The 71,683-nt window shown below is 48.1% G+C and overlaps 2 protein-coding genes across 2 annotated transcripts; both read right to left on the bottom strand.

The window, feature by feature from the left end:
- Positions 1-25,701: 25,701 nt before the first annotated feature.
- LOC149334056 (uncharacterized) lies at positions 25,702-28,742 on the bottom strand. The gene is made up of 4 exons (XM_089557850.1): positions 28,503-28,742; positions 27,566-27,640; positions 27,289-27,482; positions 25,702-26,536 (listed from the first exon to the last, which is right to left on the bottom strand). Exons 1-4 carry the CDS (start codon positions 28,740-28,742, stop codon positions 25,702-25,704), a joined length of 1,344 nt encoding a protein of 447 aa, XP_089413976.1.
- A 4,962-nt stretch (positions 28,743-33,704) lies between these two features.
- Positions 33,705-63,597, bottom strand: LOC149334055 (membrane metallo-endopeptidase-like 1). The gene is made up of 6 exons (XM_089557849.1): positions 63,485-63,597; positions 56,949-57,136; positions 52,355-53,408; positions 39,790-40,221; positions 37,922-38,104; positions 33,705-33,893 (listed from the first exon to the last, which is right to left on the bottom strand). Exons 1-6 carry the CDS (start codon positions 63,527-63,529, stop codon positions 33,705-33,707), a joined length of 2,091 nt encoding a protein of 696 aa, XP_089413975.1. The 5' UTR covers positions 63,530-63,597.
- Positions 63,598-71,683: the final 8,086 nt, after the last annotated feature.

Below are 71,683 nucleotides of genomic sequence, written 5' to 3'. Positions count from 1 at the left end.
CTCGAGTGGATGTCAATGAGTAATTACTCCTTATTACAGATCTTTTGTCAACGCCAAACTGATTCAGTAGCAACAAATAGTAGAAGGGTAAAAGCATGCTGCTCCCGAAAATTCGTTAAGCATGTTATAAAATGTATGCTGTATTGTTTTAACTGCTGCAAAGAAATAACGGTGATGTTAGATGCCCAGCCCCTATTAGGTAAACATAGCTCGCAATTAACACAGTGGATGGAAAAGAAATATGGACTTCAACCCTCACGACGACCCTCACCCCAGTGGATGGATGATAATGGCTTTACCCTTTGTACCGGGCGGTAGCTTTCGCCACCTAGCCTATACTTCCCCCATTGTTAATTTAATTTTCTTTTCCCTTTCGCTCTTACAATATCTAATCTGTCTATCCTTTTACCCTCGAAATTCACGCCTTCCTTGATTTCCGCCACCAATCCTCCAACCTCCCTTTCGTCAATGTCACGCTTTTCCCATCCACTCGCCCGTCCTCCCCAGTAAATCCCAGCGCTATCTCTATGGTCGTTGCTGTCCCCTCTGGGAGGGCTGGGCGGAGTTCTGCGCACCTCAGAACCAAGTGTTCTATGGTCTCCGTTTCCGTTTTAAATGCAGAGCACAAAATATCCACTTCTTCAAATTTGGACCTATACGTTTTTGTTCTCAGAGTCCCTGTCCTAGCCTCAAAAAGCAGTGAACTGCCCCGCGAATTATCGAATAATCACTCTTTTTTGATGTCCTGTTTTCGTGTCCTATATATGCCTAGCGCCGATTTTTCCTGCATTCTGTCTTTCCACATCTTTCTTTCCGACTCCTTTACCTCCACTTTCACGTTAGTCTTTTGTTGCGTCCCATCCCTCACCCGTAAATACTTCGTTCTTAGCTTTCAGGTTCTATTAGTCCATTTTGTGTTAATACTTTTCATGTACAGATACTTGTACACCTTTTTTGCCCAACTTGTTTCCTCCATTTGAGTTAGTCTCTGATCATATTTCAGTTTGCTGATGGCCTCCCGAACCTCGAACGACGCCCAACCCATATCTCCCTGGACTCCCTCATTCGGAGTGTTCCCATGGGCTCCCAAGGCTAGCCTTCCTACACTTCTTTGTCTGACCTCTAGCCCTGACTGTACTTCTGATTTCATGCACAGGACTGCATTTCCAAATGTGAGGCCCGGTACCATGATTCCCTTCCATACCCCTCTAACCACCTCATACCTATTATAGTTCCATAGTGCTCTATGCTTCATAATGTCTGAATTCCTTTTTCCTTTATCCTTCAGAATCCTCTCATGCTCTTCCAGATATTTTTTTCCTTCACTTAGCCATACACCTAGATACTTATACGTACTCACATGGTCTATCATAGTGTCTTGTATTTCTAGTGGGTCTCCCTTCTCATCATTATAGACCATTATCCCTGACTTTTCTCTACTGAACTGGAGTCCTAGCTTGTTGCCCTCCTCACCACAGATTTTAACTAGTTCCTGCAGCTTATCTCGCTTGTCTGCTAGTAGAACAATGTCATCCGCATACATTAGTCCAGCCAACACTTGGTTTACCCTCTGACCATCCTGCATATAACTCACGTCAACTCCTACCCTACACTCTTCCAACCTCTTTTCCATTTGGCTCACATATACCATGAAAAGTAGAGGTGACAGTGGGCAGCCCTGCCTTAACCCTCTCTTAATTTTAGCTGGTTTTGTGGTTTCTCCCTCCCAGGTTACCACGACCTCATTGTCTGAATATATACGTTGTAGATATTCAACCAGATTTCTATCAGCGCCATATCCCTTCAATTGGTCCCAAAGTTTTTCCTGATTCACATGGTCATATGCCCCCTTAATGTCTAAAAATGCCATCCATAGAGGCCTCCGACTTGCCTCAGCTATCTCTATACACTGCGTTATGACAAATAGATTGTCCTTCAACCGTCTGTCCCTTCGGAAACCGTTCTGCAACTCTCCCAAGATCTCCTCACGCTCTGCCCATTCTTCCATTCTCATTTTCTCCATCTGCATTGCTAGTCTGTAAATAACTGATGTGACCGTAATTGGTCGGTAGGATTTAATGTTGTCCCTGTTTCCCTTGCCTTTGTATATTAGTCTCATCCTGCTCACTTTCCAGTCTTTTGGAACGTCTCCTCCCTCTACCACTTTTTCAATGATCTGTCGTAATTTCAGTTTGCTTTTTTTGCCTAGTATGGTAATTAATCTCATAGGTATGCCGTCTGGTCCTGTCGCTGTTCCGATGGGAACCTTGCCTTCTATTCTGTCCCAGTCCCCTGCTGTTCTCTCCCTAGGCTCTTCCTCCTCTGCCCCATTGCTGTCCCTGCTCTCCCCTAGCCCATCCGCCACAGGCTCTGCAAATGCTGCTTCAATTGTTTGTCTGATAAATTCCTGTGCTTCCTCTCCCTCTACCCTTTTTCCATCCTGTGTGGTCAGAGTGTGTTGGATGCCCTCTGTTCTCTTCCCTTGTAGCCTTATGTGCTCCCAAAACCTCTTTGCAGCATTCCTATCTTTCTTATTTACCTCCATCATCCACTGGACTCCTGCCTTTCCTATTTTCCTGATTTCCTATTTTCAGTAAAACAAAAAGTGCCAGTGTTGCCATACTTGAGAGCTTTGCTCTTTAAAATTGCAGTAGACTGCTACTCAAAGTTGACAAAAAATGCGTCTCGTTTTCTGCATGTGCATTCCACAGTGCTGGTGCCATTTTCACTGGCCATTGACATTCAGTCGCATGATGTGCACCCCGCTCCTCGAGTTGATTTTGTTTGTCTTGTGAACCTGCCGTCAAAATCAGTGCAGGATAATGCTTCCCCAGTTGATCTGCAGTTAACCTTGTCCTTTGCCAGCTGCTGTCACCCTTTCTCCACAGAGAAGGGCGGTGGGAGTCCAAGCCAGGTGGAGTTGAAATATTTGACTAGTAGTGGACAGGGATCCTGCGGTTTGTTGAGTACACAGGCAAATTGGAGACTTATGGAAGAATTTTTTTACCAGCCAAAAAAGACGCATACACAAGAGAGAACCGCACAGGACAAGGGCTGGTAAAAGCCGTAGTCCTCTGTGGTTCTCTCTTGTGTATGCGTGTTCCTTGGCGGGTAAAAAAATTCCTCCGTAAGTCTCCAATTTGCCGGTGTCCTCCACAGATTGGAGGATCCCTGTCTGTTACTAGTCAAATTTCACTACTCCACCTGGATTGGACTCCCACTGCCCTTCTCAAACTTTTGAAATCCTGTTGCCCTAGCAGATCATCAGCTGTCGGTTGTATTACTTTCGCTTCAGTGAAATTTGACATGTAGCGGACAGGGATCCTAGAATTTGTGGAGTACACAGGCAAACTGGAGACTTATAGAATTTTTTTACCAGCCAAGGAAGACGCATACACAAGATTCGTTGTCTGTGTTTCACAACTGAAAGTTCTAAATGCGTGCAAAAGTGTATCGTGCATTCGCACGTATTTTGAAAACTCAATTTTTGCAGCATTAGGTTTTCGGAATTGGAGCTGTAGCATTGCCGCCACAGAATCCCGCTCGTTAACAAAGCGCACACTTATTTGCTAGGTATATATTCCGTATACCGCAACCAGTACACGTCACTGTTTGGAAGGTTCTGTCGTGAAATTTCTGATTGTGCAAGGTAGCTTTTCTTTTAAATTCAAGCGCTCTCTATTTGCTTTTTCCTGTGCATATTCATCGGTCGTTTCAATTCGGAAGCGTTGGTGCTGCAAGACGTGCATACGGAAGCTACGTTTGTGCACAAAGCTCCTGAATTTTTGAAAGCGCAGCTCTGACAGTTCTCGTTGTCATAAATAAGTACAAAGCAGCCTAATCTTTTTGGACACACCATTTCATGCTCTTAGCTGTTTCTGAGAAACAGGCTGCCTTTTTTTCTGTTTTTGGTGTGAAACATTCCTAACAACTTCTTTCTTTCTCGATGCACAGATAGCCTATGCATACACGGGCAGCTTGATTGCAATATTTAGGGCAATATTTATAACAGGTGTAGTGAGCCTTGGTGCATGTGGACAGAAATTAAGCTAGGGTGGGGTGGGGTATTTTCGCACAGGGTAATGTTATGCGGAGGGTTTGGCGTATTGAAACCGAGTCTTTCTGAGCTCTTATTAGACGTCCCAGCACCAGGACAGTAGTTGAGGCTTTTCTTCTTTGTTGTCTAGTCAATGGTTTCCATCACATAAAATAGCCTTAATTCTAGCTATCCCGTGGCTGTCTAACAGAACGATGCAGATATACTGAAGTGATCAGTGTTGCATAAAAGTAGTGAGAACATTGCAAATGCAAGACAACTTGATTGGTTTGCAGTGCACTAACGTGGCAGGCATAGAGAATTACACATTACATTTGCAAATCTAAATTGTGCATAATAGTATGGACTGGCACGTAATGTGCGAAGTAATCAGTTATCTCGTTCATGCCAAATGCTAGTGTCAAACATTGTCAGTATTGCATATTTATAAAGAGCAGGCATGCTGCGCCTAACTTGTCGTTGGATAGATTTTATTACTATGAAAGCAATAAAGTTTACACATGGCTGTCGTGTTCTTGCGTGGGAAGTAGTATTACCTTAAATGAGTATAAACACCAAATTTTTGGTTAAGTGTGTTCTTTGTAGCGACGTGCTGGGCATTCGTATACATAGAATTGTTGCATAGTATTCGTCTCCAATCGCTAAATAATTACAACCAGATTTCTTTTCTTCCCTGTTTCAATAGCATAGCAATTGCTATGACATCAATGTTCAGTATAGGTTATGGAAGGCACAAAAAAGCTACGATATCGCTACTTCATCGTTTTAATTAGTTACAATGCTAAAGCCAGCCTGCCTTAAGAGTCGGAATCACAATGAATGACGAAGCTGCAATTATATTGCAGTTTTCCTCATGCCTCCCCTGGCTTATATTGACCTTTGATGCCATTGTCATTGCTCAGTTTTTAAAAGTGAAGCAGGAGAGAGAAGATATTTAATTACAAATTATTTAGCAGTCATAGGCGAATACTGTGTGGTTATCCGTGCATAGTAATGCCTTATGCATCATTAAAAACAAAAAAAAAATGTGCAACTGAAATTTGCTCGGCTGCTGACCCAAAAGACGCGGGTTCGATCCCGGCCGCGGCGGCTGGAATTTCTTTGGAGGAGAAATTCTTGAGGCCCGTGTACTGTGCGATGTCAGTGCACGTTAAACAACCCCAGGTGGTCGAAATTTCCGGAGCCCTTCACTACGGCGTCTCTCATAGCCTGGGTCGCTTTGGGACGTTAAACCCCAAAAACCAACCCAAACCAAACTGAAATTTGTTGTCTGCCTCTTTGAGACGAAAAATTTTGAATTTTTCCTTCACTATTTTAGAGCATGAAATTCAGTTAATGGTATCTGAGAAACAGGAATTGCAACAGCCATTTCTCTTCAGCAAGAAAACTGTCATTGGTTTAAGTGTTTTCCCGATTCAAGGTTACCCTATATTTTAAACTGCACAATGTATTATGTGACAAGAAATCGTCAAACACCATAGGTGTGGTTTTAGAAATGACTGCAAGTGATAAGGGAATACATTTACTTAGAGCAGGTAGTGACCGCTGATCCGGATCATGAAGAGTAATAACTAGAGGAATATGAATGGGGTGGAGTGCATATGGCAGGTTCTCTCAGATCATGAATGGCAGTTTTTCAATACCCCTCAAGAGAAAAGTATACAACAGCTGTATCCTACCGGTATTCACCTATGGGGCAGAAACGTGGAGGCTAACGAAGAGGGTTCAGCTTAAGTTAAGGACAACGCAACGAGCTATGGAAATAGAAATGATAGGCGTAACGTTAAGAGATCGGAAGCGGGCGGAGTGGGTGAGGGAACAAACGCGGGTTGAAGACATCCTAGTCGAAATCAGGAGAAAGAAGGGTGCTTGGGCAGGGCATGTAAGACGAAGGCAAGATAATCGCTGGTCCTTAAGGGTAACGGAGTGGATTCCAAGAGAAGGCAGGCGTAGCAGGAAGCAGCAAAATGTTCCATGGGCGAAGGTTTGCAGGAACACGGTGGACATAGCTGGCGAAGGACAGGGTTAATTGGAGAACATGGGAGAGGCCTTTGCCTTGCAGTGGGCGTAGTCAGGCTGATCATGATACTTGCAGAAGAGCTTGCTCATGTTAAAATTTTCATTTGGTAAATATGTGCTTGTTTTACATGCACACAGCTTTTGAAAGGACTAGCATAGTGATAATTGTATTGGGCTTCATAAAATTGTAGCTCTGAATGAAGGTTTGCAATGAAAGGTGTCTGCACTTGGTCACAATATAGGTACACACTAGTGGCGACATGACACACACGATTAGTACATTCTAGTTGTATTCTTTCTTTTTTTTCATGGGGTTAAATGCAGGATAGTATGAAAAGGGCATTGGAATTGACTCTTACTTGCATTATTTTCATTCATGTTTGCAGGCACCCGGAGAAATGCACGCATAGCCAAAGCTCCTTCACTCAGCCGAGCAAGCTACGGCATCATCCAGCATCTTAGTTTCTTTTGAGCGCTTACAGCTCACTGCGGTTGATTTGGTAGATGGGTTTACTTTGCTTTTGGCAGTGTTCTTGGCATTTAATGTCAAGTACACCCCAAAAACAAAGCGGGCTTGTCTGCTGCTTGAGACACTAATGGGGCTTGATCCTAGCGAGCGCCTCCCGAGCGTGTTTTGGGCAGCCACAGCAATCACAGCAATGACTTGAGAAATAAAAGTTATCAGTGTTGTACATTTGTGTCATTATTTCTTGAACCATTGTTATTCCCAACGCAGACAGAGCACCATACTAATGTGCAAACTGTAGTGTAGCCATAAAGTAGTTGTATGAGCAAAAATTATTCTACTCAAAGATTATAATCCCTTTTGCTCATTACTCTTTTGTAGATGTAGCGCAGGTGGATCCTGCAAAACATATGACCAACTTGCTCTGAAGAATATGTGAAATAAGAAAATTAGTACGATACATTGAAAACACGTGAAACTCCTTTTGAAGGAGTAAAATAAGATCTGGGCTGATCCTCCTTGAAGGAGTATAGTCACTCTAACAAACGGAGTCCTGGAACTCTACCTGAAAGAGTAGTAGGATGCTGTTTCAATGTGGTAGCTTTACTCCCTCGGAGGAGTGCCTGTACTCTATTGCAGGAGTAGTACAGTACTCCTTGAGTAGGTGTTGGATCACTCTTTGTCCAGAGGGAGTAATTTTATTCTGGAAAAAGGAGTGGAATATGGGACAAGCGAATACTCCTTCAAAGTGTGTTCTGGGCACTCCTCTGCACTCCTTTAGTTCTAAGAGTGTAGCCTGTGTCGCTTTGGTACATTGAACTCCCATACACCAAATCAACCTTTCAAGACGGCTAGCCAATTCCAACAGCTCATACGCAGTTTTGCAAAGCAATCAGAACAGAGTTCGGGAAACATCTGAATAATACCACTGCAAGGCAAGACAACCGCTGGTCCTTTAGGATAACGGTGTGGATTACGAAAGCAGGTAAGCACAGCAGGAGGCGGCAGAAAGTTAGGTAGGGGTATCAGATTACAAAGTTTCCGGGCATACGGTGGCCGCAGCCGCCAAAACGCTTTGCCCTGCAGGGGGCGTAGTCAGGCTGATTATAATGATGATGATTATATCATGAGCTGCACCATGCCTTGTGAGTTTTAAGCTAGAAACATAGAAAACTCAGGGAAATGGCTCGCACTCCGCCTTCATAAGTTCCGCTAGAGACGGCACCCAGGAAAATTGAAGTGAGCTGACTGCACAGAGTACATTTAGAGGTGCGTACAATAACCTATTTGAAGTGCCCGGTTCTAACATTGGTCTTTGCTGCTTCAGAGGAGATTCACTCTTTTCACAGCCAATGATATAAAAATACCCGCAGAACGTATAAAAATGGCTAAATATAAGTTTTTATTTTTTTGCAAAATCTTTTCAGTGGTATGCTTTCCCGAAGTTTATGCAGAGGTTATTTTCTTGGTAAACTTAGATGGCCGGATGAGATTAAGAAATTTGCGGGCATACGGTGGCCGCAAGAGGCGAAGGACAGGATTAATTGGAGAGACATGGGAGAGTCCGTTGCACTGCAGTGCGCATAGTCTGGCTGATGATGATGACGATGATGATGATGAAATCAGTGAGTTAAATATTGTCACGTTGTAGTGACGGCAGTCCAGGGGTCAGGAAGACACCAGAAATACTTGCAAACGAAGCTCTTTATTTGGGCTGACTTGCGCCCGGAAAAGAACTGACTCACTCGATAGCGGCGTAAGCAACAAGCGTGTTCGTCAATCGTCGATCTACGAATGCCCGCTGCTCGCGGCATCGTTCAATTTAAAGCCGGCAAGGAAACTTCGAGATAACAGGTCGAGATCATCTAGAGTAATCTAGAAACAAGTTGATGCAGCTGTTCATGGCTGTGAACAATCGAGATTAGTCCGGTCGCTTCTCGCGTCAGGAACAAAAGTGATAACAACCCTTTCCCGCAGCCTTGAGCGTGAACGAACAAACACTACAATGATACGTGGCATTACCCCCCTTCCAAAGAAGCGTCGTCTCGACGCTTAAAAAATGAAAAATACGGACAATGTAAACATCGAGTCCATTAGCGTTCATAGTAAGGTTTAAGGCGTACGACATGTAGGACTTCCGGGCGTGTGCGTCGTCGTTGAGATGCTGTAGTGCCGTCGGGGATGACTTCATAGTCGAGGTCACCGATGCGACGGAGAATCCTGTACGGGCCAAAGTAGCGTCGAAGCAACTTTTCACTCAATCCACGGCGGCGAATTGGCGTCCATATCCAAACACGATCACCTGGCTTGTAATTCGTGTCTCGTCGGCGCAGATTGTAGCGTCGGGCGTCGGCGTGCTGCTGGTCTTTAATGCGAAGCCGCGCAAGTCTTCGGGCTTCCTCGGCGCGATCAAGGTAGGCGGCGACGTCGAGGTTGTCTTCGTCGGAAACGTGCGGGAGCATTGCGTCCAGTGTTGTCGTGGGCTTCCTGCCGTATACCAGCTGGAATGGGGTAAACCTGGTTGTCTCCTGGACGGCAGTATTATAAGCGAAGATCACGTAGGGCAGAATGGAGTCCCACGTCTTGTGTTCGGCGTCGATATACATGGAGAGCATGTCTGCGATGGTCTTGTTCAGACGCTCTGTGAGTCCGTTGGTTTGTGGATGATAGGCAGTGGTCCTCCGATGGCTTGTCTGGCTGTAGTTTAAAATGGCTTGCGTCAGCTCCGCTGTAAACGCCGTTCCTCTGTCTGTGATGAGCACTTCCGGGGCGCCGTGTTGCAGGAGAATTTGTTCGACAAAAAATTTTGCGACTTCTGTTGCGGTACCACTAGGCAACGCTTTTGCTTCGACGTAGCGGGTTATGTAGTCGGTGGCCACGATGATCCACTTTTTCCTGATGAAGAGGTCGGAAAGGGGCCGAGGAGGTCCATCCCTATTTGCTGAAAGGGCTTAGTTGGCAGTGGTATGGGGTTCAGGAGTCCGGCTGGTCTAGTCGGAGGCGTTTTGCGTCGCTGACACTCACGGCACGTTTTCACGTAATGGGAAACGTCGGGAGCTAGCCGTGGTCAATAGTACTTCTCCTGGATGCGGTGCAACGTGCGAGCAATCCCGAGATGTCCTGCAGTCGGCTCATCATGACATGCCTGCATAATTTCTTGCCTGAGATTTTTGGGCACGACAAGAAGATGCACTGTCCTGTTCGGTGCGAAGTTCTTCAGGAGGACATTATTGTGAAGGACGAAGGACGACAGTTGCCGCTTGAACCCTCGGGGAGGCGATGCGGTCTTGCCTTTCAGATAATCAACTAGGCTTTTCAAGTCAGGATCCGAGTGCTGCTGCTGCGCGAAACTGCTGGTTGGTTGGTTGGTTGGTTGGCCTCAAGTAGAATGGCACATACCCACTACGGGGGAGTGGCCAAGACACAGGCGGTGAACTGTTGGAATGATTAAGAGCTTTAGAGGTAAAGGAGTATTAATAGGGTATAGGCTGACAGATTGGACAACGCAACGAAAGGGGACCTGTTAGCAGGGAGATCGAAGATGTGAGGACGGCATTATGTGCAAATTTGAATGCAACATCTGGAATGGTTCAATTTTGTATTGACTGAAAGAGAGACAGAAAAAATAAAAATAATAATAATATTAAATTAAAAGTTTGATAATCAGAAAAATGAAAAGAAATAGAAAAAAATAAATAAATAAATAAAAAAGAAAAAAAAAGAAAAGAAAGAAAAAAAAGTAAAAAATATTAGCATGGGAGTCGCTGTGTTTCTAAAAGAAATTTTTGAACTGCACAGCGCGCACTCCTGTTGCTTCGTCCAAGCGAAGTAGCGCCAATGGAAAGAACAACCTCAGTGGACACAGGCAGACCGAGCTGATGAAACGGAATTTCTAATAGGCGCCTCCTCAAAGATGAGAATCGGCGGCAGAACAGCAGGAAGTGATCCACTGTCTCAGGCTCGGCACAAAATGGGCACAGTGGAGAAACCGCCAGACCAGATCTGTGAAGGTAGAAATTTAGCAGAGGAACTCGGCATCGCAAACGCGTGAAAGAGACCTCCAGTCTGCGCGAACTCCAGCCTTTGCTGCTCCAAGGGTGCAGAAGATGCTTGTATTCGGGGGATGAAGTAAGCGCCGAGGCTGAAAATTCCTGAAATATTGTGTAACTGCGAAACCGCACCGCAGCTGTATATGCGCAGGTTGGCAGGACCGCAATTATTGGGCCACAGAGAGAGGCCCTTGCTAATGAATCAGCAACCTCATTTAACTGAATGCCCACGTGACCCGGTACCCAAAGCAACCTCAACGAATTTAGATGAAGCGGGATCAGCTGCTTAAAGAGGCGTAATGCCCGAGACTCAGAGGTTGATGATAATGAAAAGCAAATAGATAGAGAGTCCGTCATAACCATGACTTTGGAAACGGCAGGATCTAATTTACGTAAAGCTAGAATGACAGCTAATAATTCGGCCAGATAAATTGGAGTGAAGTCAGGGAGACGGAGAGAAAAGGACCATCCCATTGCAGGTGAAAAAATGCCCACACTTGCCTTTTCACGATCCTGCGAGGCATCGGTAGCAATGAGAATATGAAAAGGAAAGGATCTTAGGTGGTCCTGTAACAAACCGAGAAGGAAAGGAAAGGGCTGGAGCTTGGCATTCGATGGTAAAATGTTATCAAATGCAATCTCGACTGAAGGTGAGATGTTATGCAGTGGATGGATATCTGTGAGCTTAATGTTTAAGGGATCGAGGAGAGACTGCACGAAACATATCTGCGGAGTATGCAAACGAGACCAGGTGGCATTTAAAAAGACTGCGGGCTGACTAAGAAATATTACATTGGATGTGTGGAGAGGAGAGTCGCACAAATTTAAAGAGGTTTGGACTGTTAAAAGGCGACATCTGGCTAATAAAGATGGAATTCGCGCCTCAAGGTGCAGGACAACATTAGCTACATACTTCGGAAGTCCCAAGCAGAGGCGCAACGCCTCACGCTCGAAGAGCACAAGCGGTCGAAGTTTATAGGCAGGAGCTCCTGAGAATAAAACACATCCGAACTCCAAAATTGGGCGGACATACATTTTATAGATCAGCAGAAGTGTGTGCCTTCTCATCCCTGACCTAGCGCTGCAAAGCCGACGCAGGATGCCAATGGCCCGAACTCCTTTTACAGAAACTTGCTCAATGTGAGGCCGCCAGGAAAGAGTAGAGTCATAGATCACTCCAAGATACTTCACTGTTTGAACCTGAGGAATTATATGATTTCTATAAGAAACGCAGATATGTACAGGATGAGAAACCGGGAAGACCAACAAGGCGCATTTGTTCACATTGAGGAACAGATGAATACTTCCTAACCAGTTGTCAAGAATATTGAGGTAATCCTGCAAGATCTGATACAGAGAGAGAATATATTTTGCAGAAGCAAAAAATGCGATGTCGTCAGCGTACACGTAAGTTGACGCATTATGGATGCATGGAATGGAGCTTAGAAAGATGTTAAAAAGAACAGGGGAAAGAACTGAGCCTTGCGGAACACCTCTTGTCTGTCGAAATTTCTTTGAAGAAACACCATTTCGGCAGCAATAAAATTCTCTGTTTTCCAGGAAAGCAAAGATCCAGGCTACGAAATAGTTTGGGAAATTAAGGACCTGTAATCTGTGTAACAGCATCGAGTACTCGACGCTGTCGTAGGCTTTACTGATATCCAGAGTGACAAGCGCGGCAAACTGTTTAGTGCTGCGAGCTAATTTAATACGGCTCTCAAGGTCAGTATGAGCACACCAAATCGAACAGCCCGGCCTGAAACCAATTTGACAAGGATTCAAGATATCATTTGCAGAAATGAAATACATGATACGACGAAGCAGGACCCGTTCCACCAATTTCACTAAATTCGATGTTAATGAAATCGGGCGTATGTTGTCAAAAGTGAAACCCTCCCCTTGTTTTTTAAGTATTGGAACTATTTCCGCAAGACGCCACTCATGGGGTATCCATGGACCTTTAAGGGAATGGTTAACCAGAGCCAATAGATCTTCAGGAGATTCGGTAAACAAAATTTTAATCATAGATGTAGTGACCTTATCGGGGCCAGGAGCCGCTGGAGATAGGCGCAAAACAATTTGCGAAAGCTCAGGCATAGTGACCTCAATGAAATCACTTGAGATGCATGAGAATGTAGGTGGATAATGAAGTGCAGATGTGAATCGACGTTCTAGACCACCCGCAATTCCCTCTAAGGCCTTAGCAATGTCAGCAGGGGATTGAACGAGGGATTCAATATTGACAGCCGGTGGAATCACTTTCCTTCTCCTCATAAAATTAAACAAGGCCCGTTTATTCCCTGACTGAGAAAGAAAATCATAATGACTTGTAATATACTCCTCCTTCGCACGGGAGATAGTGCGCTTAAATGTTGCTGCGACATACTTATAATCCAACCAATTTTTTGGGCATTGATTTAGGAGGAGTTTCTTCCAGGCTGCTTTCCGCCGTCTATAGGCACGCGTGCACTCTGCATTCCACCAATTATTGGTGATTGCATCCTTGGATCCTGTGACTATGAATTCAGACTTTTGCCTTGCGCGTTCCAACACTGTGCATATATGTGAAGCTTTACATTCGGAACTCGTAGTGGTGTTTCGGTCCGAATCGATTGTGAGAGCTGATTTGAGAGTGTCTTTAAAGCGAACGTAATTTATGAAGGTGCGCTGTTGTCGTTCGGGAAGAGTTAAGTTACACGCAACCCTGAAACTAATCGGTAGATGATCACTGTTTGTCGCGCAGTCAACAGGCGCCCAAGACGAGACAGAGACTCCTGGGGAGGAAAACGTTAAGTCTGAAACAGAGCGGCATAGACCACGTACAAATGTAGGCATTCCTGAATTGTTGCAGACTATGTTGTTGTCGCAAATCCAATCAAATAGTCTAGAGCCGAAACAATCTGTTTTAAACCCCCACGTCACGTGGTGCGAATTAAAATCCCCAACTAATAAAACCTGAGATCTGCTGCTAGACATCAATGAGTCAAGGGGCCGAGTGTCATGCACACCTGAAGGGAAATATGCGTTAACTACAGTAAAGGGCTGTTGACCTGGGATATTGAGATCAACCGCAAGTATTTCGCACTGACTGTCCGCATACTGAAAAGAAATGAAGGCCCTGTGACAAAACTTTAAGGAAATCAGCAGCAACAACCCTCCCCCTCGTGAAGACCTGTCTAGCCGGAACGAACGGTAATGTTTGAGATGATAATTAATATCTGAAGTAAGCCATGTTTCCTGTAACCCAATTACATCCGGTTGAAGTTGATTACATAGGCATATTAAATCTGTTGAAGCTGAGGATATAGATCGGCAATTCCATTGGAGAACACTTAACGACCCTATCTTGGCGGGAGTGCTGCAGCGGCAACTGCCGCTTCGAGAATCCTGGTTTTAGGATTTTGATTTGCATGACTTTTCTTGGACTTGGACTGGTGACAAGATGGATCCGGGATACTCAAAGGAGACCCACTTCGTTTTTGGGCGCGGGTATCGAATTCCATCTCAACACATTCATCAGAGGATGCGTCCTTAACGCTGTTCGGGAGAGATTTTTCAGGAGTCGTTTGTCGCTCATTCTGACTTTGGCCCTGTGGAGCGCTATTGATGTCCACAGATGGCGGAGGAGCAGCCGAAACCATAGAGGACAAGAGCGGAGCGGCGTGCGCTTGCAGCATATTAGTCATCTGGGTAGCTACTACCTGTGAGATGCACGTGGATACCGTTTCCATAATACGGTCCATTGCATTCGCCACTGCTTTTTCAACCGCAGCGGTAATTGCTTGTGTCCAAAAGGCGTCCATTGCAGGTGGACATTTGGCAGCCACACTAGAATAGCATGAGGCTCTTTCTTTGACTGATGCAAAGGCCTCTCGTCGCGTGCATCGACGTTTATCTATTATCTCTAGAACCTGCACTTCTTGAGCTCGTGCAGGACAATCAGGATAGTTGGCAGAGTGGGCACCACCACACAGGCAACATTTTTCTTGCTGTTCAGGGCTTTCTTCTCTAGAATGGCTTTCGCCGCATGCACAGCACCGTGAGCCCGATTTGCACGCTTTGGCGCTGTGGCCAAATCTCCAACAGTTCTGACACTGAATGGGGACGAGAGTTAAATGCGTCAACTCGAAACACTAGTGGCCACACTTTGATCTCTGAAGGGCACACTACTCCTGCGAATGTGGCTATGACGGACCCTGTAGGTATTTTCACCCCCTCTACCATTCTGCTGCAACGATGGACCGCAATGACGCCCGCAGACGAGAGGTTCTCCAGCGTTTCTGAAGGGCTCAATCGAGAGTCAACACCTCGGACTAAGCCCTTGGAACATGCTAGATGAGGCGGAATAAATGCGCTCACCGGGTGGTTGGCGAAGGAGGTACACCTCAAAAGGTCGGCGACACAATCCTTGTCCGGTGACCTGCACAATATCCCACCCTTGCCGAACTGCCGCACATCTGTGATTCGCATGAAATGTGGCGATGTAGTCTGAAGGGCCACCTGCACCGCTTCCGGGTTGTTCAAACGAATGGCGCCTCCATCAGCTGGAACTAAAGCCACAGGAATGCTGGTGATTCCACTGCGAAAAAAGACATCGATTGGGAGCTGGTCCTGTGGAAGAGAGGCCAACCAAGGGGAAAACCATTGGCCGGGAGAAGAGGTAGACATTAAGCCGTCGTCCCGCGCCCTATCACCCTATAACAGGAGCAGGCACAGAAAACAAGAAGGACAAATTGGGCAAGCTAGCACAACACCGCCAGGTACTCAGCCGCTACCCCGCAGCGGGACTGGTGGGATGGGTGCTGTGAAAGCGTCGTCGTCTTCCTCTTCGGGTGCTGCGTCGACAGGAGCTCGTGACAAGCAGTCTGCATCGGAATGCTTGCGACCAGATTTGTAGACTACAGTTATGTCGAATTCTTGAAGACGCAGGCTCCAACGAGCAAGGCGGCCGGAGGGATCTTTCAAATTGGCCAGCCAGCACAGAGCATGGCGATCGCTCACAACCTTGAATGGCCGTCCGTATAGGTAGGGGCGAAATTTGGACGTGGCCCAAATAATGGCGAGACATTCTTTCTCTGTCGTCGAATAGTTGGCTTCGGCTCTCGACAGTGAACGGCTAGCGTACGCGATAACTTTCTCCTGTCTGCCATTTTTCTGAACGAGGACCGCTCCTAAGCCCACCCCGCTTGCATCGGTATGAACTTCGGTTTCGGCGTTTTCATCAAAGTGCCCGAGCACAGCAGGGGACTGTAAGCGGCGCTTCAGCTCGTTGAAAGCTTCCTCTTGTCACCTTTCCCATTTAAAAGGCACGTCAGCCTTGGTAAGTTGGGTCAAAGGTTCAGCGATGCGCGAAAAGTTCTTGACGAATCGCCGGTAATAAGCGCACAATCCAAGGAATCTGCGTATAGCCTTCTTGTCATTAGGCTGTGGAAACTCTGCGATCGCAGCCGTCTTCTGGGGGTCTGGGCGAACTCCATCCTTGCTTACGACGTGACCAAGGAACAGGAGCTCCTCGTAGGCGAAGTGGCACTTCTCTGGTTTCAGGGTAGGCCTGAAGACTTGATCGTTTCCAGCACTATCCGAAGCCTTCTGAGGTGGTCTTCAAAGCTTGAGGACAACAACGTCATCTAAGTAGACTAGGCAAATCTGTCACTTCAAGCCTGCGAGCACCGTATCCATTACTCGCTGGAACGTCGCTGGGGCAGAGCAGAGGCCGAATGGCATCACCTTGAACTCGAAGAGTCCGTCTGGCGTGATGAACGCCGTCTTCTCGCGATCTCTTTCGTCGACTTCAATTTGCCAGTAGCCGCTCTTCAGGTCCATCGATGAGAAGTACTTAGCGTTGCATAGCCGATCCAGTGTGTCGTCGATGCGGGGGAGGGGGTAGACATCCTTCTTCGTAATGCTGTTCAGGCGGCGGTAATCGACGCAGAAGCGAAGGGTGCCGTCTTTCTTTTTCACTAGGACAACTGGTGCTTCCCAGGGGCTCCTTGATGGCTGGATGACGTCGTCACGTAGCATTTCCTCTACTTGCTTGCGGATAGCTTGGCGTTCTATCGGCGATACGCGGTAGGGGCTCTGCCGCAGTGGTCGGGCGTGTTCGTCTGTGACAATGCGGTGCTTGGCAAGCCAGGTTCATCGCACATTCGATGCTGATGAGAAACAATCGCTGTACCTTTGAAGAAGACTGCGTATTTGGTCTTGTCTGCTCCGGGGTAATGCCGGGTTGATGTCGAACGTGGGTTGACGGCCTTGGTCTGATGGTTGTGCGGGTTGGTCGGGTAGGGCAAATACGTCTCTGATGTCTGCCAGCTCGTCGAGGAAAGCGATCGTCGTGCCTTTGTTTAGATGCCGGTATTCTTCGGTGAAGTTGGTTAGCAACACCTGGCCTTGGCCATTTCGGATTTGGGCGACTCCCCTTGCGACGGCCAGTCCTCGATCCAGGAGTAGCTGGGTGTTCCCCTCGATGACGCCTTCGGCAGTTTCGACGTCTCCAGTACCTATGCAGGCGAGGACACTCGATCGGGGCGGCACGCTCAATGCTTCGTCGAGGACGTTTAAGGCAACGTGATGAGTTGCGTTCGTCGCAGCAGGTATGGCATTCTTCGTGGAAAGCTTGATCGACTTAGATCGAAGGTTGATGATCGCCCGATGTTCATTCAGGAAGTCCATTCCCAAAATCACGTCTCGCGAGCATTGCTGTAGGACCAGGAAGGTTGTAGCATAGGTTCTCCCATTTACAGTAACTCTCGCGGTGCAGCGTCCTGACGGAGTAATCAGGTTACCACCTGCGGTGCGGATCAACGGGCCATCCCAAATTGTTGTCACTTTCCTGAGTCGAACAGCGAATGGCCCGCTCATGACTGAGTAGTCAGCTCCCGTGTCGACCAAGGCAGTAACCGCGTGACCGTCGACCGTAACTTCAAGGTCACTTGTTCGCGTTTTCGTGCTACACGTGGTCTTCGGTGTACGATCTCGGCTTCGTCGGGTAGTGAGGCTGCGGTGGGCGTACCCCGACGTTACTTCTATGGGCAGCGGTAAAGGCGTCAAGTCTGGTCGCGTCGTCGTCGTCGTCGGTGTTGTCATCGAAGTTGTCGTCGAAGTTGTCGTCGAAGTTGTCGTCGGAGGTGTCGTCGGAGGTGTCGTCGGAGGTGTCATCGGAGGTGTCGTCGGAGGTGTCGTCGGAGTTATCGTCGGTGGAGGATCTTTGTCCTTGCGCTTAGAAGCAACCTCACCTCCAGAGGCTGCTTTATTCAGTTTAACCTTCGGGGGCTGGGGGAGCGTCCACGCACAGCGTAGCCTCGGCTCGGAGATACGAAGTGCGGAGACGAAGGCGACGGGGAACGTGATAGGTGGCTGGGTGGTGAGCATTCTTCCCGACGCAAAAATTCCTCAATTTCGGCTGGTCGCTGGCCGGGTCGGCGTCGTGGAGCGTCGTAAGAGAACACTTGGATGCCCAGGCTTCTGTATGGGTAGTGCCGGAGGACGTGACCGGCTTCGCCACAGTGGAAGCATAGTGGGCGGCGCTGGTCGGGAGTTCTCCACTCGTCGCATTTCCTCGGCTGCGCGCGTCGCTCGTAGGACTGGCGGGTTGGGGCGAGTGGGCGGCGGTCCAACGCAGCTGGCTGAGGGCGATAGGGGCTTGGGTCCCGTCGTCGAGGGGCAGGACGGCGCACAGCTGCGGCGTAAGTCATGGCTGGGGGCTGCAGAGGCTGCGTGGGTGTCGGCGTCACATCCAAGGCCTGTTGAACCTCGTCCCGGATGACGTCAGTGAGCGATGAAATTTGCGGCTGCGTTCCCGTTGGCAGCAATCGTCGGAGCTCCTCTCGCACAACTTGACGTATAACATCCCGCAGGTCATTGCTGTTAGCGGTGTCCAGGCAGCTTGCTGAGAAAATGCGCTGCTGGCGGTCATACTGGCGGGCTCGGGCATCCAGAGTTTTTTCCATTGTGGATGCCTCTTCTACAAATTCCGCGACAGTTTTCGGTGGGTTGCGGACGAGCCCGGCAAAGAGTTGCGCTTTAACTCCTCTCATGAGCAACCTTACTTTTTCTTCTTCCTTCATGTTTGCGTCGGCACGCCGGAAGAGACGCTTCATTTCCTCAGTGTACACAGCAACGGTCTCGTTTGGGTGTTGTATGCGAGACTGTAGCAGCTGCTGGGCTCTCTCCTTTCGCACAACGTTCGTGAAGGTCTTTAGAAGCTGCTCCTTGAAGGTTTCCCAGTTCGTGAGGTTAGCTTCCTCATTCTCAAACCAGACTTTTGCTCGTCCCTCCAAGGTGAAGAAGACTTACCTAAGTTTCGTGGCATCGTCCCAGTTGTTGAAGATAGCCACACGGTCGAACTGCTCGAGCCATTCTTCGGGGTCGGCGCCAGGCGAAGCGTCGAAGGTTGGTGGCAACCGGGGCTGGTGAAGAATGATTGGAGCCGTCGGCTGGGGCAAGCTCATGGTGGACGTTCCTGCTGGCTTTCGTTTCCGGGTAGGGTCAGGCAGAATCCCGAACTCAGGTGCGTCTCCTAGCAGACGTCGGCTTGCGCGGTGGACTGGACTCAGGTCCTGCGGTGAATGACTCGAAGGGCTGGCGTCGCGACTTGCTGGGGGTGTCCGGTACATGGAAGGCTACCCCGCACCTCCACCAGATGTCACGTTGTAGTGACGGCAGTCCAGGTGTCAGGAAGACACCAGAAATACTTGCAAACGAAGCTCTTTATTTGGGCTGACTTGCGCCCGGAAAAGAACTGAATCACTCGATAGCGGCGTAAGCAACAAGCGTGTTCGTCAATCGTCGATCTACGAATGCCCGCTGCTCGCGGCATCGTTCAATTTAAAGCCGGCAAGGAAACTTCGAGATAACAGGTCGAGATCATCTAGAGTAATCTAGAAACAAGTAGATGCAGCTGTTCATGGCTGTGAACAATCGAGATTAGTCCGGTCGCTTCTCGCGTCAGGAACAAAAGTGATAACAACCCTTTCCTGCAGCCTTGAGCGTGAACGAACAAACACTACAATGATACGTGGCAATGTGGTTCAGCACATAAGGTTGCGTAGTGGACAACACAAAGACGTTATGTTTTGTCTTCTTTGTTGATGACATAACATTAAAAATTAACGAAGAAATTTCGGTTAGCAAAAAAATTACCAGAAAAAAAAATAAATGTTTCAAATCGGCACCAGCAACTTGACACACTCTACGGTAAACGGAAAAGCCAGGTCTCTTGAAGATATTTTTGGCTATCCATAACTGAAGTGTGCAAAACAGAAATGTGCGTAGAAACTGACTGTTTGGAGCTGCTTTAGCAGACACCCTAAATGCTATGCAACGCTTTTTAATGCTCATGAACATTCCTATACTGCACAGTGTCTGAACAAAATATTAAAACTTATATACACAAAAATTAATTTCATCTTCGCGCAATGTCTTTTTGTTAGCGGGCTTTCTTCAAGGTTCCGTATTGTTGTTTTCCCACTGGTGCTACATGCACACTTCAATTTTATGCTTGTTTGTCGAAAACGTTGTGTAGAATACAGCACAGAATTTTTGTGGCTCCATATTCTTTTCACTTTTCGATCAAAAACTTCCAATTTAACCAGAAGTGCTTCCATGCGCAAAATTTGCGTTTTGTCTGAGACATGAAACGAGTGGGAAGGCGCCAATAATAACTGCATGCACATCAGAGCGTTTGCAGATACGCTCTATAAATTTGAGATGACCCATTTTAATATGTATCAAGATATTTGCGACCACAGTTCCCGAAATGAGCACTGCGCGTAAGTTCGGAGACCTTCTTTTTCTTACCAGGAATATTTTGTGGCTGTAAATATTTTTTTTACTAACCATATGTACCTTCTTTCCTGAGATCGAGCAGTGAGGTATGAAAATATTAGCCAATTGCAAGATGTCGAACTGCCATCTACTGCATGATCACCTATCGTACAGAATCAAAACACACTGCACTCCTGACAAGATGATGTTGGGATGAATAAAACTCCATATTAATAAACAGGCATTTCCATGAATCAGATACAGAATTTCGGAAGTCATCCTCCGGCCCCATCAAAACTGATGACCGAACGACGAAGGCAGGTCCACGACGAAGGCAGGTACGCGATCGCTTCGTGGTAGGAAAGCAGAGCGCGGTGCTGATGCAAGACAATCACGGTAGACGTTGGACAGCTGTTTCTCAAGACGACCTGAATTAGAGTGGGGTCCGAGCTCACGCAAACTAGCTCGCACTAGCGCACACTAGCGCGTCTAGAATGTATAGAGGTTTTACAGCGCCGTACCATGGGGGCTGCCATCTTTGATCACGTGATCGCGCCGCCATTACTCGCCTCCTGACTGCTCGGCTATAGCTCGGCGCCTGCCTTGTCGCGATGGCTGCTGCATCTGCTGGAATAGTTCCGCCAGCCAGTGTTTCGATTGAGAAGAATTGGGAAGACGACACTAGGCTTTGGCCAAAGCTTCAGAGGACATGTAAGTACCTAAAATTAATCACTTGAAGCATGAAAGCTTGATCGCGCTTCATGTCAGCGAGAACCGCTCGGCTTTCGCCTCCGTCACTTTGAACCAAGGAATGGATCCGCTTCAGCGCTTGTTTTCGATCTTTTTTTATTGTTCTCTCTTAAGTAGCGAGGTTTAATGCTCGATTGGAAGTGCAGGTCGTTGTCATAGAGGGTAGTAAATGATTCCAGACATCGTCCCAAAGCGTTCACATGCACACCGTGCCCGTTTGTTTACTACCTGTCACGCCCCCGCCGCGGTGGCTCAGTGGCTACGGCGCTGGGCAGCTGACCCAAAAGATGCGGGTTCGATCCCGGCAGCGGCGGCCGAGTTTCGATGGAGGCGAAATTCTAGAGGCCCGTGTGCTGTGCGATGTCAGTGCCCGTTAAAGAACCCCAGGCGGTCGAAATTTCTGGAGCTCTTCACTACGGCGTATCTCATAGCCTGAGTTGCTTTGGGACGTTAAACCCCCATAAACCTGACCGAACAATGTCACGAGCGGGTGCCTGTTATCCAGCGGCGCTTCGCGAATTTAGAATTTTTCTCCTGGTTTGTTAAACATGTAAAGGTGACAAATTAAATACGTAGTTACGTACGGCCGTGCGCGAGTGTCAGCGAGCAGTGGAGTGATTGGACACTTGCATTCTGAGGTTGCATTCGACGTTCACGTTGTATTCTGACGCTGCATGCCCAACGACAGATGAATTACTCTGCTAGCGATAAACCTTCCGACTCTCCTGTGGTGAAAGCTTAATCTTAGTGTTGCGCGCATGCTAGACGTGCGCGCCTGTAGCTGCAACGTGACACTGATGTGCAGAATGATCGACAGTCGACAGTGCAGCACTTCGTGACTAACAGCATCGTGACCGCTAAACCTAAAAATGTGGCTCTCGCGCACTTACTTTGTTAGTTTTTTCTACCCCTACGACGCGTATGACTTCAGATGGTAGTGACGAGGACAGTTTTTGCTTTTCAGGTTTGGGCATACTGAGGCGACTCCAGCCCCTCGATTTGTTTCCTGTCAAAAAATTAAGGCATTAAATGTATCACTAGTTATATTCTTGGTATCTTTTATGTTGTGTCCTGCATTAATTTGGCTTTTTATTTTTCAGTTGTGTACGAGTACATGATCAACGCACTGGACACGGATGGAAACCCAGCGCATAATTATCGAGGGTTTGCCGAAGGCTTGAACCTTCTGGACAGTGGCCACGTTGGCACTGCATTATGCAAACATGACTCCGAGAACTGCACCATTAAGGCTGAAATAAGGTCGACACAGTCAGTCGGAAAGGTGTACACCACTCAGGTCAACTTTGGAACAGCTTTTTCTGCTGCTTGCAGCTGCAAAGCAGGCCTTAGTGAACGCTGCAGCCACGTCTGTGCACTTTTAATGAAAATTGTTGATGCGACGAGCAAGGGGCTGACAGGTACATCATGCACTGATACGGCATGTATGTGGAACGCATCCACTGCCCAAAATGTGACTCCTGGCACGATGGCAGAAGTGTATGACCACCTGGAGAAGCCAAGTCACACGTTAGAGTTTCTGACTCATGACATGATGGAGGCCCACTTCGCCAAAGGCCCCTTAAATGTTGACAAGCTGCAGGGCACACTGCTGCACTCTGTTTTAAAACCAAAAGATGTAGCCCGGAGTAAAACGGCCATTGCACGTAAGGAAGCTGTTGTTCACTTTCACTTCAAATGATAACTCAGCTTAACAGTAAAGCAAGCAATTGTGGAACTGTTCTTTCATGTACGCATGCTACACTTGATTGCTACGTTCAGAGGCATACATGGCACTGTAATTACGATGATGTTTTCTTATATAAATTCTTGGTCTCCAACCTTTCTGGGCCAGCCGAAGTGTTCATTGCTTGCCTTGTTTACACAATGAGTAAACTTATTTTGTTGGCATTACCAACTCACGAAATAAAGGAGTTTGCATCTGTTTATGTATGCAGGCTCATCACAGCCACATGGCATCCATAACAGCCAGCTTACATGCAAGCCATGTAGAGAATTCTACAATAACCACGTACTGGTTACTGCCGACAGTGCAGCTGCACTGTTCAAGCTTCAGCAGGGAAGCAAGGCTTGGTTTCATCAGAGGCATCTGCGCATAACAGCAAGTGAAGCAAGGTCGATCCCAGTCAAGGCAGCCCCAGATAAGTGGGTTAAAACGCACATGAACCCCAGCTTTGCTGGTAATGCAAGCACACGGTAAGAAAACTGCAGATGATAAACTTCTCATATTTTACAACTCTGAATTTTGTAGATTTAAAGTGAGACTTTTTTTATAGAACAAAAAATCATTGCAATGCACAGACGCCAAAATTTCTAATATTGCAGTCATTTAAAGAACTGAACGCCTGTTTGGCCTGTTGTACAATAAAAAGCCTTTTGCGTTCACAGGAGTATGTAACACTTCATTGAATGGATTGTTAAAGCAGTCGCAGCAGATTGAATTAGCTTAACTGCAGAACACTATTGCGGCAGTGCATGCAGGAGCTGACTTCTGTTTGCTAACATCATGCTTGTTGTGCAGGAGACGAGCTACCAGTAAGCTGCAGATGAAACTCTGACAAAAGCTACAGCGCCGTATTTCTCTTTCTTTGTGCCCTTTTATCTACGACTGTATACCAGCCTGCTACACCCAGTGATGTGGCCAAGGCAATTTTATTTTTTCTTGGGCCGCCCACCCAACAATGTAGCTGTTCACCCACGATAGCAATACTGTTACAGGTATCAGTACATTTAGTGGTCATTCTTTAGTTAACTGCTTATTTCCTGAAAAGAGTTTCAAGTAGTTTCCAAGGCCAAGTAGGTAATGCAGAAGTAAGACTTTTTTACGCACTCTGTTGATACATGATGTTTGAAATAAGTGTGCACTTAATTTACGTATTCCCTGTCTTGTCGTCAGTTCTTTCTCTGATGTCAGTAAAGCGTATGCTTATTTCAAAGTAATGCAGACATGACCACAGGATTTTCAAATGAAATGTTGAAAATTGGCCCTGGAAGTGCTCCATATTCAAATATTTGCATGGAGAGTTGAATGAAGACTGGTGATGAGCAGTATTTTGGTGCCGATAATTATTTGTCTACATGCTGTATCTATACAAGGGTCCCACAGTTTCAGCAGTATTATAGTGATAAAATAACTTAAGGTCACATTCCGAGTGATGTGTGATGTTTTTCTCCTCTGAAGGTATGGATCACAGTGTGAGGCCAAAGCACGGGCCTGGTATGAAAAAACAAAGCACACTCGTGTTGAAGAATGTGGACTCGTCGTGCTTCCTGCGACACCATGGCTAGGAGCTAGCCCCGATGGCTTTGCACCAGAACTGGACCTGATGGTTGAGATAAAGTGCCCCACACCACAAACACTGCAGAAACATGGCAGCCTGGAAGAGCTCTTCAGGAGTGGCAAGTATGATGTTCGTTATAAAGATGATGTGCTTCATCTTAATAAGGGTGGAAAAAACAAATATTACACACAGGTACAGTTGCAGATGTTTTGCTGCGAGAAAAAACAGTGTGATTTCATAATTTGGTCACCCAATGAAGTGCACATAGTTCAGGTGTCTCGTGATGAGGAATTTCTCAAAATGCATATCCCAAGTTTAGAGAACTTTTATTTTGCACACTTGCTCCCTGTGCTTGCAGACAGTAAGCAGTAAGTAGCTGTGTACTATGACGTACAAAGATGAAATAAAAGAATGCTCACACAATGTGTAATTCACTGATTTGTTTTTCTGAGCAGCCACATTCCTGTCCCCTTCATGGCTTAATATTTACACACGTAGTAAACATACCATGTTACTTACAGTGGAACTCAATTTCCATCAGTCACAACACAGTGAAGACAATGGCATTCGCAATATGAGCAACCAAAAACAGTCAAGCCCCTAAGCTTTGCAGGAGTGAGGACTACATTCCATTTCATACACCAGGTGCGACCCTGTCATAGCTAGTGCTCTTGTTTACGCTGCCTACATCCACGGTCAAAAAGTACTGCGTTCCTTGTGAGCAAAAAATAAATGCTTTGCCTGCAGGCTTATTAGATACATTTGTCAGGAGCCGCCGCAGTGGCTCAGTGGTTATGGTGCTCGGCTGCTGACCCGAAAGATGTGGGTTCGGTCCCGGCTGCGGAATTCTTTGGAGGAGAAATTCTAGATACCCATGTACTGTGCGATGTCAGTGTATGTTAAAGAACCTCAGGTGGTCGAAATTTCCGGAGCCCTTCACTACGGCGTCTCTCATAGCCTGAGTTGCTTTCGGACGTTAAACCCCATAAACCAACCATTTTTCAGGAGCTTTATTACATGTACTCTTATTGCTGACATCACGCTGTCGCTTTCTTGAGCATTAGACCACTCAGCCACAAAACAAGCGCGAAGTAACCTGCCTCTGTTTATTTTTCATGCTGACTACTCCCTACCTTTCACAGCGTTGCACCTGATGTATGAAACCAAGTATATAGTTTGCTGGTTTGTAGTACAGGTAGTGCAAAACAAACCACATTATAAAGCCCAAAGATAAACCTCATAGTCTGAGAACTTTTAAGGAGAGCACAGTAGCCGTTTGTCCTTCCTGAAAACAGTTCAGCACAATGTCTCTCTGATTAGGCGTGGCTGGAGGTTACACAGACCGGCAACAACTATAAGGATATCATTAACCAGTGGTTTTTTGGCAAAAAAGCTCGATGGGAGCTCTTTCAAGAGTCTGAAGCACTTCATCCGCCTTTTTGAACGCTCAACATGGATCCGCAGCCTGGCCAGGCGACGCGATTCCACAAGCTCGGGCCGGCTTATCTGCGACCGACCTTTACAAAAGCTAGGCAGCATCAGCTTAACCCCTGGAGGAAGGAGGTCACTTATGGTGAAGCCCCGGTCAGCAAGGATTGTGTCACCTGGTGCCAAGAACTTCAAAAATCCACTCTGTTGGGTTATAAAACGGTCACTTGCACGGCCACCGTATGGCTTCGAAACAAACATTACAAAGCCGCATGGTGCAATAACATGCAGGATCTTTGCAGTATTGTGCGACTTGTACCGGCTATATGTCCTGTTTCTACGGCGCAGGTTGCCTGGCCGCTCAATGAATATTTCGAAGCAGTCAATGATGCACGTAGAAAAGTCATAACTGTTAAAGCTGTCTGGCATTGATGCTTTGATCGTGTCCCTGGCAAGCCAGAAAACAAGGTACCGCCGAGCAAATTTGGCAAGCCCTGACAAAACAGAGTAGAAAATGCGACTAACTGCAGCAGTTGATATTGCAAAGCGAAAGCTCAGGTCATGAAGAAGCAGGCCAAGCCGCAGCCTCATCAGGGTCAGTAGCACCTGATCTTCAAAGGGCAATGTGAACGATGTTTTCACTGTGCTCGCGAGAGCTCTCACCAGCTCGTCAAATACATCTTTTGAGAGCCCTGTAAAGAATCTGTACGTGTGAGGATGCAGGGTGGAGCAAACAGTAAATGCTGCGTGGCATGCTGCTTCAGTTGAACACTGAAGTGATGAGGCTGCACAGTATGCGTGGTCCCCATTTCCTTTCAAGTCAACTTGCACTGCCCGTTCCATCTTCTTCACAGCCTTGCACCTACATCCGCAGGTCGGACACCCTGTTGCAGTCCTCTCATCATTACTCCTGCAAAGTAAATGGCACTGAGGATTGAGTAACTATCACTCTGCTGCGCTGTTCACAGGTCACATAAACTCTTGCTGACAATTTTCAGTCACTGAAATTGAAATGTGCAAGGTAACCAGCAAAACTGCATGAGACATGCATGAAATATAGTTTCAAGGGATACTATCCGCAAAAAAGGGGGCACTTGCAAACATGCAAACATCTTAATATGACTCTGGTTGAGAGGACCACTTCATGTAACATGTAGTTAACACCGTTAAACATCCTCCAATTTACAGTCCAACCTTTACAGACCTTTGCTGTATTCTAAGGCGCAGTTTACAGTACCCCCTTGCCTCATACCAAACAGGCTGCTTCAAATCGACTATGTTTAAGAAGGTTACACGTCTGTGTGAAACATATTAAAGCAATGGTGGTCATGCATATAAGATTTCAGGCTGCACACACTTAGTGAACCCACAAAATATCTTTGGCCGACACAAAAGTACAGGCATGGTACAGGCAAGGCCCAATGACAAGCACCAATTATGAGCCCTGCATCATACCTTGCTGGCCTCTGGTAAGTGGCAATAGGATGAGCGTCATCTGCTTCAGACAAGCATTCTTCTTCCTCTTGTGTAGGGGAGTACTGTACGTTGGTATCTTGTGATGTTGATGCCCCAGTTGAACTTGTCTCAAGCAGAGGTGGGATGGCCAAGCGGTGTTGTTTCAACACTCTTCTTCCCTTGTGACGGACAGTCTAGTGTTTGAAAAAAAATATATCAAAATTCAGTGCCTGTGCTGTAGACAGATCTCAACATAACTGGAGTCAATAAAACTTACAGATGTTCCCAGATGCAGAGTTGGGTATGGGTTATCTGGTGTGGGACGGCCATCAATGAAATGAATGGAGCACACCTGCAGGAAAAATGGGTTTGAAAGACTCATTGGTATTTACAATGTGTAAACCAAGTTTCACCCCAAAAAAACGTGTATGATCTAAAGGTGCACCTGGCCTTTTGTCTCACTAGTGCGCATAAATTGTAAAGGGATCAGAAGCACTTCTCCTTAATGTTCCTTAATGTCCCTGCTCATAACATGATAGCAGCATTTCAAGGTGATGCGAATGTTAATTGCCGTGACAGTGATAGGATTCCCCAAGCAGCCTTCACTAGCTAGTGTGCGATCGTTTAAAGGGATTTTCTGATGTAAACGTGATAACGCACGCATGGCAACGCGTTTATGCTATAAGCAGTTCACAATTCTGTCAGCCTCACACATAAAAGTGCGGTTTACGCTCCACGCTTACTATGGGTATATGAAACTGTTCGAGGTCTCAAGTTGTATTCGGTGGTAAGTGATCAGCTTCATTGTGTGTGCTGGATCTGCGACTTCACTTTTAATCACATCTCGCATGGACCGCGATCGAGGATGGGACAACCAGGCAGCACGGCAGCCTTATAGGACGTGCTTTATCCTGAATATTGTCCGCGAAGATCTTGCACCTCGGAGCGAAAATAGAGCACTACACGGCGGCATGCAGTACACGGATCGGCGGTGAGCGTTGCCGATTCTGTGCGGTGCATACTCGGCAGTAACGGTATGTAGGGGTGTAACACGTTCTTTTCCGTTCCCACTGAAGCCTCGGGCGATCTTGTGTTATCAGCGCGCCTGTTAACGTGTGTTATCTGCAACGCGATCTCGATCACTACACACGCAGACGCTACGGCGTCATGGTTTCTTCGGCGGAACAGCTGATAATGCGGTAATGTGCACTTACCCTCGCAGACTTCCCGGGATCAAAATCTTTTCTTTGTAGGTTGGCTATCCAGCGCTGGCGGACGAGTTTGTTGCGTTCACCAGTCGGAAAAATGTGCATGGCGAACGGGCGCAAACAAGGGCAGTCTTTCTGCAGTTCGGGACCGTGAAGCTCGCAGACTGTCTCGTCCCACACCTTCAAGTCTCTTTCGCAATTCTTGCAATCAACAACGCAACAGGTTTTACCTCTGCCTTTCCACATCTTGGCTACAAAGACCACATTCGGCAGTCATCCGCGATACCACCAATGCATCGACAGCTGCGATTTAGGAGGAAAGTAATGGCGCCGAGAGCGTCGGCCGCCTGTGGCGACATCTGTTTTGAAGCGGAACAACTGCGCGCTGTAAACCCAAGCTCAAGTTTGGGAGCGCGACGCCAGCGCCGCAGCGGCGAGCAGCGGAAACTCGGGGCGGCGCCGTAGCAGACGCCCTGCTAGCTTTGTGTGCACGCTCGACGGGAGAGTCGCGCGAGGCGCAATCTTCGCGTTGACAGACGCGGTCTCGGCGAAGCAAAAAGGAGGTAGTACGAAGGCCGTAATGTAAAAACCAAAGCGTATGTACACGGTGATCCACTCTTACCGCGAACACGCGAGTATGCGGCCGCGCTCTTCGGAGAGCCAGTGAGTCTGTCCCTACCATCCACGAAAAAAGTGGCAGACGACGCGCAGGCAAGTCGCTCGCTGCTCGATTTTCCAGCCTTGCGACTGCGAGTCGCAAGCCGCTGAACTAATCGGCGAGACAGTCGAGCTTTTGGCAATGACGCCGTCCGCGGACAGTCGAGCTTTCGGCAACGACGTCGCCCGTGGCCACGCCGGGCGACGAGCTGCGCTGCTCCCTCGCTGCCGTAGTCGTCGCTAAGCCTAATCATTTCGCATCGATGCTGCAGCTGAGGGCACTTCGGAACTGGCCAGCGCTGTAATAAAGATGCTACTCGCGTCACCGTTTTACTATGTTAACCGTCACATAATAAAACAAAGACGTGATCGATTTCCGTGATGCCTTTAACTGCGGAGCCAGGTGACAACAGGCGAGCAGCACTGGGCATCAGCAAAGCGGCTTTGGAAAAGAAATATGCTTGTATCGCAGTTATCACTTCTACCAGCAGCTCGGTATTGGCCAACGATCCTCAAAAATGATTCATTTTTGACGTTGCTCTACTCCAGGTTTGGTATGAACGCGAACAAACAATATTAGCGTATTTTTCTGACGGCGGTGGCAGGCCGGCCCTGAGAAGAGCGCCGCTGTCGCTGTCATCATGACGCTTATACGACTGCGGTGCACATCAATACCGTCACGACATCCTCCTGGTCGCCGTAGTGCATTGCGAATCGCACCGAGCGCGAGTGCAGGAGACGCGGTCAAAGCAGACGAAATTCTCGAAAGCGCGCAAGCAATGTTATTCCGGAGAGTTTTCGTTTCAAACGAGAAGGCGACCCGCAGGTCGCACTTGCAAGTGTGAACAATGGTGGTCAAATGTTTAGGGGGTTCCCCCAAGGTGGATTAGAATGTTGACGAACTGTTGCCTGGTCGCATGTCCTTTCGACTCGCACGTAAGTGGATCGCCCTGCGCATCGCATGAAACAACTGACAACTACAATCAACAAGTGTCTCGCTTTATTTCGCAGAGCTGATAGTACTTCGCATATTTCGAGCACATAATTATACAGGGGACTTACCTCTAGTTACATGTCATACAGTACGACGTTAATACTCACTCGAGAAACGCATTTTACAGTCAAATGGGCCTCCTCATCGTCGGTCGTCTGCTCCACACAGTAGACGTGACTAATCAGTTTCCCTTCTTTAATTAAGTTTGCATTGCAGTACTGCGCGTCAGTCTGAACGATCGTATTGTGGCTCATGCAGGCGACACATCACGACAGCGCTGGCGCGCGCACGTGCAAGAAAGCGCACGTGCAAAGAAGCGTGGTGAAAGCAGCGCGAGCAGCGAGCAGCGCCCCAGTTTTTACTTTTTTCCAATAGATGGCGCTGCACATCAGGCGCAGCAGCGCCACCCGGCGATGCTTTGGAAGCCTAAACCCGATGGCCTCCCTATCATAGCTGCACGCGCTCAGATAAGAGGTATCAGAATATAATAAAATCAGTTGATATGCACGTTACCACGGCATTACTAATGCTAATTCTCTGCTGCATGTGGTTTATAATAAAAAAACATTATTTAAACTGCTGGAACCCATAATGTCAGTACAAACACTTCGGGATCGGCTCCCTACACGACTTCCGCACTAAGCCAAATGCCACCAATCCGATGAACTCCAGACTCTAATGTGCATTACATACCTCCTGATAGTCTTCAGCTCGTGTTGCCGACAGACATCGCGCAGAAATACCCTGTAAAGAGCTGTCACTCTCGGCTGTGAATCGCTATCGCGCACAGATAGTGCATGCTGTGCGAACTCGGAGCAGTCGAATACTTATGAGCGGGCACTTTTCTCCCTGTACAATAAATAACTGGCTTGCACTAGAGCTCTGGGTCCGTTCGAGGCAACACGGCGTGGTACAGCATAAACAGCTCTCAGGTACTTGGTCAGAAACGCTCGTAGACTCAATAGAAAACGGAACCTTCTTCACGAAGCTTCCTCGCTTAATTGCACTTCGGATGGTTTTTTACATTGGTTGTTTATCGACGACGTCAAGCTGCCTTGCCGCTATGGTAATTATCACGCGAGGAGTGTGGTGGTAGGTAGAGCTGTCTGTCGGCTCGGTAAGCATGAACTCAGTGAATGTGTGTCTCGTATTTCTGAAATATGCACGCGCGCAGCCTACCGCAATTCACAGGTTATCGCGTTCTTTTACGATTGAACAGAAAATTAAATTTTTGCGCCCTAGTGGTGGCATTGACCACAATAAAAATGATGGTGAAGGGTATAAGAGCCCTTCGGTTAGCTAAGCTAATGTATTGCTGTCGGGCTTCTTGCCAAATTTAGCTGCGCCAGAGCATCCTGTTCGCAGTAGGTCAAGCCTAAGTGACCGCTTTGAAATCACGCCAGAGTACAGGGTATGTCCTGAAAGTAATGAGACGAGTCGCGGCATGACGCAAGCGTGCACTAGATTGGGAAATAGCTTTCAGAGAAAGGAGGAGGAGCCTTCAGCTTCACAATGCGACGAGCATAGTTGGCTGCAAGCAGACGAAACGAGTGGACGCCTTCGAGCATGTACCATTTCCGGAGCGCTTTACTACGGCGTCCTTCATAGCCTGAGTTGCTTTGGGACGTTAAACCCCAACAAACGAAACCAAGCACATACCCACACCGGGGGATCGGCCAAGAATCGGGAGGGAGAGGTTGCTATTCATCTGTACATAATAAAGGCAAAAGTAAAGCACGCGGGAGAGCAGCACTGGTGAATTCTACCTCAAGTAGAGCATGAACTGAGAAGGGATAAGAGTTTGGATGAAAGGGAGAGAGAGAGAGAAAAAATTTTCTGCCCCATACGTGAGTTCCTGTAAGATAAAAGTGTTGCATAATTTTCGCTTGGCGTACATGAGCGAACCGCCATTCATGATCTGAGAGAACTTGTCTTATATGCTCCACCCTATTCGTCTTCCAGTTATTTCTTCGGTTGTCTTGCGATAATCTTGAATAATACTGTTTTTCTGCATGCTAATACTTAGACCCACCTTTCTGTTCTGCCTGTCTATCTCAGTGAGCATGCTTTGCAGTTAATCTCCTGAGTGAAAATTTTTCATGCACAAGGCGGCGAGCAAGTCACTTCTAGAAACTGTTTCTTCATTTTTGTGCTCCCACTGTGAGAAACTCCGCTAATAAATAGAGCTGTTATGGAACAGCACGCAACTGGGTATATTTTTATATGGTTTGGATTATTGGGGTTTAACGTCCCAAAGCAACTCAGGCTATGAGGGACGCCGTAGTGAAGAGCTTCGGAAATTTCGACCACCTGGGGTTCTTTAACGTGCATTGACATTGCACAGTACAGGGGCCTCTAGAATTTCGCCTTCATCGAAATTCAGACGCCGCGGCCGGGATCGAACCCGCGTCTTTCGGGTCAGCAGCCGAGCGCCGTAGGCACTGGACCACCGCGGCGGGGTATTTTTATATGGCAGCTTCCTTAATGGAGGAGGTGGAAGAGCAATAAATATAATTTTTACATTTGTCCAACAGCATGAAACGCTTTTGGGCTTTATTATCCACTGCGCGTGTGCAATACAAATATAAAATCGCATCAGTATGGCTTAAGAGTGGGTGAACAAACCAATTTTCTTTCTAATGAAGTTCATCTCTTCTGGTCGAAATATGGCGTATATACATCATTTTATCTGACGGCACAGGAGATAAGCGCGTATGCAAGTAGCCTACCTGAGCACAGCAGATCGAAGAAAGTTCAAATTTGACAACTCGCCGCGAGAGTTCAGTTTAGAAAAGCGGGCACACTGTTCAAAAACTTCGTTTTGAATCCTTCAACGTTCCGAAGCACAGGGAACAGTTCAGTTAGTCATGCACTGTGGTAGAAAGGTTTAGGTTTCGAAGTCCTTTAGACGCGATCGCTCCTGTTACGAATGAGGAAACGCAAGCACAAAGTATAATATAACCCGCAAAATTCCTGTATACGTGACGCAGTCCTCGGGATCTCCTTCCGCACAAGTAAGTGAATCTATAAATAAGCTTCAGCAATGAGCATGTCTTTGCCGCTGGTATGTGCAGATTCACAGTTCCGCAGCGATATTCACACTGACTAGGGCAGTCGTTATGCACAGAACGCGGAGTCAATCCCGTAAAAGGAATCAAGAACACAGAAATTCTATTCACACCTAAGCTCCGCTTATATGAGTTAACGTTGTTTCCGAGCTACCGAGAGGTTATGAACAAAACTGCTCAGTATAAGCCCATTTTGCACCGCATAGCGAGCTTTAAACAATGTGACGTTAATTTTTCGTTTTCTTTGGTTAAACAGTTTCATTTTGCTTATAATGGAGGAGCCCTTTTAAAAAAACTATTTATGCTTTCAGGAAGATTAGAATGGATTTGTATGCAGAGCTCTAACACAGGAGAAGTGAAGAATCTTACAAATGACATTGCAAAAAAAAAAAAAACCTCAGCGGCGCAATAACTTGTCAATACTAAAATAGCGCAATCTATGTGCGGTTCAGTAGAACCATCCGTGCACTGATTGGCTGCAAGCAGGGGTCAGTCGAAAAAAGTGCACTGTTTCCCAGGGTTCATCCTGGAGCCCGCGGGGCACTGAAAGGCTTGAGCGAAGGGCGCAAAGTTCATCACCGCCTTATTGCAGTCGCCGCCGTAAAGGTTGTTCTTCTCTTCCGTGGCGCAGCTAGTAAGGCAGGCAGTGATGAAGAACACCTTGGCTTCGCTCAGCTCCTGCGAGCGAGATCGCAGGGCAGTTGCAAGTTGTTACACGTGTGAAACTAAGCTCGGAGGAAACACAAGCAGATTTTGAGGTGAACGACTACCAGCTTAGTTTGCAACAACTTCAGTCGGCTACGAGGCAGATATTACGCAGGTAGATGCTTGAAGCTATCTTAGGAGCCTGCAAACACTGGAGCCGCTGCTGCAAGGAAAAACAACGGCTTTATTGTTTAATCAATTGCATAGAAACGCGTCAGAGGCGGCAATTTCCAAATATCTGACTTGTGGAAGAATTTTGTGCGCATCGGTTTGACTCAGGCGGCTCATAATGCGGTGACAGAGATCGTAGTCACTCGGCAGTTTTAAAAATTCAGGGGGCACTTTGACTGTCTAAAGTTCGTAGAGGCGAAAGCGTTTTACGCACCACTTTCACTGCTTCTGTACACTGTTGGCGTCACATGTAATTGAGTACTAATTACTAAGTGATGACAAATCACTAATTAATGGTTAATTACTGATTAATGCCTGAATAGTAATTAACTGCTAATTAATGACGTTTAAGCTTCGGCTTTAAGAGTGGAACGCGACAGCGTGTTGTAGCGCTGCCAGGGAGCCCACGGAACGCCACCACCCGTTCGGCGCGATGCCTTGTCGTTTGAACGCAACGGTTTTTTGAGGAAAGGAAATGGCGCAGTAATTCTCTGTCATCTCGGTGGACACCTGAACCGCACCGTGAGGAAGGGAGGAAGTGGGAGTGAAAGAAGAAAGACAAAGATGGCCCGTAATGAAGAAAATGAAAATTGTATTTGAGGAAAGAAAATTACGCAGTAACTGTCTCACATATCTCGGTGTACACCCGTCAAAATTCAGGGGGTGGGGGGTGCACTTTTTTGACCTAAAGTCCGGTCACTGATGTGTGGCTAAGATGTTAAGCTTCGCCTCTAAGAGTGGAACGCGAGAGCGTCTTGCAACGCTGCCATGGAGTCCACAGAACACCATCGCCCATTCGGTTCTACGCCTCGCTCGTCGGTAAATTGGTTTTTGAGGAAAGGAAATGTATTTCTCTCTCATATCTCGATGGAGAGCTAAACCTCGCCGGAAGGGAAGGGAGGAGGATGGCAGTGAGCGAAGACACCGTATTCACTAGACGCACCTTTGTTCATTCCAAACCATCGAACGTCAGACCCGTTCTTGCGCACTGCGTGCCAAGTGAAGCTGCGGCGATTGCTGCCGGAATTTGTGGTATCTACAGAAGAGCTCTCTGGTGGAACTTTTGGTTACTACAAAGGGATTGTAGCAAGCGTTCGGTTTCTTTCGGCACGTTTTTCCACCGATTATTTGTGGAAAAGTAAAAGGAAAAAGTTGTACAATGATCTTTGTGATATTGTTTTCCCAGAGCCCATGCACAGGGCCTTGTACAGTGGAGGCCCGGGAGGGGATGTTTTAAAAAGGGTGAAGAAAATTCAGGTGCCACCAGGAGTAAAGACTTTCTTTTTTAAGTTGCACACCGGGACGTTACCGGTTAAAAGTTTCTAGAGGGAAAGGATTTTTTTTCCGCGGGGATCGAACTGCTTAATTTGTAAACAGCCTGAAACAATAGACCATGTTTTTTTGCATTGCTGTGAAGGGGTTTATTTTTGGGACGTGTTACAAAGGACCATAAAGAAAGAGCTACCACTTGATGCGCGCGGAATTCGCTATTTAAGCACTGATAATGAGGATGGGGCAGCTTTTGATCTCATAATGCTCTTGGGCCTCCACTGTATATGGCGCTCCAGAATCGCAGGCTACCATTGTGACAAAGACGCACGACCGGCCCGAATTTATTTTCGAAAAAGCATGGACTGGTTTCTTGCAATCCAAAAAGCAGCTGCGGAGCCTCCCCGAGTGGCTCTCAAGACTAGAGCCGTTGTGTATGTTGCGGGAATTTTAAGCTGACGAAGCCAGTCTCGTGCTGGCTGCCCACGACAGTCTCGTATGTATATAGCGTTATGTGTATTTTTGTTGTGCAATGTCATGCGCCAAACCCAGGCAATAAAGAAAAAAAAAGCTGGCATGGCAGAGTGGATAGCATGCTCGTCTCGCACTCCGAAGACCGGGGTTCGATTCCCGAGCTCGACCAATTTCTTACTCGGTTTTATTTATTTATATGGCCTGACTAGAAAAGTTAATTAGGCTAATTGGGTAATTGAGCAATTAACTAAGCTCAGTCCCACTTACGTGTAGCATCACTATATGATCACTTCAATTGGTTGCATGGTTACTAGCCAAAGTACAATTGGCCCCGTTTAAAATTGGCGCACTGTGACGTCACGACCGTTTCGACCAACTGAAAAGCGTGAAATTTCTGTCGACAACTGCTGCTTACACCGATGAGACATTAAAGGCTTTCGCCTTAAAATCTTCGAGACTTTAATTCACGCTCATGGGACATTGAAACAATTTAAATTGATGTTTGTTGACATGCTGCACAGGTTTTGCATTTTTGCAGTGAACATTCTCGGCCAACTAATTAATAAAAAGTCTGCTCCAATTCACGTTTGTATTTTAACGACTGGCTAGCTCTGTAAAAACCTGCGGAAGTAGTCAAGATGACCTTCCCGCGTTCTACAATTTTACTCCAGCGGAGGAGTCAACCGAAATACGCTTTCCGTTAACATAAGGGATAATCTGGCAATGACCGGCGTCGCCTAAAGGCAATGAACAATTTCAAGATTGTATTAGAAATCTTTTGCGCGGTAAAATATGACAGCCATAGATTGTGCCAACGGCATGCGAAAAGATATGATGCCACTGAAACATCGAGTGCGATTGCTGGTGGCAAAGCTAAGCAGAGAGTCGTGACCAGGAGAATATATTCTGTGGAGACCAGGATACCACTGCCTCAAGAGGGACATGGTGAAGGAGCTCAAGAAAAATGGCGTGCCTGCTGCTTTCCGTGATCATGTATGCGCCTCGTTAGCAGCATGAATACTACCCAGAGGGTAGCCTGCGATATGAGTTTTACGGCATTGTCCACAGGCGCCTCAAGGATGGCATTCGAGTCAAAAAGCCTTACATAGGCGTCATGGCGAGAGCTCTCGTCCCCATGGAGGAGCAAGCTCTGATGTCTTTATCGGCACCAAAACTGCAGTCATGATACAGATCTTGCATTGTGTAACGCAGAGGTAATCTTGTTTAACGTTTATGGGGCTTATTGTCTCAAAGCGACCCAGGCTGTGAGGTACGCCGTAGAGAAAGACTCCAGAAATTTCGTCCACCTCGGTCTCCTTAACATGCACTGACATTGGACAGCGCACGGGACATCGGAATTTCGCCTCCATCGAAATTCGACCGCTGCGGCCGGGATCGAACGCGCGTCTTTCGGGACAGCAGCCGAGCGCAATAACGACTTAGAGGTCTGCCTTATTGATGCTATATGGATTAGCGTAAATCGACAGTGAGTCACAGAGCTTCATACAGTGCTATAAAATGAATTAAAAGAAGAAATCTGAAAGGAAATAAACAGCTAGGACTGGTGTACTGGCGGATTAAAGGATTATTTCGATGCTTATAGTTTCGCAACTTATTGAAAAAAAATTCTTCGAAGAAAGTAAGCCCAAGCACTGGAATGTTCTGAAAGGGTCTTTTAGATGACGGTTGGTGGCCGCGTGATAAATCAAAGGGTTTCTGGAAGGTGCATATATCCAAGGAAGATTTCAAGGTCGTTTTTTTCGGTGGCCTCAAGGTAACCCATTATAAACACTCTACCCCCCCTCCCGTAAGTGCTTTTATCTCGGTTACGCCAGTTTATCGCTACATTATTCTTAAAATATCGAAGAAGAGAGAAATTCACTGCGATTGGCGATGGTTATATTGCGACCTTACGCCACATAGCGAATAATTTCATTATCATTTTCGAAATTAACTATCCAAGGGCGGATGTTTGTCTAGCTCTTTCAAATGAGTCTGCTTCACCTACTTTTCACACTCCTGCTAGCAAGGTAAAAATGAGAGCCAATTTACAGTGAGTGACCAGAAAAGATTTTTCGGCCACTTACGTCAGAGAGCTGGAGTTCATTCTTTTCGGCATGTTGCTGAAAGGCTGCGAACGCAACCTCCATCGCCGGTACTTCAGGGAATACGCTGGCGTTATAGCGTAGACAGCCCCGTTCACGTTGCCGGAATCTAGGTTTGACGGCCTCGCTTAGCCAAGAGGGTACAATGTAGCCCAGTGGGTTCACCTGGAAAATTACATATGAGCTCGACGACTTCACTAATTTGGTGCAACACTATGAAAGACATAATGAACGGGACACTAGAAAATGCCATTTTAGTTGCGAAATGTAGCTCAACTGATGCAGTTGGATATAAAAGAAACTCACGCGCATATAGAAGATAACCATAAACTTACAATGACATTCAGTTCAACGCCACAACGATGCCTAAGAAGCCGATTCAATTACAACACAATATTACAAAGTTGTTCTTCCGATTAGATGCAGATGGGTGACGTGTTTATGCAGGACGAGTGCGGTACCCCACAAGTAAAATTGTCAGTTGCCGTTAGTTTTGTAGCTTACATGCAATGCACATGGACGAAAAGCCATGGCTTCGTCCACTAATTTCCTGGTTATAGAGGCACTCTCCCCGTCAAAAGTACACATTCCAAGGAGTCTGCTTCCAAGCAGTTAAGCGGGGCTCCATAGCATATCTAGAGTGCAAATGCGGCCGGATTGACGACGCGATGCCATTCCTCTTTCGAGAGGTTACGGTCGTTGAGAATGCATAAGGTGGGATGCAGCAGGCCTCAGAAGGAAATGAAGCCACTTGGTGCATATACATTTGACGGGGAGTGCACGTCAAACGTCTACGCGCGTGGCGAAGAAAAATTATTTGGGCTTAACAGAGCACCAACTCCAAATAAGTAAAGCTGAATCACATTTGGTTAGGGCAAACAACAAGCGCTACGAATGACAGCGTGTATGTAGGAGGCACTTTCGTATGAAAAAATCAGGATTTACGTGAGGTGACTACACAAAGCGGTGAAGTACACCATGCGGAGAATCAAAGAAGTGGAGAACAAGGATGTGGCTCGAGGGAACGTTATCAATCATAGTTTGCCTGGGGTGGTCAGCGCAGTCACCGTTTTGTAACATTTTTCACCTAATTACTTGTTTTCTCGCTTCCGTTCGGTAAGCCCCGCCTATGATAATGGAAACAGCGTTCCATGTCACTTGAAATCTATGAACCTTGGCATCACAGTCGAGAGAAACTATTACTATTGTAGCAAAAGCAAAAAATCGAAAAACGAATTGCTAGCCGTTTCTTCTCGTGGCTATGCGCCCAGATTAGGAACATGCATATACGATAGAAGTGCACCAATTTTTAATTTCTCTCACTTCTAACCTCACATTTGAGCCCCAGTTTAGCTTTACCAAAGCTGGACGGAATAAATTCTCTTCGTTGTCTATATCCGACTTTATTAAGGTCTCTCCGCATTGCCATGCCAACAATCTTGCACTGACATCGCACCGGTCCTTGAGCATAGCCAGTTGGACAACAATTCGTTCACACCAGTGTCTTGTCGTCCACGGGAAAAAGCACACGCCTTCTAAGTAGGAACGTTACTTTGAATCAGTGCGCATCGCGCAGTAACGACCAGAGCGAACTGTTAGCCCGTTCCACCACCGAGGTATTTCAACGCTTTTTTTCGTTCTCTGTGGATCACCCGAAACTTTAGTGATCTAATGATAATGCTGAAGTAAAAGGCAGGCTGTCATTTACTTGCTCAGGGCGGGCTGTACTTCCTAGAGCCTACCTAGTTTTTCATTCTCATACCACTGGTTACGCGATAAAAGCTGTTATCTATATTGTCCTCTACTCATAACGCGCTCTTCGTTCGAGCGCCACTTCTTCGCGTTCTTACTTTGACACCCTCGCGGTCCACCGATCCGACCAGTTCCCGGGCATAAAAGTAGCCGAGACCGCCGTGTATCATGGCGTTGGTGCCATCCGGGTAGAAAAGGGGCGGTGCCAGGGCGCCCAGCGACAAAGCAAGCTCATTCAGCACCGGCACGTATTCGATGTACGGCTGAGCGCTGCTCAGACGGAGCCGCTGCTCCTGGACTCCCGCCTCGGAGCCGAAGAGGCTATGGATGTTGCGTCGGGCGTCAATCCAGAGGTGCGCGAATGAGGAGGCATTCTCGCTGAAGTTGGCGTAGGCCTCCTCGATGCCTTCCACTGTGATGTACTTTTCGGTCGGCCACAGCACGGTGCGCACGCTCTTCAGCTTCTCGACAGCGACGCCGATGGTCTGGTTGTCCATCCACAAGGCAGCGGTAATTTTTTGGATGGCCATCTACAATACGAAGGAGACACACCCGCATTTTTCATCAGAAAATGTCGGTAACAAAAACATTTACAGAATGAACTTGAATCGGGACGGCATCGCATTCTATGCCGAGGGTTTACAATGCTTTTCTCGGGCTGGAAAATGCTACACCTCACAAGACCCCTTACAAGGGAGGCCATCTTATAAAAATTCTGCAAGTCATCGGCTTACAAAACAATGGCAAAATTTTCCTCCTTTTCTCGCGCTTTCTTGTCCATGAAGGCTCTCGTCGAAATATTTTGTATGCGTTTGGAAAGAGCGATCTCGCCACCCTCCAGCAGAGTTGCAGCGCACTTATAGCGGGTAATTTCATCTAAATTTTTCGATGTGGCCCTTTGGTGATCCGAAGTGTGATGAGGCAAAAGCCATTACCGCAACGGTCTCCAACGTCGTTACGCTAGACTAGGAGAACTGCATATGTGATGGTTGGAACTCTGCGTAGCATAGTGGTTAGCACGCTCGGCTTTAAAAAGGAAGGATGTTGGGTCGATTCTCTCCGTGCACAAGATTTGTTTTCTGGTTAATGACTAGCTAGTCATGACTTGTGACTATTATAGACTAATTATGACTTTCACTTCAGATGTAACGGACGGACGGACGGCGGACAGAGTCATGGTCGCGAGTATGAGTCACTAAAGGCTTTCGTCGTAATATTTGCTCATTGCATTGCAGTGTCAACTGTCACGTGGTGCTAAGAAAAAAAGAAATTTCGGTTTTCCCCATGGCGCGTACTACCGAATTTCTTTTAATTGGGAAGGACTGACTGCCTCACAATAATATCAGGGATGTGCAAACACTGTGTGTTGTACATCTGGTGATGTTCTACTGGAGGCTATGAGGGTAATAAGTTGAAAGGCATCCCAAGTGAGGGTGGCTGATTGCCATTCAAGCTACAGTTCTGAAATTTTATCATTTCCTTGCAGAGTTCTGTGGTGGATTTGCTATTTACTCTGAACGAATACAATCATTTCTGTCCTCAAAATCACCGTACAAAAATTGCGGACAAATGCTTCATTGTTCATTCTGAGAATTCTGCAGCTGGAATTTTCGTCAATAACAGCCCAGAAAATGCTATTCCGCTATCGGTACACGTACAGTCGTTGATAATCTTACTCCCTTACTCCCTCGTGCTATATTAGGTTTCCCGGAGTTAGAAAAACTAAATAAATTAAGTTATGTGAAAAGTAAACTGGCTGACGCATGTGTTGGTGCGGCATAGAACAGAGCAGAGCACAGCGCTTGCAGGCGGCAGTTCTCCGCCATGTTAACTATTGAATAATGTCAAGGGTGACACAAGAATATAATTGCGTGACATGATCGCTGCTAGAAACATTTGTCCCGACTCTGCGGCTTTGGAAGAAAGAACTCTCAAACCTAGTAAAATTATTTCAGAAAAAAAATAGCCCGAAGCAAGAGAACTTCCTTATATTTCAATATTTAACTAGGCGCAACGCACAGCATAGAGCAAAGACACGCAAGAAGTGTGCACATCGATTAAGCCGGAATAAAGAAATTCAGGAAATCATTTCATATGTTTAACTAGGAGCAGCGCACAGCATAGAGTTAAGCAAGCACAAGTGCGGACATCTTATAAGCAGGGATAAAAAAATACAAGAATTCACCTTATAAACATCAGACCGAGTCAGTTAAGAATTACCTAACGTACATGTGAGAGAAGCCAACAGCCACAGAAACCAAGGAGCACATGGTGATTTACGTACATGGTGATTTACGTATGGAATATTACAGTGATGAGCATAATGAAGGCGAGACAGCTATCCAAGGACTGAGTCAGTTAAGAATTACCTAACGTACTTGATGATTTACATATGGAATATTACAGTGATGAGCATAATGAAGGCAAGACAGCCGTCCAGGGCATATCTTAAGGATAAAAACTGATATCTAATTTCTGAGCGTAGCCCATGAATCAGGACTCATTCTACTGATCAACAAGCAATTTGACAACAGAACAGGAGATGCAGGGTGCACAAACTAAGAAAAGACAATTAGGGTCACTCCCCTGTCTTTCTAAGAAAGCCGTGAGGTGGTGATTACTTTCTGTCCTTAGCTCCTTCCGAACACCTGCATACACGTTTTGGGATCAGTGCACGTTAAATATCCCCAGGTAGTAGAAATTATTCCGCAGACCTCCAGTACGGCACCTCTTTCTCTCTTTCATCTTTCACTCCCACCTTCCTCCCTTCCCTTACGGCGCCTTTCAGGTGTCCGCCGAGATATGTGAGACAGATATACTGCGCCATTTCCTTTCTTCAAAAAACCAATTTACCAATGCATTTTTCACCTTTTCAAGCTTTCACCCATTCCCTTTTTCCTTTCACATCTTTTTGATCCTCCCCCTCCATTGTTTGCATTGGTGCTATACAGTATTGAAGTACCTCACGCATGCTTTAAAAGCTGCGTGTTTAGAATGCCGTAGTGCACTCGAAAAAAGCTGGTTCTCCAGATGAAACGCCGTGAATTATATCCTGCTATGTTTTTCAATTTATTGTGATATTCTCATATATTTCTGATTATAGTTATAGCATAAACCATGGCGCGGCGAAGATTCAGATCGTGGGCTTTCTTAACTTCAGGGGCCACTCAAGCCCCGCCTTAAGCGTCTGGCGGGATTGCGGTAATGGGTTCCTTCTGTGGCCTGGGCTGCACTTTGCATATTACTTCGCAAAGACGCGCATTCTTTATTTTACACTCACAAGTCACGCGAAGTCCTAATAGCACCCCTGAGGCAATGGTGAGCGGCCAAGCGCTGTTTCCCTGGACGGGCAGGTCGGTGTTCCTGGCCTGGTGTGCAGACGCGTGTGCGTATGGGCTCCGGCCATTTCTCCTATCTTGACCGACTTTTGACCTTCCGCCGACGTTTATTGTGTCTCCCGAAGTTCACGAAGGTGCTCGGCACCTGCCCAGCCCAATTTCGGGACCGGCACTCCGTTTTTGTGTCCTGCATGGACACTTGTTTCCACCGAGCCCAGCGCCAGCCTCGCTAAGCCTACCGCCGCTGACGATAGGCTCTGCTTCGCAGCCGGGCCCAGTGCTTCGCCAAGCATGGACGTCGTCACCGTGGAGGGGGAGGATCTAGTCCCTCAAGATTATATAGCCACGGACTGGACCTACGTAGCCCGCTGCTACGAACGCGGCTCCACCGCTTCTTCATCGAAACGCACTCCCAAGCCACTGCTGACGGAGACGCCTTCTGCGTCCACCCAGCATACCGCGTCCCAGCAGCTACCTCCCTCCACGTCACGTAAGCTACCTCGAGGTGCACCGTCACTGCCACGTCTCCCTCTTGAAGACTTTAAAGTCATCATTCGCTCTCGCGGGGGCCTCAATCTGCGTGCCTGGGGCGAGAACGCTCTTCGCAGAGCAATCACCTCAAGCCTTCGTTTGACTTACTCCGATACCGCAGAGGACCGCCTTCGGGTGAATTTCGTTCACAACACCCTCACCTTTAGCACCCCGAACCGGGACCGCGCCATCACTTACACGAAGCTACAGGAAATCATCCTGGGTCCGACAAGCTACCCAGTTGCCACCTATTTGGCCCCACCAGGCACATACGTCCGAGGTATCATTCACCACCAATACGTGGATGAGACCCAGGAGGAAATCATGGAGTACTTGATACCCCAGAATCCAGAACACTGCATTCTCTACGCCCGCCGTTTAGGCAAGACCCAATCTATTGTCATCACTTTCGCAGGGACAAAGGTCCCCCGCCAAGTCTCTTACGCAGGAAGTGCTGTGCGCTGCTACATCTTCAAGAACAAAGTGGAAGCCTGCCTTAAATGTCGCAAAACGGGACACCGAGAGGACGTTTGCCCGTCTCCCAAGCTCTCCAAGTGTCCTCACTGCGGAGTTTGCGACCCTGACGAAACCCATGAATGCACCCCCACTTGTATAGTTTGTTCTGGTCCTCACCAGACCGGTTCCTCCAAATGTAAACGCCGCTACAAAGTGCCTGCTGCCGTACTGAAACGCCAGCTACAAGCTGACTCAGACAGTGCCTCCACCTCCCATCGTTCCCGATCCTGGACCCGTCGCCAAGGGTCTGGAAACACCTCGGCCAAAATGGATTCTAACCGCTCCTCCTCCTCTTACCGGCGCTCCAGCCGGAATCGCTCCCAGTCCTTCCCACCCCTTGACTCCAAGTCGTCTCCTCACCGAGAGCCCTCCACGAAAAACCAGGTGAGCTGGGCAGCTGCGGCTTCTCACTCTCAGCAATCTCAGTCTCGTGATTCAGAGCTGCAAGCCCTGCGCGACGAGATAACAGCCCTTAAAGCTAGCAATCATAGACTCCAACAAGAAAACGCTTCTTTAAAGCGTTCACCCTTTGCACCGGATCCACCACCTCAAACAAATGCCACTCTACCACATCAACCTGTTCCTACCATCTCACCTCAGGCGCCCTCATCTACTCCCCCGCAACCCAAAGATACTACCTCTAGTCCTCCCTCTAAGCGGAAAGCTACCTCCCGCTCAGAACGCTACGTTAATTTTGCCGACCTCGAGGAATTTGAGGCTCGCCTAGAGGAAAAATTAGAGGATAAAATTGATGCTAAGCTCGAAGCGAAATTTGCTGAGTTCTCCCATCAAATCCAACAGCAAATGCTCCAGTTCCAACAACAAATGCAGCAGCAAATCCAACAACAACCTAACATCCTCATGCAACAGATCCAAACACGCGTCACAGCCCTTGAAGCTAGGGGAGACGCAACGGCCGCCCTCCACACGACGCGCGGTAAACCATACGGCCGCTTGCCGCACGCTCCCACCACCCAACCCATCTTAGCTTCACCCACACTTCACCATGGCGCCCCGCCACCTACTTAATGTGTGGCAATGGAACTGCAGGGGGTTTCGCCGCAAGCGAGGCAACCTGCAGCAGTATGTCCAAAATTCCGACATCCCCCCTGATATCATCGCCCTTCAGGAAACTCATGGCCCAGTGAAACTACCTGGCTATAAACCATACTCCCCCCTAGATGTCACCACTCCCGACACAGCTATTTTGGTTCAACGCAACCTGACGGCCGTCCAACACTCCTTAGACGACGTGGGGTAGACTGCGTCTTGCTCGAACTACTCCCTCGTAAAAGGGGCGAACAAGGCCTCTTCATTCTTAACCTTTATAGCCCTCCAAAAGACAGAAGACGCGACTTCACCACCCTTCTTTCCCGGGTCAACAGGCTCGCGCACCATTCCGGTCTCCTAATTGTAGGAGATTTCAATGCCCACCACCCCGCTTGGGGTTACCGCACCGCCAACCGAAAGGGTAACACTCTGTGGTTGCGAGCACAGGAGCCGGGCTTCACCCTTGTTACTGACCCTCACACCCCCACCCGCGTAGGAAACAGCGTGTCTGTTGACACTTCACCTGATCTGACATTCTGCAAAAACGTACGGTTCGATCAGTGGCTCAACACTGGGAATACCCTCGGCAGCGACCACTATCTCCTCGCGACCACCCTCAGCATGACCCCGTTCCGCCGGAGAGGTCGCCCGACCCTAATCACGCATTGGGACAAGTTTCGTTCCCTACGTGCTCAGAACGCCCTTACCCGGATTAATAACCTGGACGAGTGGATCTCCAAACTGCAGGCAGATGTCTCTGCTACTACTCAAGAGTCACCTATCACGGCTGATGAATTCAATACAGACAGCCGTCTCCTCCACCTATGGCAGGCCCGCGAAAGCCCGCAAAACCTTTGGAAAAAACAGCGCCACAATAGAACGCTTCGGCGTAGAGTAGCTCAGATAGACAAACAGATTGAGGCGCACACTATCGCACTGACTACCCAGCAATGGGGTCAAGTTTGTGACAACATGCGTGGACAGCTCGGGCTAAATCGCACCCGGCACCTTCTCCGTTACCTTTTGGACCCAGACGGTTGCAAAACATCCCAACGAGACAGCATTTCCCGCATAGTCCATCAACACCCCGGCTCAGACCAGGATCTTCTCGATGAACTTCGTGTGCGCTATCTCAATACTACTTCCCCGGACCTTCTCTCCCCCCTACATGGGCGGTGCCAACCCTGCCCTCGATCAGGAGATTTCGGAAGCTGAGCTAAGATTCCCTCTCACTCAGCTCCGTCCTAACTCTGCCCCGGGACCGGACGGCATTTCCAACAAAACTCTCCGTAATTTAGATGACCCGTCCATTGAGGCCCTCACTGCCTTTATGAATGATTGCTGGAGAGAGGGTAAAATCCCCGCAGCATGGAAACATGCACGCGTGACTTTCATACCGAAGCCAGGCAAACAACTAGCTCTCGAAAACCTCCGCCCCATCACCCTCACTTCCTGTGCTGGGAAACTGATGGAGCACGTCATTCTCAACCGTCTCAATAATTACGTTGAAGATAACCATCTCCTACCTCGCACCATGATTGGCTTCCGCTCAAATCTCTCTACGCAAGACATGCTCCAGCTCTCACGAGAGTTACTGTGCCCCTCTGCCAGAGCGGGCACAAAGGCTATTGTAGGGCTTGATTTAACTAAAGCATTTGACAGCGTCTCGCACCGAGCTATTCTCACTAACCTCTCCCTATTAAATCCTGGTCACCGTACCTACGAGTATATCCCCCGGCTATCCCATACCTTATACGCAGACGACATTACCCTCTGGGTTTCAACAGGCAACGATGCTGAGGTCGAATCCGCACTTCAACAAGCGGTCGATGTCATTGAGCGCCATGTAGCCGCAGCCGACCTCTCGTGCTCCCCTCAGAAGTCCGAGCTGCTGCTCATCCGAGGTCAACCCGGCCTCCACGGCCATCCTCCCATCTGCATTACTGCTAGTGGTCAGCCCATACGCGAAGTATCCACCATTAGGGTATTGGGGCTCCTCAACCAGAGCAATCGGAAAAACACCGACACTCTAGCTAAACTTACAGTCTCTGTATCGCAGACCATTCGTCTAATTCGTCGCATTGCTAATAAACATAGAGGCATGCGAGAGGCCGACCTCCGATGTCTTGTTCAGGCATTTGTTATCAGTCGCCTCACATATACCCTCCCTTACCTCTACCTTAGCTGCCAGGAACAGGACCGCGTTGACTGCCTTATTCGACAGGCATACAGGGCGGCTCTTCATCTCCCCCACCGGACCCCCACGTATAAACTACTGGCATTAGGGGTCTACAACACTGTGACGGAGCTCTCGGAAGCTCATCTCACTTCTCAGTACGAGCGTCTCACTCACACCTCCACGGGACGTCACATACTCGACAAGCTTCGAATATGCTTCGAAACAACCGCACCCGGCAGGGTCCAGCTTTCACACCATATCCACAGTAACCTTATCGTTACCCCTCTTCCTAAAAATATGCACCCAGAGTATCATGTCGCTCGCCGCAAGCACAGGGCTAAGTCTCTGCACAAAAAGTATTTAACAGATCGGACAGCAGTCTATGTCGACGCCGCCGAATACCCCGACCGCGAAGCTTTTTCGCTTGCGGTTGTAAACTACTGTGGACGGCCGCTAGTTGCGTGCTCCATTCCCGTCAGATCGCCTGAAGAGGCCGAGGAGGCGGCCATAGCCTTGGCGATGGTCTCCACCTCTGCAGAAACCATCCTCAGCGACTCTAAATCTGCGATTCGTAATTTCGCCAAAGGCCGGGTCTCCCCTGTCACCCTCTCTCTCCTCCACTCCACCAAACTTCAACTCCGCCCGATCCAATTGATCTGGGTCCCTGCGCACTCATCGCATCCAGGGAACGAGGCGGCCCACAATTATGCCCGAGGATTCGTCGACCGGGATGTGGTGTCGCCCGTCCTGCGGACGGCGAGAGAACGTGTGGTTACATTTCATGACATAACCATGCACTACCGCTTAGGTAGACTTCTATATCCCCCCGCACATAGTTCTCTCACCAAACCCCAAGAAGTTGCGTGGAGGCAACTCCAAACGAACACTTTCCCCAACCCCGCGATATATGCCCGCATATACCCTGGGGTCTACTCCCCTTCCTGTCAACTGTGTGGCCAACATGCCACTCTATCCCACATACTCTGGGCTTGCCCTCGGGACTCCCCCCCCTCGAGGCTTGCAGCTCTCGAATCCAGACCAGTGGGAGGCCGCATTGCTCAGTTCCGACTCGGACACACAGATCCGGGTTGTGACAAGAGCCCTAGAAGTCGCCGAACGCCACGGGCTCATGGCCACTTGATGGGGCTGTAACCCCACACCGTCAGATACATTTCTCGACGGAAATAAAGTTTATCCACCTCCTCCTCCCTGTACGGGCGGGTGGCTGCTTCAAACAAAGCCACAGGTTGGTCTCGTAACAGCTACGCTGCTCTCCTCGAGCAAGCTCTCGCAACCATTCATTATTATTACCTGCCACGATGGGCAGTTTGCACACAGCGCGATAGGAATGTTGTAACGAGATCACAAGGTCACGTCATCTTTGTCTCTTGACAATTAATTCATTTATTTATGCTCAATTTTATGCAACATCTCCCTTGCGAGCCTTTTACCTCAAGGGCCGCGCAGCTCTAGCGAAGGTACCCTGACACCCATGCAACCCGCGAATACCCAATCTTCAACAAACGCCGACATTCGTCGAAAGAGGGGCGTGCAGAGGAAATGCGTACGCAAAAATGCGCCATCTTCGACACATGCATCAAGGAGGCCTTAGCAGACGCCTGTGGAAAGTGATGGGTTCTACTCGTCGGCGTTTTTTGCACAGGTGCGGAGACAGACGGGAAGTAGAGGTCAATAAAGGAATACCTCGACCGTGGCACTATTGTATCGTGGGTAGCTGAAAACTTGACAAAAATAAAGAACTATGGCGCAGCGTCAACTACGAAAACGATTCAATTTTGGGAAGGAATAAGAAAGGAAAAGGTTATAAGGATCAAGGTAGAAGTAGAGGTAAACAGTCCACCATCTTAGCGCCGCTAAGGAATGGGCGCGGTACTATAGGAATGTGACTAGCTGACGCGCCCTGGCCCCTCACGACGGAGGTTCAGCGAGAGATCGTCGGTATTGCGGGAAAATGCAGCACTATGTGCGGTGCAGCAGCTAGCCGGAGCCGTCATCTGCGAGCAAGTGCGTGACCATCTGCGTGTTTGTACTGACGATACCGTGGCCAGCGCATGCCGCTCGCTCGCCGCGGTGGCCACCATCCCCGCCCTGCAGCTGCATCGCCTCCAAAGAGTGGCTTCCCTGGGCTTTTCGACCACAGCGGAGCTAGTGGGCCTTCGGCTGGGCTTGGAGGTGGTGCTCACCCCTACTCCGCCGCCGCCCAGGTGTGTTCGGCTGTGCGATTCCGATTTACGTGTCACCCTTAGCCGACTGCAGACACGCGCCCGTGCACCTCGTTGCTGTGCGCGTTACGCGAGCACATTGAGCGTGTCGCGGAGCGTAGACTTAGTATTCGTGTGCAGTGCGTCCACGGCACTGCCGCAACGAGTACGCCGACATGAGCGCCACCGCCGCACATCAGCTTCCTCCCAGCGACGAAACACTCGCCCTGGAAAGCGTGCATGCGGTGATCTACGATCACCTCCGTCAGCAACACCCGTACCCTCGAATCGCGCGAGGGGAGCGCATTTCTGTCGTTCGCACGCGCCGATTGTCGCGCATCCCATGCGCGATCACTATCTGAGTGCGCTTCGGCTGCGTGTGGCCCGATGAGAGACGGGTGCGCCACGAACTTTAGTCTAGTGACGCGTGCGGTGACTGCGGCGCAGTGGAGACGTTGGAGAACATGCTCTTTCACTGTACCGCTTCTGCAGTTCCGCATCAGGAGATGCTCGCGGCCTGCAGGGTGCTGGGAATCATCCCAGAAAGTCTGGAGGTGCTACTGTGGCCGCGCGGCAGTATGCGCACCCGTGACACAACAATTGTGAGCCTCTGTGCGTTCATCGAGCAGGAGGGCTTGACTTCCCGCTTGCTTTTTGCCCGGTAGTACACGCGCGACATGAATGCACCATTGGTGCTACCTCGGACGGTATAAAGGGTCGGGTGTCCCACTCCGGCCGCTAGTGCAGTGTGCCGTGCGCGCGACTAGTCCGATACAGGACGCTAAGAGCGCGGCTATGTACATGCAGTGTATTTCACCTTTTGTAATTGATTCTACAGAGTGGCCGCTCGAGCGCACTTCGTTCCGGACAAAGCCTGGGCATTTGCGCACGAGTGGCGCGAACTTGATTACTTATGGGTTTTTTTAAATTGTGTACAAAGCTCTCCCCTCTCCTGTCTTGCTATCGCTCCCCTATATACTTCTCCTCGCTATCCTCTCCCTTTCCGTTGAACGTGTAACGGCTGTAGCTCGGGTGCCTATGATATAAGATAGGATATGCCGTGGCCGGCAGCATTATTTTCCTCAACTTTTTCTTTTTTAATTAAACCACTGACAACACCCACCTTGAGAGCTGTGAATCGCACCTGACCAACAGATTTCAGTCTCAAGCGGCATCAACGAAACCGTAAACCGGCTATCATGGCTATCACGGCTATCAAAAATAATTATCTCCTAGATGTTGGGAGTAGAGACTGACAGAAAGGGCGACAGAAAGCATAGGAAGCATTGCTTGCGACGTTATTTCTTGTTTTTTTTTTTATGTCACTCCTCATCTGTCAAGTTTTTATTGTTAGTGTTGTTTTTCCGCCTTTTTTATTTTTATATTATATTGTATTCTATTGCATTGTATTGTACCGCATTTTTCCTCTTTTTTGCCACTTTTTATTGTCATATTCGCTGTTATGCCTCTCTTCTCTTCACACAGTGATTAAATGTCATGGTGTTCGGTGCTCACCCACGCGCAGTGGAAAATTACATTTGTTTAACCTTGAATAGTCCTGCAGTTCCTGGAGTTCCCCAGTACGCAGTATAAGTTTAGGGTTCCTCATTTGCACAAAACTATGCACCAATTCTGCGGAGTTATTAACAGAAAGGCGGTAGCCTATTATGTAAACTGCTGTACCGATCAGTTGTTGTTGTTAGCTGCAGACAAAAATTGATGCGATACATTTTAAATCGCATACAGCTTAATATACCACCAGTTAGCTACAAACATAAACAGGAAAATGAACTCAGTAGTGCAACAGTCTCTACATTTCGATGTTTGTTGTCTACACGTTTTTTTTTTCAAGTGTTCGGTAGGCTCAGATGGTAAACACAAACTACTCGTAAAATCTACACTGATAAGGAAAAAGTGAACAGAAAAAATCTACATTTCATTTAAAAGGATTCTAGTGGTTTGTGCTGCAAAAAAATCTCTGCCTCTCCCGTAACCGAGAGTAGAGTAAGCATGAAATGTTTACGGGCCTAATGTCATCTCGGTGGACACCCGAACCGCACCGTACAGGAAGGGAGGAACGCCACCACCCGTTCAGCGCGATGCCTTGCCATTTGAACGCAAGGTTTTTTGAGGAAAGGAAATGGCGCAGTAATTCTCTGCCATCTCGGTGGACACCCGAACCGCACCGTAATGGAAGGGAGGAACGCCATCACCCGTTCGGCGCGATGCCTTGCCCTTTGAACGCAGCGCTTCTCCCCCGGGCCCCTGTGCGCCTGCGCGGCTTTGCTTCGATGCGCGAAGCCCCTAAGAGATCACGTATGACAACGAAGTGTATCGTGGCATTTATGTATTTTTTGCACGCGTTATTAGAAATCGGAAATTATAATTCCGTGCATTATCAAACGCACAGCGACTGATATCTTGATAAACATTGAGAAGGCACTGGCAGCAGTTTTTTTTATGACTCCTTTGGAGACCAACCGGCGCTTGCATGCCGGTCGCGTAGGAGGGCTTAGAGAGTCTCGTTAAATCTTGTTAAGTCTCGTACGGTGCCCGGATGTTCACGTTTCAGAGCCCGAATTACTGGAATTCAGTGCCCGGATGACTGGAATTCAGTGCCCGGATGAGTGGATTTCAGTGCCCGGATAAGTGGATTTCAGTGCCCGGATGATGGCTCTCGGTCTCGGCGTGACGTCACCACACTGCCGACAACGGGGGCTAAAAGCATTTCATGCTTAATACAGAGAACTTTTCCAACATGGCGACAATCGTACAAGATCAGCTAATAAATAACGTAGTACTTTCCAAGTAAAAGGTATTTGCTTACCTCTAAAATGCCGGACAGGTGAGCGTCGACCAGGACTCTCCTTTCCCTGGGGAAGTAGGAGGCGATAGTCATGGCGGCCACGAGCAGCTTGTAGTTGGCCTCCACCTGCGACGCGCAATAGCGAATTCGCGCCTCTTCCGCACGAGTCTTATCGCCGTGCATGATTTCCAGTGTGGCTGCTGGGTTTGCCATGATGCCGTATGTCCAAACAAAGAGCCATGCAAGGTGACGACGCACGAGGCGGTCTTTGAACTTGCTGAAAATATCGCTGATGCCTTTTAGCAGAGCGAGATCACTGAAGAGAATCCAGTCGTCCAGTGTCAAGGGCGGGTGAATTTTCAGCACAGAGTTCAAAGCACGCCTCACTTCCTCGGGACTATCGGTCTGCGAATGCTTCTCCCAATCGCGCAGAGCGAATTGACCAGGAGTTCGAGGCTTGGACGTCCCAGGCCGTATAAGGAGGTCGAAAACATACTCCAGCATGTTGTAGGTCTGCGCGATATCCGCCGTTACAGGATCGCTGTCGGTGGCGTTGGCGAAAAGCCTGAAGAGGGCTCCGTAAACGTAGTCGTATTTGGTTCTTGGTACGTTTTTGAAGATAGCCCTCCAGACGGTCATCCTGTTGCTGTGCGAAAAGAAGATGCGCCGCTTTGGATATGCTGGAGTGCTCGGGAGAAACCTCATTTTGAACCAAAGATTCACGCTCCAGTTCAAAGCCAGGTCGAATAGGACATCAAGGGGCGACCCGCCTTCTTCCGACTGCTCCGGCCACACGAGACCCCGGGCGCGCATGAAGTCCTGAACGGCGTCGACTTGAGACCCCGTCTGAGTCATGCAGCTGTTGAACATGGCGGCCGCTTTCCTCCCCGCGGGCAGCTTGTCTACGCCGTCCTGCAGCAGTGCTGAAAACTTGTTCTGCCACTGGCTCACCATGTCAGACAGCGCAGATGTGGAGTAGTCGGAAAACTTGCGTTCCCTCCAGTTGCCGCAGACGTGGGCCCCAAAGTCGTCGCACGGGTCCACGGTGAGATCTAGCTGGCCTTCTATGAGATCCCTGCAGAAAGACGACTGATTCTATTTTTAACGCAGGACGTGCCGCAGCTGTGGAACACCGATCTTAAAACATAGAGGCCTCTACGAGGATCCAGTTAGTACCAATTTCTATCCTCTGGTGCTAACAAAGACAAATAATTCTTAATGCCCTGAATTGGATAGTTTTTTTTTACTGTCCTGTCAACCTTGTTTTTTGTGCTTAAACCTGAATTTCTGGAGATTTAAAAATCTTCACGTGACTTCTTAGCATTCCTAAATGCGCCTGATGAAACGAATACGGTTGAGAAGAAAGCTTGGATGGGAAGGACACATACTGCAATGACTATTGCACCCATGGGCTAAAAATGCACCGGTCCGAACATTGGTTGCGAAAAAATGTAGATACTTAGTTGATTGACAGTTGTGACGCGGCAGAATATTTGCGATGAAGCTGCTGCAATTTGAAAGCATCGCACAGCAAATTTTTGGCAGTCCAGTGTGCTGCGTCCACCCATCGCACACCCACCTGAGACCCCTGTCGTTTGTTTCCCAATGCTCGGGGTATGCTTGACAGTGAAGGACTTGGACGCGCTTACTTGAAGGATTCTGCTGCTAATGATACGCTGAAATTAATTAATGATAACCGCGTGAAATATGTATAGTTCAGTATGCCCTACAGGTTACATAGATCTGTTCAAAAAACGTTAATAGATGTTTGGACGTTCATCGTTCATAATTAACGATCTGTGTGTTTTAAGCACAGCAGAGGTAAGTTATAACGGCCGAAGCTATAACGAATTCTCTCATTACGAAAAATTGTGGCGTTCCATCATATTATGTATGAGGGCAATGGCTATTCCTCTCAGATGCAACAAACAACTTTGGCCACACCACGCGGGTGTCCGAAATGACGAGGCGTTGTAAACTTTTGTCGTAAAGTTTAAGAAGTGGCGCTTCCAGAAAGCGCGGAGATGGATGAGCGCCTCTTAGGCCTGGCGACAACGATCTGGGAAGAACATTCCCCTGCTTAAAAAAGATGTATGATGCAATAAATTCATACAGTTTATCGTACCAATATCATAGACTTATCATGCAAACCATAGAAAAATATCATACAAATGCCATTAATTTCTGTAAAATCATACAGTCATCACAGAGATATCATAGAAAATCATACAAATTGTTTGATATATCATTCAGATTGTATGATATTCTATGATAAAGCCTCTATGAGGTTACTGCATCACAAAACTTTTTTTCAGCAGGGTTGGTCCAAAAACAGAAATAAAAAGTTACATTGAAACAGATCGGCCAAGCGCTCGCCGATCAATTGGAAGCGAAATCATTGCTCGCCTGCTCGCAGGCTGCGCAAATCATCCTAAGTGGCACAACAAACGCAGTGTGCGTGAGATAAGGCCATCGCCAAAAGCGAAAGTACTCCAAGCTTCTGTTCTGTTCTCCTGTAATCCAGGCTATAGTGCTGAGGGACCGTGAGTCATGTTCAGGTTAAATAAATTGTCCATTTAGCATTGCTATTCTTGATTTCAGCTCGGATATCATCTTGGTATCCCGAAATGTTTCACCAGTGCGACTTTTCTTTTAGTTTGGTCAGACGTTATGACGATCTCCACAGCGTCGTTTTAGGCACCAAGCGCTCGTAGCTCTCATTCTCGCTTGCTGAGGGCGAAGACTTCCTGAACTAGTAGCCTAAGATAGGCGCGAATCTGACGCCGAATTTGAGGGCCAACTTATCCGATATACTCCTGAAGTTTTTCCGTGCTGTGTCAGGAGTCACTACTGACCGGAAATGACGGGGTTGCCGTGGAGCGCCAAAACTAGATCTGCGACATTGGGGGCGTCTAGGGCAGAACTGCCCGTGCCCGGCTTGCGCCCCGGGCACGCGCTGCCCCACATTATTTTCATCTCCTGTCGCACTGCGTAGCTGGCACCAAGGTATCAGCTGCGAGTTCTGAACTGAGCGCCACCGCGTTGCAGCGTCGCTGGGCGCTAAAATGAAGTAGAGCTGCCCGTGCCCGGAGCGTATACCGGGCATGCACAGTTCGGCCCTAGAAGCCTGCGATATCGTACCTCTAGTTTTGGCGCTCCTCGTCAACTCCGAGATTTCCGGATAGGGGTGATTCCGGACAGAAAAATGTCAGACGCCAGCAACCTACCATCCTCGGGCAACCTTCCGCCTGACAGTACCTCGCGCATACGGGACGTTGAGCGAGGTAGCGTCGCATAAATCCGCTTATGATCCGCGCCTTCCAATCGAACTTCTTCGAGGCATTCCAGATTTGTCCCGTAATCACGCATCAACGTTGCGCGCTCTATGTTACAGTTGACAAAAAGTATAGGGCCTCAATGTTGCATTCTGGTGCTACATGTTTTCTTTTCCGTATGCTCACCTTTTATGCCCTGCGACGGGTTTTCATTTTCTCGCAATGCAGCCATCTGATGCGAATGTCCTCTTTGAGGATATGGCTTGCTTATTCTAACAAAACAGTCCTTGGTTACCAGTAGTGCTTTCCCGCCAGTCGCGTTTGCCGTAATTTTCCCGCAACACCCTAAAATTTTTAGATAACTTACAAAAAAAGATATTAAGAAAATTTAACTTTATGTGCCTAGTAAGTCTATTCAAAAAACGACGAAACAAAGGCTACAGCCGTGATAATTGACCGCAGTTGGATAGCAAAATCTTTGCTACTTCCTCCACTCGATTACCATACGCGAATACTGTTGCGTAACGGCAAGCCGATGAAGAGAGAACGACAGGAAAGACAGCTATGCCACAATTTAATGGCCGTGGGTCTAGAACGGGCTCTCCGTGCCGCGCCACTGCCCACTTTGTCGTCTTCTAGTCCGTGGACACTACCGGGTGTCGCCTACCGATCGTCGAGATCGCGCTATCTCGAAGAATGGCAGTCACGACGAAACAGAAGTGACGATGGTCGTGACACGAGGAATGAATCCCCCACCGTGGGTATGTGCCATTAAGCCTTAGGACATCATCATCATCAACAGAGAAGAGAAGAAGATGATGGGCTTGCCGTCGTGATTAAAGAGATGAGATGATCGGATGAGCACTGGCCCACAAAGCTTCCGGCACACAGGCAACCTTGAGCCGAAGGCCGAGGAGCATGGGCGCACCAAACGGCATGGGCGGAGCGACTGTGTGCTCATGTGCCTTGGATCGGTTGGGTCGCTTGGCGCCCGATCAGTAGGATCATTTTCGTCGTGTCTTGTGGTAGGGGCGGTGGACGGGTCCAGGGCAAACGACGAGGTCGGCTCTGATCAGGCGGGGTGGGGCACAGCCGAGCGGTGCGGACCAGGAACACAAGGCTGACGACCACGGCAGACACAGCACATCGAAGCTCCAGGACAAGCATGGCGATGATTACCCCACACGTCCCACCAAATGTTACGCGATGGCAAGGGAATGAAGAGTGAACGACATGAAAGGTGGCTATGGCACGATTTAGTTGCGGTGGGCCTAGGGCAAGGGCTCCGTGCCGCGCAACTGTCCATGGCAATGCAATCAGCCAACTTAGCTACTGCTTACCTGTGGAACCTGCAGGACATGGTTTCACAGTGCGTATGTGCCCTTGCAGGTACCCAGGGGAATAGGAGCAGGAAGATCACAGCAGCACCGACCAGGATGGCAAAAACAAGCATAATCGGGAACCCCATCGCCTGCAGTGACTCCGAGCGGAGCAGCCGACTGGAACGACTGGAACCGGCCGTGCGCTCCTGCGAGAATCATGTTGGCAAATTTGGCGATCTAATGGTACCACCGATTAAGCAAATCCGAAAGTTGGGCCAGTTGCTGAACGTTCATGATGCAAAATAGAGCGCAACAGATAAACCAAAGAGGGAGCGGACGAACCAGACAAGGGCTTTGTGCAGACAAGCGTCGTCCTGTCCATCCTTCGATTTTCGTTCGTGATATACATCATGGACCGCAGATGACGCCTCTGTGGTGTGCTATGGTCCCCAGATAGCAGCAGTTATGGGACGTTTAGTTTACATTGTAATTTCAAAGGACAGCTTTATCTGATAAAATTTCTCTCATTGATTGCCAGTTATACCATCGTGGGTCATACCTGAGCGCTTGATCAGTATGAGTTTGCTTATTTAGCTTCGCCAAATAATCAATGCAACGCTCGGGAACATTTTCAAGCCTTTTTTCGTCCAGCGTCGGCTTTCAGCACCAGCCCCTAAGCTATCAAACCACTGTGACAACATTTCACGCTACTGACTTCGAATTAAGTGCGTTACTACGAGGGACCTCAATATCTGCTCTGCACTTACCATGCCCTGCCAAGATCGGTTTTCCTTCTTGATTTCAGCCATGAAATTAACGCTAATTGAAGCTCCTCCCCAGCGAAGACGGACTCCCTCAGTGTTATCGTACCACACAAGGCATGGCCACCATGACGAAAGAGGGAGTGCACTAATTTCGGAGCGACGCCGCGGCTTATGTTTATCTCCTGCTGCCCATGTCATATTTAGTCCTAACAGCAGAGGCACGAATTATTTCCTTCTTCTCGCCAAGACTGTGTGGCATACATGGATGCCAAGCGTGTCGACAGAGCAAGGCGCTTCCCCCGCCGCCGAGAAGACGCAGCTGGTGGTCACAGGCAGCGGAGGCACTGCCGAGCACACTTGGCAATAAGGGTTGTTTACTAACAACGCCTTACGAACAACTTCTTAATCCAGCGAAAGACTGTCTATGTGTATGTCGACACAGCGCGCGCAAATGAATCGTATGAAAACCATCGCACATAAGGTGGTTGAACGATCGTTCGATTGTAATCAGCAAATTTTGGGCCTCCGGATATTGTGTCCACATGCCAGCATGAAGCTTAGGAGGTATTGTGGATATTACAATCAGTTTTTCTATTGTATCCTGTGCTGGACGGCTCCACTGTTCCGACTGATAGACTGGCGCTCCTGGCGGCACATGTATGCAGATTTGGTGCGGCTATTCAGCTAGGTTCTTAGAGCGACAGGTCTAATCCTCGAGGTGCAACTCGCGACTTCGATGTGGTTGAGACACTGACCTTCAGCGCCGCACCTTCAGCGCCGCACAACTTGACAGCGAACTTAACTGCCATTGTGGTATGGCCCTAGCTAGAGCAGTGTGACACGTGATCATATGAACATGACCACTAGGTACCTGACCTTGACATTCGATTTCCGAGAACGGGGACCATGCTTAACAGAGCTTTCGCTCGTGTAACTAGGTTGAAGCCGTGTTCAATCCAAGCCGTTTTCGACGAAGGTAAAACTGCGATCGGCTGTGATCGCCACGGATCTCGATCGGCGCTGCCGAGTCCAACGTCCATGAATGAATTAGACAAACGAAACATCGCAGGCGCCTTACTGCTGTTGTTGACAGAACGTTAAAATGTGTGTCACACGTAGTGATCGCGCGCAACATACTCGCGTTCGATCGAAGAAAGCTACATAAAAGGAATGGTTATTAAGGCGGAAGCCTTTAATGCCTCATACTGTCGTGACCAAGGAATGTTCGCAAATGTGTCCGCGTTTCGGCGCCACTGCTTAAAAAAGAACTGTGTCGAGGCTGGGAAGCAAAGCAGGGCCTTTGGTATTCGAAGCACAGACGCTACCACTGCGCCGCGAACACTCATGCCTTAAGCATGAATACAGGCGCATGCAGTGAATGCATGGGTTTCATAAATAAAATACAGGAACTAACAAACTAAAAATCAGAGAAAACCCCAAAATAAAAAATAAAATGACAGAAATGAAATCTGAAAAATAAAAAAGAGTGCGTTAGGAAACGCTTTTTTCTCCGGGTTTATCGATCATCTGATTAGTCAATAGTGGAACATAGGAGACCATTTTTTAGAACTTCCCCGTGATTAGCTAATTTTGTTTGTGCACGTGTAAAGATTTGGTGTGCGGGCACAACTTGACAATAATCCCCCTGGCTGTCAATTATAACATGCCATGACACCGCATTTCACAAATATTTTCACTGCCTTTTCCAAATAATTTCCTTTGTCACGTTCCGCGCAATCGATTTTGAACTTCGTGAGAATTAACCCACACCTTATTGAAGAACTTAATCGAAGACCCTTAATTGGAGAAGTAATTAGTCTTACTCACTTACTCATACCTTCCAGGTAAAAAGCCAAAGTGTTCCTCAAGAGTACATTTCGTTTTGTGTTATTATATTGTTCTTTTTTTTTCAAACATTTTTTTTTAAGTATTGCCAAACGGATGAGCAGGCTAAACATAACACACTAAGAACGCTGCGAGGCACGCTATCGTTCTGAAAATAGAGGCAAGAAACGCCACTTTGCGTTTGGAATGTACAGCGCACCGCACGCAGGCAATGGCATTTAATTTTTCCAGCTGTGAGCCATGAAAAGCAACGCTAAAATTCGGCTAAGCGACTAGGAGGTTCGCGATCATGCCCAAGATTAGAGCCGGCCTCAAAGTTTGTTTGCGTAAGCAAAAACTCCTGCTCACTAAAAGATTGCCTCGCTAAAACTACAGCAACTTTCGGATACCTTTGCCGCCAAGAATTCATTGGAAGGTGCAGTATGTTGAAAGGAGACCAGATTGGATTTGCCTTTTCCATAGATGTTGAAGATCTTTTTTATTATATACCACATAAGGACATGTTTATTGCTGTCAGACAGTGCATTGAAGCAAACGGTACTGTCGCCTTCCAGAATACAGCCGGCTTAAGCGTAGATAACTTCATGTCACTTTTAGAATTTTATATCAACGCTACTTTTATCGAGTTTGACAACCGGCGCTATCTACAGCGCCAGGGCATTTGCATCAGATAATTGTCGATCCAGTTTCTGCAACATTTTTTTTTGCATCATTCGACAACAGTTTGGCTTCACTAACTGACGAAGGCAATGTCCTGAAAATTTTTAGACATGTAGACGATTTTTTAGTAAATTTAAAGGAAAGTGACCAAGGCCGGTATGAGTAAATTGCGCTGAATATTATAGAACAATTTGTGCAACATGGAAAAAGATTCTCTTGTACGTACGAGTTACCTGTGCTTAACCGCCTCCTGTTCTTGGACCTGAACATCATGCTCGGAGAAAAGTGTGTATGCTGGTGCTACCGCCATAGAGCCAAGAAAGATTTCTTGCCTTTTGATTCGGCCCAGTCAAAAACTGTTAACAGGGCTATTGCCACCCTTTCTCTTGTTAAGTCGTGCCCTCACATGTTGCAAGAGAGTTTTCGGGGTGAGGTAGCCAGGCTGCGAAAAGCAGGGTTCCCTGATCACGTGTTGCCAGCTGTGGCCGAAGCCCTCCTACAGAAATTCAAGGGTAGGCAGAAAAAGACACGCAGAAAACAAAGATCCCGGAACGCCAAACCAGTGGTTATGCCATACATCCACAACGTGTCCCATAACCTAAAAATGGTAGGCAACAAGTACGGCGTTCCGATGGTGTTCTCTCCGCCTTGTAAACTGGTCAAGATGTGTCCTAAAGTCAGCAGTAGTAGCGCTGCAACATCCGGCTGTGGAAAAAAACACGCTAAGCCCTTTGTCCGGTGTGCCACGGGTGTGGTCTGCGAGATCTCCCTTTCTTGAGGCGAAGTATACGTTGGCCAGACAGGGCGTTGTGTTAACGAACGTGCCAGGGAACATGAACGAAGTTTGGGAAATGCATCAGACTCGTGCCTGATTCTACCCGCCCATTGGATCAGAACTGTGAACCACGGCTTAACGTGGTGGTGGTGTGATACTTTTATTAGAACAACCTTTCTATTAGGCGTTCAGTATGTCCTGGGCCAAGGCGACGAGGGCCTATTGCAGCTTCAGATCCAGGGAGGCGAGCCAGATGGGCCACGGTGGGGGTGGGGGGAAAGGATAGGCGGGGGACTGGAAGGCTGCGTTGCACTGTGTAAGGCAGTGTTCTATGTCTGCATATGTGTGTGGACTGTTTGGGCACTGAGGTGTGGAAGTGTACCGGTATAGGTAAAGTTTGGCTGGTGTATGTAGGAGATTAAACTGTATTCGGCGAAGAATGTGAGCTTCACGGATCGATAAGGATGGGTGCGGTGGTGGTAAATCAGCTAAACCCAATTTTTGCTGCGCGTATTATTCGTCGACAGTGCGTTTGTAAGCCCTGACCGCTTGCTCCGTCGGTGGGCTCGTCCATGGGATCCCCGGCGTCCGGTGTATAGTTTCGCAGGCAAGCTGGTGAGCCAGCTCATTGCCGGGGATGCCCATGTGACGAGGGATCCACCGGAGGGTCACCGGTAGTGGGTTTAATGCTAAGAGGGCGGCATCTAAGGCCGATCGGGTAGGGAAAGGGAGGGCTCTTTCATGGAAGGCACGCAGATCTGCCTGCGAGTCTGTATAGACAACGTATTGGGGGGCGGGGGGTACGGTGACAAAGTGTGTGATGGCATCGGCGATCCCGGGTATTTCTAGGGCGAGCGTGGAGGGTGGGGAGGTGTATGGACAGCTTGTGTGAGTGCTGGTTGTAGAGATGGAAGGGTGGAGGAAGAAGGCTGCTGTAGAGCCCGCGGTTTCCGTGAGACAGGCGTCTGTGTAGGCCACCGCCGTAGCTTCCAAAGGTGGCTTGTGGTTGTATGCGTATGCTTGGCGGCGGCCTGCGTGTGTGTGTGCGGACATGTTGCGGGGAATGGGTGCGAGGCGGACGTTAGGGGATGGATCGGAGACTGCGGTGGGCGTGGGAAAGAGATGGGTGCGTAGGAAGTCTGGGAAAGTATCCACCGTCCAGCTCGTGTGCTCGACAGGCGGATGATTTGTCTCTCCCGGTGCAGGTTATTCAAGGGAAGGCAGAAAAAGACACGCAGAAAAGAAAGACCCGGGAACGCCAAACCAGTGGTTATGCCATACATCCACAAAGTGTCCCATAACCTAAAAAGGGTAGGCAAGAAGTACGGCGTTCCGATGGTGTTCTCTGCGCCTTGTAAACTGTCCAAGATGTGCCCTAAAGTCAGAAGTAGTAGCCCTTCAACATCCGGCTGTGGAAAAAAACACGCTAAGCCCTTTGTCCAGTGTGCGACGGGTGTGGTCTGTGAGATCCCCCTTTCTTGTGGCAAAGTGTACGTTGTCCAGACGGGGTGTTGTGTTAACGAACCTGCCAGGGAACATGAACGAAGTTTGGGAAATGCATCAGACTCATGCCTGAATCTACCCGCCAATTGCCGTTCTTGCAAGGATCTAAACGATCAGAACTGTGAGCCACGGCTTAACAAAATCAAAATTCTAACCTGGAGCAAAGATAGATTAGCTCGGGAATTATCCGAAGCATTTTTTATCAAGGCAAGATGCGACATGTGTGTCAGCACGGCTTCTGTCTCCCTGCATGCCAGAGAATTCAGATTGCTTGAAAATAAGGGTCGAAATGCATTCTGCTCACCTTAATCTACCTTGCTGTCATCTTTCAGAAGAAAAAAAAAAGCGACCTCACTTTACTCTTGCCCCCGTCCCGTTTCCTTGGCCTTTCCTTCTGTGGTCAGTCGCAGATGCGCATGCGCTCACAGTCGTCATTTCCTCTATGTTCTACGAAAAACGTGTTCAATAAACATAGTTCGTCAGCGCCCGTCCTGTCATGCCCTCTGTGTATTCGTCCTAAAAGTTAGCGCTGCCTAAATTTGAACGAAAGAAAACTACAGAACCTTCTGATTATGTGCACATAACTTCTTGAAGGAGCGGGCTTACACAGGTCGGCAATTTTAAGCCATCTCGAAGGATGCTCGCAAGCCCAAGCATAAGGCCGGAGAAGGCTTTATTTCGGGGGCAACTTTTGGCGCCACCTGTTGCGGCTCGTCGTCACTTCCGAAAAGTCACGCGACATTTCCGCGCACACGCACTGCAGTGGGAGGCCCCGCATTGACCACGTCCCTAACTCATAATGCTGGCTGAATGTTTTTTTTTTCCAGGCTACTAATGACGACGGCACATGTAATAATACAAGCCTTACGTGGGCACTATAGCTGATGCCGTACACCATACACAATGCACGGGTCATTAGCAGTCCTATGACACAGGGAAAGCGCACCAGAAATCTTTAGGTACGGCGACTTGAGTGCGTATTTCAGAGCAAACCCGCTGCCACTCACCGTGAGAACCGACTGTTCCGAGTGGGCCTTGAGCATCGCGTTCATGGCTTTCAGGGAGTCTCGCTTCTTGCGTCCCGGGGATATCGTCAGCGTCGCTGCACCATGGGTGCCTGACCGAGGCGCCGCTTTGCTGCGCTGTTTGCTGGCCACTGTCTTGGCCTGCGTCCCCGCATTGGAGGCGGAGGCAGATCCGGCTGCAGCTGTGCCCGGCTTCGGCTGTTGGGCTGACCCCTGCAGTGCGTGCAATGGGGCGGTGTGAGCGTATACCAGGGGCAAACACGCAGCACCGTCTTTGTTAAGCGCAACCAGGCAATGGCGTAGAGCTTTCAGCCATATATTCAAGCCTTTGCGGCGCCTGTAAATATCAAACATTCACGAAATGTGCAGGCACGGCTTTCCTTTATATGCCAAAGATTTAGCACTTAATGGATGCATTTAGCGCTCCGCTGTAGAGTTTAGATGCCAACCCCATTGCTTCGTTACGGCTAAGACTTTACATCATTCAGGCATCACAGCGATGATGCATTTGAAGCGATTACTGGTATGCCCTCAGCAGCGGACATTGAGGCTGGTGTGTATGTGAACTCCACAACTGTATTCCCTTGAACAGTAAAGTAAGGTTCGCTAACTCCAGCTCCCTGTGGTTAAAACACTCTTCGGCGCATTTAGTCTAGCAAGCTTCTGGAATATCCACGGCGCTTGAATGAAGGGGCCTTAAGCTACTTTTATTAACGTCACCGAGTTAAGGACGCTTTTCAGCGAAGGAAACGCTATAGTTTCGTAGCTGCAGTCTTGGGCATTGGCGTTGACGCGTCGAGAAAATCCAGATGGGTCGAAAGGGTCGTGAAGTTACAACCTTATGAGGCAGCGCCGGTAATTCAAACAATCCATAACGGTCACACAGGGTCATGACGTAATTCCACCACTATTAAGTACTGACTCTAAAGAAAGAGCAGTTGCTCTGGAAAGGAAAGCACTCTAGCCGGGACTTGAACCGCTACCCCTGAACCATTCTGCAACCTATGTTCGACTTGTAAAAGGGAAGCCTTGCTGTCTTGTGGTAAATACAAAATAAGAGAAATAAAGATATAAAACAACATGCAATAAAGAACAGTTTTCGCGTTTAAAAAGTGATATGTAAAAAGGACACTAGGCCGCTCAATGCAGCCATTAACACTAAAGCGTGATACCTCAGGGCGCAGAGTTCAAGTGCCCTCCTAATTTTAAATAAGTTTTGTTTTACTTTCTCTCACCCTAGTTCTGTGGATTAGCACTAGAATAACGAACATATCAACGACTGAACAACCTTTCACGGTAATACGGCGGTTGTCGGAAGCCGCTCTTAGTCGATGGCCATCTTTCTCACCTGTCTAAACGGAATGTTCTTTACTCTGCTGTGGCACGCCGTCAGCGTGGCAGTGACAGATGGTTTTGAGCAAGTGACCATTCCCTGATTCTAGTGCCCTGGTGCGAGGGAGGAACTACTACTCTGTACGCTCCTTTTGCAAAGCAAAACAATGGGATGAGCTGCGAGGACAAGAAAGCTGAACATCATTGCACTTGTGCAATTTGGAAAGCAAAGCACAAGAAACAGGTGCGGTATAATTCCGTAGGAGAAGCATCGCAAAGCAGTATTCTTGGACTCTTCAAACTCGTCAGCGAGTTGATCACACAGGATGATAAAACAGCGAAACGGCGCAAGCACAGCGAGGTGTCAAGTCTTCTTAGTATCGGTCTTTTTGCCGTTCAGCTGCTTCACCATCACACATTCCGAAGCTCGCTGTAAGTCCACATATTGGAATAAAACACAGGAACCCCTTCTTTTATAAGTAAACCTCAAATACATCTTACAGACGATTGAATAACGGCTTGAGACACACAGCTATTTCTGCAACAATATCATGCAAACTTCTGAATAGTTTCCCTTTCCTAAATATTGCCGCAGAAGCTGGCCCATCCGTCAGTTATTTTATTAGTCTGTTTCCACCTCTCTGTTGCCGTAGAAGCGCTTAGTGAAGCATCTCCTCTAGCGGTGAGTTTCGACACTAGTTTTTTGAACCTGAAAGCTTTTCTTCGCTCTCAGTTCCATGAAATTTCTTACCAATCTTCGGGAAATGGGGATACACGGAAACTGCATTATTCGAAATTGACATCGAAGGACTACCATCCTGTGCATTCAGTCTTCTGCGGAAATGCTATAAAGATATACAAAAATAATTTGTGCATACTTGTCCTCCTTGGGAATTATAGAGGCAGCTGGAGAATGAAATTTAGCAGCCAACGTTACTTTCACAGCGGTAACATATTAAAAAGGTAGGGCAGAGCACATTAAGCAAAACACGCCTCAAAAATTCACTGCGATCAACCGCGTATCTTTCATAGAAAAACGTGTTGACGAACTCAAAGCATTCACTTTTATAGTTAAGAATAGACGCGTCTGCTCCAACGCTGGCTTACTATTTCAGCGAAGACCGCAGTACAGTAGGAGGAACAAAACATGCGAACTAGTACTCAAGACTACTAGCTGTTACGAACTCGGCGCCAAAATTCGCAATGCTGCCATCGTTCCGCGTACCTTTGAGGCCGCGGCGAGGGTTGACGCATCCGGGCGAAGCTTAGAAGGAACAGCCGAGTGATCGGCCTCAGGAACAGGGGCCGCGTCCTTCTCCGCTTTCACGCCGGAATGACCAGAAGGCGTAGCAGGCTCCGGTGCGGTCGCTGCTGACGTCGAAACGCCTCGCTCTGCGCCGGACTTTCGGCCGCCATCGCCGGGTTCTCTGGTACGGCGCTTCCGCTTGCGACCACCGTGCGAGTGTGATCTCTGCGCCGCCGGCTCAGACTTGGGCTCGGTGAGGACATCTGAGGCTGGGGCGGGTGCAGCCGCGGAAGTCGCGACGTTGTCGCCCTGTACCGCGGAGCAGACGCCGGCGGGACAGGCCTCGGTTGTCGCTGACTGATCTGCGGCCCCTGACGACATGGGACAATGTTGTATAGACTCTCTGGGGTATCGCAGATCAAGAGATCGATTAGAGACAGTGGCGACAAGGCGAAGAGCGGCTTCTTCTCCAAATCTTCAACTTCTTCTGCACGAGCTTGCATTCCGCGTGCTTTGATGCTTCTTCAATGAAACGCCACTGTTAGTCCATTGAAAATTTTTTGATGGCGAAAACTGAAAATAACGATGCCGTGATTTTTTAGACTTCATTACATTTGTGTAAACGTGGATAAACAATGAAACCATGTCCACGTCATTTTTTTGGAGTTGCTGCATTTGTCTTGTGTGCTGGTGCCGCCCAGGGATGTGTTAAGGTTTTGTAGCGGCTTTGACATGGTTACAGCATATGCTTTATCCACAGATTAAGTAGTAGAAGAGGCAGGTGGTTTAGAATCGAACCAACGCTGGTAAGCACGGGCATATCAGCAGTTAGCTTCAGCTATGTGAAGGGGAAGTTTCTGCGCAAGTAGCTGTATTGGTAGTTGAGAGAGCTTAGAATCATCCGAAGACATAAAATATAGTCCGGTGCACTGAATAGGCTGTTCACGAGCAGGTCAGTACATAAAAAGCCCGTTCTCTCTCAAACACACCTGTATGAGCATGGACAGTTACCTAAGACAATTTGTTCTGATCTTAATCAAAAATCAGAACAAAGTGCATTAAGAAATGCCTTGACCTCACGCCTCACAGCACGTGCAGTGGAATTTTCGGAATGTAAGCTTGCCTTAGTTCATTTCATTCGAGATTTGAAACGAGAGGTTGTATGTTGAGTCAGCACAAATTCGCCTCGCAAAAAAGAAAACTTCATTTTCCCGTAATTTTATGTGCGCATGTATTTCGTGCATACCGAGCTTTTTATTATTACCTCTTTTGCCTCTGTCCTGTTTAGCTCAAGATCATAGTGTCAAGGCCAAATCTGCGCAGCCTGTTGCCGTAAATGATGCTAGCTGTCGGGCTATCAGCTAGCCAAGTGCTATGCACTGCTGTCAGATTGGCGCGCACCTAAATCGAGCTGAAGCCGCTTGTTCATTTTCCGAACTGGTGCAGTGAGTCCTTTGACTAGTTTGTTACGATCCATGGTTGCAACGACGCAAAGGACGAAATATGGGAAAAGGGGCACATAGCACAGGCGGTGGCTCTCGATTAAGGCTGGATTAGATATACTTGGTTTTTAAGTAGGAAAAAAGACACGAAACATGTAAGGCATGAGAGTTCATCGTGAAACATAACAACAAAAAATGCACTTACCCGTCAAGGAGCCCCCAAAGGAGTAGGCTCTTCATCCCAATCTTATCGAGGGTTTACTAAGTCAGTTGCGGCATTAGCGATATGGCATGCTTGAATTGCTTTTCGAATGATCCGATGTTTGTTGGTGCTAAACAACAGATTGCAATGCGTATGAAGCTGCGTTTGCATTTGTGACACGAAAGAAGTGTGCCGTTCGTGACTGGCATATGTGCCTGGAAGCTTTCGACATCGGATGCCCTTTGGAGACACTACAGGTTTGCCTTCAATCTGTCAGTGCTCTTTTTTAACACTGCACACTCTTTCTTTTGCTGAAGCCTATTTTCAACTTGCTGGCATTCAGCGCTGTTACCATTTTACCTTAAATTTCCTGCGCACTGTCCGCTTCCTTCTCACGACACCAAAGTGTTGTACATAGTCCGGCTAGGTTGAGAGACTTGCATGCCAAGATTGCAGCTGTTTGGGTACATTTTGCCTTGGAAAGATTTTGGATAAGCCAGAACACTGCATACGGTGATATCTCAATATTTCGGACTCGGAAACGTCGATAAACCATTGTGTACCCTCTCGAGTTGAAATTGTCAAAAGCAGGACGTGGAAGTGATACTGTCCGTTGAAGAGTTCAGGCAACTGTGCCTAATTTTCTTGCAGGCCATAAATGGCTTATTCCGTTTTAACGCAGCACCATTCAGATGGGAAGTACTGAAAAGGAGTGCAGCGAGGGCTATAGGAATTCGAATATCACAAACGGGAGAAACAAAACTCTTCCCATTTCTGCTGTTGCAGCCTCCAAACCCTCTAAAGGATGTTCGATGAAGGGAAATGTCTGGAATGGACCACATGTACAATATCGCTCCGCGGAAGAATAGCGCGAGGTATGGTGTTAATTATCGGTTCCTTTACAGCATCCTCTAGAGCTTACTTTAGGGCATAGTTAAGTGTGGGCTGGCTCAGTCTAGCCAGAGCCGATATGCGTGACGAATCTGTGGTCACGCCTGCAGTGCACGTTGTCTGCACTGCACATAATGCCTGTCTCAAGGGGGATTGAAAAATCAGCGCGGTGTTCTAGCCTGAGGCGGATGCATGCGGCGACTATGTGGGCATAGGAGGTGCTACCACTGCACGTAATAATTGTCCTGTAGTGTCGCAGGCCATTATTAGAGAAAACTTCTCCCGTGGAAGTGCCTGATTGCACTTTTAACCCAGACTGATGGATGAAGTAGGTATGACGTATTAAGGCATAATTATGACGTACGTTGTTCCATCTTTATTGTGTTCAACTAACTTATCATCGATATTATAGTGCATGTTTGAAAGATTATACTACATAATCAATATTTCGTTAGCAGTCTCTTACAATTTTCGAATTTTCAAAAATTTCTCCCCGAGAATGTTGGGCATGGACGAAGCACAATGCGTACAAATATCCATTCGCATAGCCTGGGCAAAGCACCAGGGTGCGCGTGTGCGCGCACACACACACACACACACACACACACACACACACACACACACACACACACACACACACACACACACACACACACACGCACGCACGCACGCACACACACACACACACACACACACACATGCACGCACGCACACGCGCACACGCACGCACACACACACACACGCACATACGCGCACACACACACACACACACACACACACACACGCACACACGCACACACACACACACACACAAAAGGTGTTTCAGGGCAACCGCCACTAATCGTTTGAAATAGCAGGTTTGAGATGAGCAGCTCCCGTTCGTAATTGACATTGTAGTTTTTGGACGTTCAAATACGCGATAACGCTCGCCGCTGTGGCTGAGCAACTGAGCGTAAAACATTTTATTCCTCGGAGAGACCTTGGTGTTCAGAGGTCGCGTCAAGTGGTCGAGAGCACACAGCTCTCGAAGACTTCGTTAGCCCACTCCGCCGCCAAAACTTGTTTTCTTGGGTGAGAGCTAGCCAGCATGGTCCCCACCGCTCGAGAGAAGAAGCGGAAACTAAATCATCCGGAGGTGGCTCTATTTTGCAGTCCCATAGGATATGACGGTACTTGGCTCGCTGGCAGCAGTGTTTAAAGTTCCGGTTTATAGATCAGGATAAATGTGCGCGAGAAGTCATGGGCTGCGTATTGGTCTCGTCTGTAGACGCCGCCACGTAGCGTTTTGTTCTTTATTCCGGCTTTTGTGCGGACTGAGGGAATGAAGAGCGAATTAAACTTGAACACTGATCACATTTCAAATTTCGAGCATGTTCGAGGTCAAAATGAGCTGGGTATAGTGTGTGGAAAGTTATTCTTGCACAATCTTTCCATCATCGTTCACTAGACCTGCAGTAACTTGATCCCCACCTGCTTCTTTTGGACATCTCGACTCCGCTGGCTTCATCAATACCATTCTGAGCTTCTCGCTCCTGCAGTGAGCTTTGTACAATTCTCCAGCTACTTTAACTATCTAATTCATATTTCTAATGACATTGGCGTCACTGTCTGCGCGAACATCTCATGTTTGCCTTTGACTAGTGTTTCTTGACCTCTGATAGGCCACCCGCCCTCGTTCTTTCGAACACGCTCAAACAAAACGACTAAGTTGTAATATTGCCACGTATCATTGTAGTGTCCGTACGTTCGTGCAAGGCCGCAGGAAAGGGGTGTTATCATTTGTGTTCGTGACGCGAGAAGCGACCGGACTAATCTCGACTGATCACAGCCATGCCGAGCTGCATCTACGTGTTTCCAGATTACTCTAGATGATCTCGACCTGTTATCTCGAAGTTTCCTTGCCGGATTTAAATGAACGATGCCGCGAGCAGCGGGCATTCGTAGTTCGACGACTGATTAGCACGTTTGTTGCTTACGCCGCTGCCGAGTGATTCAGTTCTTTTGCGGGCGCAAGTCAGCCCAAATAATGAGCTTCATTTCCAGGTTCTGTTCGTGTCTTACTGACCGCTGGACTGCCGTCACTACAACGTGACTACGAGGTCTGTTAGAAAAGTATCCGACCTTTGGCCGTTGAAAAAAAAACTTGCATAACTGGAGCGTTGCAAACCTAGTCATCTTTAAAGTAGTCTACTTGGGACACCACACACTTCTCCCAGCGGTGCTGCCATTGTGGGAAGTATTCCGAAAAGGCCCTTTTCGGAATGGAGTTTAGTTCAGCTGTCGTTGCAGCCAGAATGTTCCTCCTTGTCTGAAATCGCGCTCCTTTTAATGGCCTTTTGATTTTGGGAACCAGCCAGAAATCGCAGGGGCCATATCAGGACAGTAAGGAGTCTGTTGAACTACAGGAGTCTGGTTTTGCACCGAAAAATCTGATTCGAGTTCGAGGAATGTGCAGGAGCATTGGCGCGATGGGTGCGCCAATTTCCTGTTGACCTCAGCTCCGGGTTCTTGCGCCGCACAGCATCACGTAGGCAACGGAGGACATCCCTGTAGTACTCTTTGGTCATTTTTTGACCCTGTGGAGTGCGTACTCGTGGTCTGCCACACAGAGGGTGTCAAAGAAAGCAGTCAGCATCACTTTCACATTGCTGCGCAATTGGCGGGCCTTCTTAGGTCTTGGTGACGTGGAATGCTTCCACTCTGACGACTGGGATCTGGTTTCCGGGTCGTACCTGTACACCCAAGACTCGTCACTATTGATTATGATGTTGATGAAGTCGGGGTCACTGTTTGCGGAAATCAGCATGTCCTGTGAGACTTCAACGCGAAGCTGCTTTTGCTCCACCGTGAGCAGCTTCAGCACGAATTTCGCCGCAACTCTCTCCATGGCCAAATCTTCGGTGATAATGGAATGTGCGGAGAAATTGCTCATGTCCACCTCTTCCTCTATTTCTCGGATTGTCACGCGACAGTCCCGCATCACCATAGCGTTCAGTTCGGCAATGACCTGGTCATTTTGGCATGTTGATGGCCGATTGGAGCGTGGCTCGTTCTCCACCGATGTGCGG

The sequence above is a fragment of the Amblyomma mixtum genome, chromosome 8 (assembly GCF_055824585.1).
Source record: "Amblyomma mixtum isolate Tamu chromosome 8, ASM5582458v1, whole genome shotgun sequence".
Taxonomy (NCBI): domain Eukaryota; kingdom Metazoa; phylum Arthropoda; class Arachnida; order Ixodida; family Ixodidae; genus Amblyomma; species Amblyomma mixtum.
The sequence above is the reverse complement of the archived record's forward strand: the minus strand, read 5'-3'. Positions and strand labels throughout refer to the sequence as shown.

What these genes read in the sequence shown, in the direction of transcription:
- LOC149334055 (XM_089557849.1), bottom strand. Translation starts at nt 63,529, where the DNA reads ATGAACGCGATGCTCAAGGCCCACTCGGAACAGTCGGTTCTCACG. An exon ending in ACCTGTCCGGCATTTTAGAG is followed by an intron (nt 40,222 to 52,354) that starts GTAAGCAAATAC and finishes TTCGTATTGTAG; the next exon opens with ATGGCCATCCAAAAAATTAC. An exon ending in ATGAACTCCAGCTCTCTGAC is followed by an intron (nt 33,894 to 37,921) that starts GTAAGTGGCCGA and finishes TCTCGCTCGCAG; the next exon opens with GAGCTGAGCGAAGCCAAGGT.
- LOC149334056 (XM_089557850.1), bottom strand. Translation starts at nt 28,742, where the DNA reads ATGTGGAAAGGCAGAGGTAAAACCTGTTGCGTTGTTGATTGCAAGAAT. An exon ending in ATCCCGGGAAGTCTGCGAGG is followed by an intron (nt 27,641 to 28,502) that starts GTAAGTGCACAT and finishes TTTTTCCTGCAG; the next exon opens with GTGTGCTCCATTCATTTCAT. An exon ending in ACTTACCAGAGGCCAGCAAG is followed by an intron (nt 26,537 to 27,288) that starts GTATGATGCAGG and finishes TCACACGTACAG; the next exon opens with ATTCTTTACAGGGCTCTCAA.